At 42.8% G+C, this 72,089-nt stretch overlaps 1 protein-coding gene across 2 annotated transcripts; it reads right to left on the bottom strand.

Annotated features, from left to right (window-relative positions):
• Positions 1-39,876: 39,876 nt before the first annotated feature.
• lhx2b (LIM homeobox 2b) lies at positions 39,877-48,409 on the bottom strand. 2 transcript variants are annotated; one of them, XM_068761067.1, is made up of 5 exons: positions 48,224-48,409; positions 46,843-47,045; positions 45,789-46,162; positions 43,181-43,386; positions 39,877-40,167 (listed from the first exon to the last, which is right to left on the bottom strand). In XM_068761067.1, exons 1-5 carry the CDS (start codon positions 48,404-48,406, stop codon positions 39,877-39,879), a joined length of 1,257 nt encoding a protein of 418 aa, XP_068617168.1. In that variant the 5' UTR covers positions 48,407-48,409. The 2 variants fall into 2 exon arrangements, with proteins under 2 accessions (XP_068617168.1, XP_068617167.1); XM_068761066.1 differs by having other exon boundaries at positions 39,877-40,116; positions 48,224-48,406.
• Between the last annotated feature and the right edge of the window lie 23,680 nt (positions 48,410-72,089).

The following is a 72,089-nucleotide window of genomic DNA, read 5'->3' as shown; positions in this document are numbered from 1 at the left end:
TTGTTTGACAGAGACCAGATAACAATGTCTAAAATTTTCAAGGAAGTGTTCCCAGAATTCTTTTGGTACGTTCTGTCAACTTGGATGAGCAGAATTTGAATGCATTTGACAGAATTTGAATGAACTGAACATTTTTAGTTTTGTTACCTCCACAAAGGTGTGTGTCGGGCGGGGGGGTGGTTTACTTTTCCATTGCCGTACTAGAATAAAGTATAATTGCCCTGCCGCTACAGTAGGTGCAGTGGTGCTTTCAAATCTACATGTAGCGTGCAATTATTAGCGCGAGTGCAGGGGCTAACTCCTCTGCAATAATGTTTGTCTTATTCTTTTTTTTTTTGCACAAAACAATTCAATCAGCACAATATGTTTTGTTCATTTTTTTGCTTTTTAGGTTAAAATGTTTTATATGTTGAGGCTCCTGATGTCATGGTGATATTAAATATTATTTTTCAGTGTGAAATGGCTCAATTAGTTTCATAGAAATTATTTTTTTTAATTAATAAATGAATGAATTTTATTCCGGTTCACTTTTCAATGAGACAAATGTCAATATTTCAAAGGCTGTCGGACCTGTCCGTTGTCCACAGGGCTGAAGGTACCTGTGGGGCAAACCCGTAGCAGGGGGTAGCTGGTGTGGCTAAGGGAAGGCCGGAGTTACCGGTGTGCGTTAGTGTGTTGGAGAATAGGCGTGCGGTTCAAGTGCACCATTTCCCTGGGTCTCCCACGACCAGCATGTTGTCGGTCTGCTAAAGACTTGCCACGGTGTCCAGCTGCATAATGACTGTGTGGGACAGTCAAAAGCACAAATATTCACCCTGCTTTTCCTCATGTGGGGATGCTGAGCTGTACATACACTCACACACTCGAGATACACTCATGTAAGCACTGTTTTATTGAGTTTTGCACAACAGCAAGAAATGCTACTATAAAAGAATTGTTCATTTATTTATTTATTTGGAGGGAATAGAACCTGTTTCTTCCCTTCTTTAGAGGCCAATTAACACCTATGGTGTAATGAGGCTTGACAGGAAGTGAATGTCCCCCGTAATTAACACAAAGGGTATTACGCAACTGCACGACACCTGCACCTGCATGCAGTGCAGCTTCTCTGATCTACTGCATCGCATTAGTGTAACCAATTCACAAACACGAGACGCAGAACGCATCAAGTTGACTTTTGTCTGACAGGATGCGGGTGAGTGAGTCTGTGTACAGATTTGTGGGGTTACTGAACGACGTGTGTGCGTGTATGCGTGAGGTCCGTGGGGGGGCGGCGCGACTGCGCTGACATGTGTCCGACAGTGTGGCTCGCTCCTGGGCCTCTCTCTCTCTCTCTCACACTCCACTGGCCTTGCCCCATGCATAATGCAGGAGGCCAGAGACACCGCCCTGCATGATAATGTGTGTGCCTGCCGAGCTGGCATAGATGCTCTGGAAAATTATATGTCTACGTATGTAATGCTCAATATCATGTTAAAACATGTTGTATTTGTTTCAGGGGTGTTGAATGTTCCAAGGCCCATCAGAAAAGTCCTACACATGTCAGAGCTACAAATGGCTACAGGGACACGTCTGTTTGAACTCAAATGAATGCTTTTGTCAATAGTCGCTCTTTTTCTGCGCCTCTTTGTTCTCTGGTATGTCTGACAGTTGCTATTTTTGTTTGTGCATGCGTGTCCACCCATTTCCTGCTGCATATACCTGTACACACAAATACCTGCAATGCAACAAGTTGGAAAAAATATAGCACGAAGAAATATTGCATTTACATTTGCATTATTTAGCTAAACGTTACCTACAGATCCTCCCATGCAAGTTGACTCTGTCATTATTGTCCCCGTTTCAATGGTCCTGTCCTGAGGCTTTGTGTGTGTGTGTGTGTGTGTGTGTGTGTGTAGGTGTGTGTGTGAGTGAGTGAGTACTTGGCAGGGTTGTTGCTAACTGTAGAATTGGAGGTTACATAATCATCAATGATTGTTTGTCCCTCGCTCCGTCAGTCAACAAAACCTGTTGAACAGAACTTCAGATGTAATAATGACAAAGACAGCGTGACCCAGAATCGGCATCAGCAAGTAGATTAAATGAGGTCAACTCTTCCATGCTCCAAGATGGACCACATTTTCAGTCAGATTTATGAGTAACATCTTTTACACTACATCCAGCGATTCACAACATTTAAGCTGCTGAGCAATGCATTGGCTAAAGAGCTGCTATAAAACTCTAAATGCTAATATCAGTAATAAGGAAATCTGATTTGACGGCCACAGGTCCAGATTCTGCAGCGCCAGAGACAGAAGGACCTGCAGACTGAGACACAAAGAGAGAGAGAGAGCACAGAACTACGAGGTAGAGAGAGGAAGTAGTGACATATATTTCTAATATGTGCATAACCAGATAGCGAGGGAGGAGCTCAGTGTGTCATAGGAGGTTATGACAGCTTATTGATATGGATTATCTAGAAGCTTTGTTATTACATGTTGTGATATAAAAGGCAGTGTTGTTGAGACATGCTGCCGTTTGACTGCATGGCACCATGAAGCTAATCGCAAACGAGGACACTATCTCCCTCTACTTGATTTGGAAGAGAGACAAGCTGCCATTACTGATTCACACCATAATAATTCATTATGGAATGCCCTTATAGATATCTTGGGATAATGTAATGCTTGGTAACGGAGTCAGATCAGCCAAAAGAGTCGAAGGGTAAACTCGCCCATGCCAGTCAATGCTTTAAGTCTCGCAGACATGTCCCCAGTGCAGACTTGACATCCGAGTCTCTAAGTGGGTTGAAAAAGTGCCCCCGGCATCAGGGCACCCAGATGGACGCGGCTTGACCATGATCAGAGCTCAGACAGCGTCTTCCCTCACACTGAAGGACACAATCATAGCCCTCCCCACCCCCTTCCCTGTGCCTATTTTATTGTCTTTCTCATAACTGCAAAACAGGAAAGGAATAAAACTTTACAGAAATTTGAGTCAAAGTAACATCAAATATTTGTAAAAAAAAAAAAAAAAGGAAAAGTTGGAAAGCGGGCAAGTCTGCACCTTTTATATATCAATGGTCTGGTATTGGCTCAGGCACGAGGAGAGGGAGGGGCTGTGGATTAGAAAACCATGCACAGTGAGGGCTCAGTCTGCTGGGGGCAATGCTTCTGGCAAGCCCCCCTTGCCCCTGCTCTGACCTGGAGGACGCATTGGCCGCTGCACGCTCCAGACGCAGTGGGGTACAGGAGCAACTCCGAATAACAACCAGCTGCCAGCCTCTCTGGAAGCCGCTCACAACAGCAGTGAAAACAATAGAGGAGAAATAAATGAGAAACCAGAACATTGTCAACAGAAGCCTGAATGAGGTGATTTGAATACAAGATAGGCAATGAAGACAGCAGAATGTGGCTCGTCGGGGGAACAAGTCTGTCCCTAACAAAAGTTTCAATTCTCAAGAATTCACCTGATGGCAGCTTTCCCTCTGCCCGTGGTTCGAATGACGGGACACAAGCCGCTGTCTTTCATTGACATACTGCACAGCTCCTCATAACATAGCATGTCATGTCATTCATTGGGGTCGGGGCAGAGAGAATGGCAGTGACAGCCCTGCACCCAGGTGTCTGAGTCTGACATGTGTCATTACACACATGGTCAAGGACTCATTTAACAAAACTCAGAGGACAAGCACATCAGTCCTGATCATAAATATTAAACCCATTTTCTAGATTTTAACCACGAAAATCTCAGTGCATTATTAAACATTGTCCTGATACAGCTGAGACCAAAAAGCCATGATGTGGTCAGCCAGATAAACTATTAGCAGAAGATCAATCAACGAGGATGATCGGGTGTCAAACCAGATCAGCATAAAGAGGACAAATAAAGAACAAACTCTTGCCAAGAGCCAGACAACACATGTGCGTATATCCACACTGTAACAGTAGCAGTCATTCATAAGACCTGCTGAAGTAATATGTACATAACATGCAGTTTTAAGAAGTCTTTTCTTACCTCTGTCGACTCAGTTGGATTCCTGGCAGTGTTTATTTTCCACAGTCCGCATAAGGTCAGGCTTGTACTTAGTTGTGAGTCACAACTAAGTACAAGCTTGACCTTATGAGTCAACTTGTGACCACTCGAAGTACCACACTTTCACCTGTTTGTAGTTAACAACCAGTAACTGGAAGGTTAGCGGTTCGAGTCCCAGACCGTCTACATGTCCAAGACAAGTCAATGCAAGGGAAAGCAAGGCAAGTTTTTTTATAGGCCACATTAAATTTATTATTTAACATGCACAGCAACCCAATGTGCCTCACTGTGGCTCAGCTGGTAGAACGGCTGGTGTGGTGTGGTCGACACCAGACGTGATGGGTCCCTTCACGTCATCTGTCTCTCAGTCTCTTCTTACCCTGATCCCATCATCATTAAGGATTCTCAACAGAAACAAGACCGCAAGGGCTTTTTTTAAATGCTCCTCTTAGACAGGGTGTTTGAGTGTACTTGTACTGTAATACATACTATTGTTTGAGTGTACTTGTACTGCTCTAACATTTTATCTAATAAAAAAATATTCATTATTCATCACTCTGGAACTGTGTAAATCTGGAAGCATTCGACCTTTTGTAATAGTCTTTATGGTTCCCAACAAACCAAAACATTTTTATTTATTTATTTTTCGCTCAATAATAAGTGCTTTCTGCTTTCTGGTGGAAATACTTTCACTATCGAACATAGTCGTGAGTTTGACAGCTGCTTTTTTTTTTATTCCATCAAATGATAATGTTTATCTCATGAAATGCTGTCACCTATTTGTTAAGTTAGAACCAGGTGGTGACTTTTATTTGTTTAGCCAGTGTGTAATTGACTGAGCTTTTGTACAAGTTGTCAGGCGCCCTCTTGGTCTACGTCTTTACCGACCGTTTCCTCTCCCACACTGCCCTGACCTCAACTCTCTTGCATGGCCAGTATCCTGTCTTGTGATGAAATCCTCTGCCCCACCTCTTTCCCACTGCATCTCCATGTCTCCCTCCTCTTCCTCCCTTTCCTCACTCCCACTTCGAGCAAGCTGGTTGCATTGATTTCATGTTTGAGCTGTCCAAATTGATTTTCATGCAAGTCCATGGATCCTAATACTGCTTCCTACGCTCACTACAGTGGGAGGCTCAGAAAGTCCGATTTGACAGTAGCTACAGTACATAGCGATGCAGCAAAACGCTGCTGCAGTTTTGCTTTCACCTCGGCTTGGTCTTATAGTGCGTTCTTTATCTCATCCATAAAACTGTTTCCCTCCACTATCGCCCATTGAAGACCAGCACCTTCTCTCGGGCCCACCTGCATTGACCAGCATAAGGTGGTATTGGTGCACTGAAAGAGCTGTTTGTTCAATACGTTTTTTTTTCTTCCCAATCTGACTGAATCTATGAATATTATGCATTCATGTTTTCATTTGGGTTGAGATAATTTAGGTTTGTACGTAATGATTTATTAGTTATTAAGTTGGTTAATTCGTTATTAAATGTCGCGGCAGTGGCTCAGCGGGTTGGGCCTTAGGCTGCCAAGTGGAGATGCCCATCGGGTCAAGTCCCAGCCCAGACGGAATGAGGAATGTGTGCTGGTGGCTGGAGAGGGGCCAGTTTTACCCCAATTGCTCCGGGTGCACGATCATGGTTGCACCGTCACCCTGTGCCCTCTCCGCATGCTCTGGGGCTCCTATGCATGATGCATGTGTGGTTGTTTCAAGGGGCCCTTGTACTAGGGTGTAAATGGAATTTTGCTGTTTGCAGTGTGAAACAATGACAATAAAATCTAATCTTAATTAGTTACTATTAGACATTATTAAGATGTTTCTGCAAGGCAACCTATCCAAACCGATGATGATGGATGGATAGATAGGTTTAAGGTCAGTGATATAGATATTATTCACAGTTAATATTCCTCCTTTAAAGTACCGGTAGTAGGAATAATAACAACACAATAATAATAGGTACTGCAAGATCATCAGCATAAAAACCTCACACGCTCACCGACTTATTTACCATGTCAAATTTTGTTAAATTCTCATTTTATTATTATTTATTTATGAGCCCTTGTCAGGATATTGAATTGTGTATAACTCATCGTGGAGTAAGCGCCTCCATTTGTCTCCATTTGCAGTGCGGTTGGCAGCTCTTCAGCTCTGGCCATCTCGTACATCCAGCTGTCAGACACAGGTAGGGGGACAGATGAGGTATGGAGGTTGTGGCCCCAGACAGATGAATAGCCCTCTTGATTGATGCTGGCCTTTGTGTGCATCTCGGCACGGCTGCTGTTGTTACAGAAGTCTGTTGCACAGTAATGTGTGATCAGAAGAAAAGGGCACCGGCTGCTCTAATCATTCTCACTGACTTGCTTGTCCCCCCCCCACCCTTCAACTGGGCAGGAATGGATTTGACACTAGACATAAATACAACTAAGTCATCTGAGCGTGGGAAAAGAGCCTGTGTGGTGGGGAGGGGGTATAGATATATAGACATTGTAGGTGACAATGGGGCTTCAGTCCAAAAAAGGCCAGACTTATGCCCCAGCAATCGGGTATATTGTTTTTATTTATTTTTTTCTCACCCTTTAGTTACTATCTCAACCCCAGACTATGCAAAGACTATACCGGACTCCGTAGTTTTCTCTGCCCCCCTGCCCAATCTGACGATATATATGACAATATGTTTAGCCGCATGTCGTCATTCAACCGCTGGCTGTCTCGGTGGGGTCCGGAAAACAATGTGGGCTTCATAGATAACTGGCAGACATTCTGGGGAAAACCTGGTCTCATTAGGAGAGACGGTGTCCATCCTACGTTTGATGGTGCAGCTCTCATCTCTAGCAATCTGGCCGAGTTTGTTAGAGAACCAGAACCCTGACAATCCAGAGTCAGGATCAGGAGACAGAGATGTAGTCCAGAGTCAGGACCAGCAGACAGAGATGTAGTCCTTAATCCATCTTTGGGCATCCTTTAGATCAGTCACCCACCCAGAACCCCATAGAGATGGTGTCTGTTCCCCGACCCCCAAATATTGTTAAATTATACAGGAGAGGTGTTAAATAAAAACTACCGCCACAGAAATTAATTGTAGTAAAACCATTAGTAAATGTGGACTTTTAAATATTCGCTCTCTGGCGTCGAAGGCATTTTTAATAAATGATCTTATCTCAGATCAGCATGTAGATATTTTATGTTTGACAGAAACCTGGCTGGTTCCTGAAGATTATTTCATCTTAAATGAAGCCACCGGGAGGAGACCACAGGGAAGACCCAGGACGCGCTGGAAGACTGTGTCTCTCGGCTGGCCTGGGAATGCCTCGGGATCCCCCCGGAAGAGCTGAAAGAAGTGGCCGGGGAGAGAGAAGCCTGGGCTTCCCTGCTGAGGCTGCTGGCCCCGCGACCCGGCCTCCGATAAGCAGTTTAAAGATGGGTGGATGGATGGATGATTCAAAATATTTTTATTACATCTTGAGATTATTTGCGGATCATTGTGTGTGCATGAGTTCCTTGCGAGCTCCGGCAGAATGAGTGTGAACACACACACACACACATACTCTAGTTCAGTCTTGGTGTGACAAGATGATGAGGGAGAAGTGTAAAATAAATCCTTCATGATTCAAAATATTTTTATTATGTCCTGAGATTATTCACGTATCATCGTGCCGTGTGTGCGTGTAGTGACAGTTTGTTATCGGTAAGCCAAGTACGGATTTTGGTGACCTCAGAGCTGAGAGCTTCCTCAACCTGCACTTTGTCCTCTCCCAAAATCAGGAGTGCTGAGTCATCAGCGAACAGGAACAATTTGCAGTTAATGCTACTTATCTACTAATGTTGTGACAGTTGGCATCCATTTCCTGGACACACAATTGCAACCATTATTCCCCATAACTCTGGTCCAACGGGCAAGTCATAAGTGGGTAGGGTTAATAAGAGGATTTGGACCATGGAGTCAGATAACATGGTGAAAAGCAGTAATCACAAGGAGGAGTTTTGGGTGGTCCAATAAATGTCAGACTTTTATTCAGCTAGGCAGGCTATAGGGACTAATAATTTATTTATTTTTAAAGTGCTTTTGACCAAAGCAATGATATTTTCTGACATCAATCTAAAGTGTAGCTGTAGTTCACAAAATAACAAAATACAGCACACATTGCCATTTCATTTCTGGTGTGGAAATTACAGCAGAACTGTGCTGTATCATTCATTCATTCATTTTCCAAACCGCTTTGTCCGTTACCGGGTTGTGCTGGAGCCTATCCCAGCAGTCAACTGACGAGAGGTGGGGTACACCTTGGACAAGCTGCCAGTTCATTGCAGGGCCACACACAAACATATAACCCTATGGTGGAGTACTGTTGGGGAAAGCATGTAATGTAATTAGTGCTGCTATGATACAAAGGGGCTCCGATGTACAATGTGAGGAACACAGAGTGACACAACCCTCTGCAGCTCGAGTGCCCTCTGATGGCAGCACTTCAGCCACAAGAGGAGGCTCCATTGAGGGGCGGCTACCCCTACACATTTTGTTTCTAACATTCCCTACCTACCTAAGACCTAATGACAGTATTCACTGTGTCAAAATATCCTCGAGCTCGACTATGACCTCCTGGTTTCGTGTTTCAGAAGCTGCACTACATAGTAGTCTGGTCCATCGGAATATAAAAATGTTCTTTGTGAGGTTGCATCTCTCTTTTTTTTTTTTTTAATTTTCTGAAGACTTTAAATCTGCCACACACGTTCACAGCAATAGGGTTAGTTTTATTGATTATACTGATCATGTTATATCACAAGAGAACACTACACATAGATACATGTAGGTATAAGATAGACTTGTATTAGTCCCACCTCCAAGGGAGGGACTTAGGCGGAAATATTGAAGGAGAGCCAGCAAGGAATTTTCTTTGATCGAGCCCTGGGAGATCCACAAGGACCAGCGTTCGGCCTCAGTGCTGACTTCCTCACCAACTTTTACCTGAATTGTTTTTATCAGATGTTTATCTTTCAAACATTCTCTTCATTGATCATACACGTCTAAAAGGGATCAAATAAATTATGAGAGTTAAGGAAAGCTATCTTATGGGGCGACGGTGACGCGGATGGTTGAGCAGGTCGTCCTATGATCGAGAGGTTGGTGGTTCAAATCCCGGCCTGGAGGTAATAAATAAGCCCCTAAAAAAATAGTCCATTCGTTGAAGGTGCGCCTTAAAATACGCTTTAAAATACGGTAATACATAATCAATTATATATATATATTTTATTAATGTTCCCTGAGCAATGTATGTAATGTAATTATAGTACATGTCAACAGTGTCAAGAAAATTTTCATAAAAGTTCCTGTACTTATTATACACGTCTCATTTAGTAAAAATCGTTTAGACGTCGGAATAGTGAAAATGTTGGAAAATGCACAACGTTGCAATTCTGAAAAACTTTCATCATTTAAATCAAGACCAAAATTCCATCCAACTTTAAATGAACAAGTGAAAGTGACGAACAAAACGGAGAAATACGCAGGATTAGAAATAAAATAATCTGCCAATATCAGGTCGATAAAGCTGTTGAGATAATGTATCTTTCTTGAGACAATTGTATTTTTGTGTGGGATAAATAAACTCAGTTCATTAAACTACGGCTTTAAATGGGGTAGCTGAACATTTCACTTAGCAACTCTGGGTTGCCATCAATTAGTGATTGATTAATATTTGCATAGCCACTGGGAAGTACTCACGCTCCTCTGAGCTCACCCTGCTAAACATTACAAAAGCACATGCGCAATTTAACGTGTCACCGGTTCAGGGGGGGAGGGGGGGGGGCACATGCAATGAGGCTAAGATGCAGCTAGATTACCACATGTCATTAGCAGCATATGCTCACATTCATTAACTAATTGCACTTTATTATGATGTAATTACAATGTCCACAGTGTGTGGTGACAAAAACTAAGCGGTGACTCTCCAGCCAGAGACGTCCCTGCACGCCTCGCAGTAATTGCCCCCTCTGCTTTGATGAATAAGGAGATGATTAACCTTAATTCCCTAACAGCATTGGTGCATTAGCAGGAAATGAATAACGGGGAAGTGGATGTGACTAAGCGACTTAATACGGTAAATTGGTTGAGCATCTGAGGTGGCTCCAGTGATGCTCTATTAGCTCAAGGCTTTTTCTCCCGCTGCTACTTTTCCAGATCTGAGCCTCTTCAATCAGGCTCTGGCTGTGAGGTGAGATGCCAACCTCCCCAAGAGCAACAAAATAACCAGCCATTAACTAGAGCTAAAGATGCAGCCACTATCTTCAATGGGAGAAGCTTAAGTATGCCATCTTCAATGATTTATCCCATGGTGCATGGCATAATGGCTGGGAGCTATCTGATCACATATCCAGCCCCCCCCCCCACCAAAAAAAAAATAAAAAAAAATAAATATAATAAAAAGAAAATGAGACCTGGATGGATTCCTCTGGCTTCTACATTCCTCACAACATTCTCTTTTAATAGGCAAGGGCTTTCACCTCCTCTTAATGTGCCACTGCCCAGGAGAAGTGGCTGCTGCTTTTTTGGCTGCCTAAGCAAAATGTATATTGCATGAACAAAAACTCCACTTGCATGGCAGTAAATATGATGACATTGCAAGCTTGCCTTTTGCAGACAAAGTTGTGAACCTTGTTTTTTTTTGATGAAACAGTGAAAACGAGCCACTATGAGTGCATTGCCAGCTGTGTGGCTCAGGATGCAAACGCTCCGCCACCTCCTCTCTACGACTCTGCGACTCCCCCCGTACTGGAAAAACAACAGGCTTCTTACTCGATGTGAACGAATGACAACCTCTAAATATAATGAACTGAAGTGGTAAAGGTACTAATTGTTGGGGTAGAAAAACATCTCAGAATAGGTTTGGGTGTGTGTGTGGGGGTGACCGTTGTGCACTGTGCTGTGCGTGCTCTGTGTGTGTGTGTGTATGTGTTTATCTTTTTTGCCAAAAGATGCAAAGGGATAATTTTGCTTACTCGAGCATTTTTGCTTATCAACAGAAAATAAGGGAAATGTGGATCTTAGCTCATTATGGTGTTGTTTGTGTTTACCCAAGTAACCCATTAAACCGCAGAGAGGGAGGCAGCTTCTTTCTGTGAGCATGTTAGGAATGTGGTCTCAGTCATTGAAGGAGGCAACTCATTACTCTTTAATGTGCTGAATAGACATTTCACAAGCCCACTGTTCCCTGCTATTGTTCATATTGTTGTGAATGCAGTATTTTCTTATTGCCAACAGACACACTGCACCATGCATTTAAGATACAAAACCACAGGGTGCTTGGGGTGGGGAGGGGCTAAGGGTTAATATATTCAGTAGAAGAGGGTGACTTGAGAACTTGCTTTACAGTCAGTGTTCAGTGAAATAACGGTGGAGAAAACTCTAAGCCTACTGCTAAAGTCAAATGTAAAATAAATAACTACTATTACTACAACTGTACTTTCTTCTTGTCCGGTGAGGGGTCGCCACAGCAACCCAACCTTCTCCACTTCACCCTGTCCTTTGCATCGTCCTCCCCAACACCAGCCGCTCTTATGTCCTCCCTCATTACGTCCATGTATCTTCTCCTGGGTCGACCTCTAGCCCTGTTCCCTGGCAGTTCCATCCTCAGCATCCTTCTACCTATTCAATGCAAAAAAAAACATGTGATGATAATCAGAATTATATTTACATACATACATTGCAAGGTTACTTTTAGGATGGTTAGTTTTAACACTGTGTTCTAGAATTAACAGTGACATGACCTCTCCAAAATGTTTTCAGAAATTTGATCCAATTATCACAATAGTGCAGCTTCTGGATTCCCGCGATGCTGGTTTGTTTCTATGTTTATTAGAGGGATGTTTTCTATGAAAAGTGTCTGAACTGTATTTTTCTTGTTCCTTTCATTGAGTAACGTTATAGTGGACTGTTCCCAGACTGAAACTATTTCATTTTTATATTATATCTTAGTCTCAGATGACTGTTTGGAGTCCAATCGTTCCCAAACGTTTCTCTTCAGACGTTCCTTCGCTGTCTTGTGAGCTCAGCTTCAGCCACGGCTTTTCCACGCAGCTTCGTCACCCTTGCTTCTTTGTTATCAGGCTCACTCCAAAACTTCTAATCAAGCTTTCCAGGACCGTGGTGGAAGGCTTGAACATATGACAGGGAAGAATAAATAAAGTTCTGGGCTGCATTTGAATAAAAGGCAGATCCAGTTGTTCATTCACTTTCCTTGACATTGAGTGGCTCAATAAGGGGAACCTCTGGAAAGAAGTAGATCCATGCATTTTATGTTGCTTACTTTGACATTCTAATCATGCAGTGAGAAGGCAATGACTTATTTGAATTTTTTCAAAATTAACTTGTGAAAACTGGATGCTATGTTACTGGAAACTGTTATAGACTTTTTAATGCAAGACATCATGCAGCTGCTGCTGTATATGGTATTATCATTCGTAAAGACCTCACACATGTAGTGTTATTACAGTACATATAGTGTTATTACACCACATGTGTGAGGTTGCTGCAGTGCTAGAACTGAGTGAGTATATGGCATTGGTATATTGCAGCTAGAAGGACTTGCCAATCCCATGGAAATAAGTCCCCGGTTGTCTAAAGCAGGAATTCCCCTCTCGATATTAGCATCGGCCGCTGTAGCCACACGCTGGTTCAAAGCTCAAAAGCAAGGCTGAACTCTATGCAGGTTACAGAGGACATTCTGAAAACGCCGGTGCAATTCAGATCAGGGGCGGACCATCAAATATGCATCGATGGCAGGTAGCGGTGAGAAGTGAGGTACATGAGTCATTGGTATTCTGGAGACTGGTACCGTCAAAGGTGGACGGTTGCGGAGGGGACTCGGAATCGGCCCAACAAACCCAGGGCAGCTTATTGGGATAGCGAGGGAGCCTCGTCAGCCTGGGCTTAGACAGGCTCAATGCAGGGCTCAACTCATCACACGGCTGTCAGACAGGCACCTGCCGCAGTGAGAGCAGTCTCTCACACACACACGCATACACACAAATACGCAGACCTTCACCTGCATACTTGTACAGAGTCTTAACCCATTGTTACATCCAACAATTCCCATGGAAGAGTTGCATTATTCTCCGAGTTAAAAGTAAACAGCACTTCCAGAGAGAGTCTAGGGTTTTCCGCGTAGTCGATGATTGTGTCACCAGACACCACATATCTGGCTATTCCTCTCCTGCCACTCCTCCCTCCCCAACAGCCTGTCTTCTCTGATCTATGTTTAATAAAATCAATCAGAAGACGTCTCTTTTTTTCAGTTGGCTGCGGGAATGAAGCCAAAAACAGTTATCGGGTAGGTTTTCAGATACAAACTGGGATTTGCTGTTTGGAATGATTATTATATTATTCTGTTTGATTGTCACCGTTTGAATATTATTTCCACAGATTTCAATGTTTCTGCAGCAGAAATGCACAGTTGTCTGTTTGAACTGTGTTGTGAACTGTTTTGAAGGCAGTGTGTTAACATTTTAAAATGTGTGGCATTGGTTGAGTGTTTAGCAAGTGATGCATTCATGAATTTAACGAGCGTGGTCATTGAATGCATTTAGTCGGAAAGAAATAAATGCATTCACAGTTTACGCCACGATGAGTTCTGTGTCTGAGTTTTCACAATGTGACTTCAGTTTTGAGTGTTAAAACTGAAGTCATGTTAAAAATATCCAACCATCTCTCGGGAAATGGGCAAGGTCTTATTCAATCCTCTCCCCAGGTGATTCTGCAGGGTTATTAGTCTGGGGCAAATCATTCGTCTAAAATGACGAGAGTGACATTGTACGGCGACGTGAGAAATATTTAAAACCTGCTCCTTTCTTGTATTTGTTTAAATTCATAAAAGGTGCTTGGGCGATCATGATGATAAAAAACACATAGAATTTGCATTATGAGCCACCATAGTCGATCCACTGGTGTAAATAAGAGTGAAAGCTGTGCTACAGGCTGGTTCATGACTCTTATTCAAGTCTGTGTTTTCTGTTTAACAGAAGTTTGACTGTATTATTGTTTTGTATTGTCGCAATTTCCCTTACAACGCTTTAAATGTTTTTATTTTGAAGTACTTCTTACTTGGCACTTAGCGCGTGCCTTGCAAACGGAAGGCATGAAAACCAGACGTTAGGATGGTTTTTAGCGTTTTTTCTACTCGTTCCAGCAGCTGGCTAGAATTGGGAACAAACTCTTACAGTATTTCTGGATGGTCAATTGATCAAGCTCAAACATGGCAGTTTAAAAAGTGGCCCATAAATAAAGGATTTATTATCATTCCCTAATTGAACTAATATTATTGGCATAAGTCCAAACTTAACATAAACAGCACAGGAAAAATGGGTAACGGTAGTATTTCTTAGAGGTAAATACTGTCACCATAACAGTAAAAAAAAAACTCTTGCAAGTTGCTCCTTCTGTCATCTGGTGTCTGTGTGTCGAGGTTTGACACACCTGCACCCAATAAATTGAAATCCGCTGCACTTTTTTCTATGTGTGTTTGGAAACCAAGAGGAACTACAATGTGCGCTCAAGCTCAACTCGTATGTTTAACCACATCAGCCAAAATCAACTGCAACATGCAAACAAATTAAAACCGGCATTCATCATTCTCAGTCAATGAGCTGCGACTCGTAGCTGAAAGCAAAGTCTTAAGAAGTCATTGTGATATTCGTGCTGCATTTTGTTGCTTCCTAGCATTGGCAGCTATGTCAGACAACCCTGAGCTGCTTTCATCAGATATGCTGTGAGGCAACCAGGAGACTGCCCAGCTGCTGACTTTAATCCACTGTCTTTCCAATCTCATAAAAACAGGCCCATTTTTAATTCAGGAAGACACAGTGAGGCTGTGAGGACGCGATGACTCTCACCATTGCTGCCTCTTCCTTTATTGTCTCAGGTTGAAAGGACAGGTGTAGCTTCACGTAAAGAAACATGGTTAGTGCCACTTTAATGATGTCTCCACCAATTTAGTTGCACATCCATATTGTTGCTGTGTGCACATTGTGGCAGATTGCTGTCAGAGCGGCATTCTGACTGTGAGAGGCGCTGCCACCGCCAAGTAAACACAGCTTGCTTGTGTCACATTCAATTATAGCTTTTCCACTTTCCATGAGACAGTAATTGAGCCGGGGGCACTCGCTCTATTTAAAACCACAGGAGCTGTGCAGTTCAGTGTGTCCCCTGAAAGCACCATCTCTGCTGATTTCCACCAGCCCAATCCTCCCGGCGGGACCTGGTGGGGCTATCAGAGACGAGGATAGCTGGGGTTGGTGCCGGGGGGCTCCTGGCACTGTTGGAGCAATCTGACAACATTCAGCCAGCACACACCAACCAAGAGCGAGCCGCTCACCATACTCACCAATTAGACTCAAGAGTAAACACTCTCTTGGCCATGATTGGGAAGTCAATCCAAATAATCTGCAATCTCTCTCTCTCTAGTATATATATATACATATATATATGAAAAAATTGTTGTTCCTGGTATCTGCTGGAACCATGCACCCAGCTTGGGGGTTACTGCCCCTAGTGCCCCAATCACTACTGGCACCACTGTTGCCTTCACGCCCCACATGTTCTCCAGCTCTTCCTTCAGCTCTTGGTATTTCTTGAGCTTTTTGTGTTCTTTCTTCCAGATGTTCAGTCACCGCTGTCTCCTGGTGTTTATTTATGTCAGGCTGGTTGGACGTCACCAATTTATCTGTCTGGATGTGGAAGTCCGACAGGATCTTTTTAAGATGGAAGCATTTCTTTCCATAGTTAAGAAAGAAAGAATTTTGATTGACTATTAACTAGGGAAAAAAAAACCTTTATTTTAATATTCAGACAAGACATTCAATTCTCAGATGATTCTGATTCACGTTAACCCCTTATTTTACTGTTTTTGTTTGGACTATTTTTTTAAATCTATTGCATCTTGTGTGTTAAATAAAATAAAATAAAATATGTGGCCCCATGATGGTGACGCTTCGAGGGTGTACCCCGCCTCTCGCATGTAGTCAACCAGGTCGATTCGTCTACAAGAAAATGGATGGATGGAAAAATTAGAAAAGCTTTGAACCCCCTTTCTTCAGAATTACTCCATAATTTACTAAGTTCTACGATGTGCACGATCGTCCCTCCTTCATCACAATAGTATATGTGTGATATACGGATGAGGTGAAAACAGCAGAACCTATGCAGTTAAAGAAAAGTCCACTACAGAATGTATGGATTTCTCTCTGGCACACAACCAGCTCCCTAACACCCCCCCCCCCCCCCACCAAGGTCCATTGCAAATCCTCAGGTAACATTTTGTTGAATTCCGACAACCCTGCTGAAGCTGGCAAAAATGTAATCTTGAGACGATTGATTTGGATTTGTTTGGCCTTTTTCCAAAGTGAATGATCTGTTCAATTAACCAGATTACTTGCAGTAATTGCCAAACTGTACAGTAGAGGAACTGGTCTGCTTCTACTGGAAAAGAAAAGAGAACTGTGAATGTAAAACAGGCTAAATGCTCTCACTGCTACTCAGAACTCCAACTACTAACCCCTGCTGACCTACAGCATGTAATCAATACAATAACTGTTGGTTATACAGCCCAGTTCCATGTCTCTAACTCCGAGGGAGGAGGTTTTGTTTGAAATACCAAGGGCCTCGCTACCTGATCACTGTAATGATTCCTTCTCTCCTGCTTTAGCACTTAAGAAGATGAAAAAGCAGAGGCTCAAATTGCATTAACACAAACTGACTTATTCATATTTAGGCTGATGTCAGACTGTAATCTCTCAGCTCAGATGTTCACTGGGCTTATTAATACATGAAAGAAAAAGCCTAAGTCTATAAATCTGACATGAAATTTTAAACACTTCTGCATATCTTGTCTTTCATCTGTTTTAAAGAAACCATCTTCATTGGTGGATTAAAACATGGCTGTCACTGACCGCAAGTTAACAACCGGCTGTGGTAGAGGACCACCCTGCATGTTCATGAATCTCATGCATGGCCACGGTGGGCATGCTGCACTTTATAGTGCAAATCCACAGGCGCCCTGATAATTGAAATGATTTGCTTGACATTCTTTCCTTTTAGGAGAAAGACCTGGGAGCTAATGAGACAACTCTTCTGCAAGTTATGGCTCCAGCGGCACAACGCTAGATTGACACTATTACACTGGTAAGGGAACTGAAAATTAAACACAGAGTGAAAATGCCCTGCACAACGGTTCACCTAATGGATAAAAGCAACCTGGTGGGGCTATGGATGTGTCAATCCAACACCCTAATGGGCCTGTGAGATGGCTCAAGCTGGGGCTAGTGATTACAGACTTAAAGCGATCCCTGACTGCTTTGACAAATCGGTCTAAAATCACAAGAATTTACCTCTACTACGTAAATACATAGACAAAAATATCTATCTCCCGCTCCATAAAGCGTCTCAGTCAAAGCGTTTAACACACACTAAAACATTTTTGCCCATTTCTGCTGGAACGTTACCACCAAAAATAAACTTTATGCACGGACAATGTCGTAGAGACACGGGAACGTACGCACGCATGTGCACGCTCATTGTGCACATTTTCCCCTTCTGAGATTTCTTCTAGATGTGTTTCAGGAGGTGATTACAGACCTACCCAAACTACAAAGGATTGACTGGATGGTTTATTTGGCTGTTTTGGGGTTGATCAGGACCCAAAATCACCATGACAGTGTAGAAACATGGGAAAAGTGAGTTTTTCATTAATTCCCTTTAATAGTATATTTTTTTTGTTAAACTTAATTTATTGCTTTCTATGTTCACCGGTGGATGATTGTAAGATGTAAATTAATCGTATCTATTAAATCATTCAATATATGCAGTTAAAATTGACAGTTTTGTTCTGTGTTGGTATGGCAACACAGATTGGGAACACTGGCATTAAATCCTAAATTGACTTGTTTTTCCTATTGGATATTTTCCCAGACAGTCTTTCTCAGGATCAGACCCTTTCACTCCATCTCTTGCTAATGACTGCAAGGACAATCATAATCTGCTGGTTGAAACCTGAGCCACCCACATTGGACACAAACAATTAGACAGCTGCTGCTCTTTGGTAGCCCATTGATGAGTTGGGGATACATGGATATATTCCATGTATCCTTGAGCAAATACCAAACCCTAAATTGGTCCCATTGGTGTTCCAATGACTCTATGAATGGTCGCGAGGTGTCACCTTTCATGGTGAGACTGCCACCGCCGTGTGAATGCGTGGGTGAATGGCGGCTTGTCACGTCGATCACTTTGAGTGCTCGGTCAAACTAGGAAGGAATGATATAAATAGAATATATGTACAATTCAATCCCTGGTCGTCAATGAAGCTACATTTATCTTACCTTCCACACTAAATTAATTGGCAGTTTTCAGAGTAGACTTTCTGTATGTCTTGACTGATCCACCACTGCAAATGGTTGAATCGCTGCTGATTTGAAAATAACGGCCACAAACAAAAGAGCAACTTCTGAATTTTAAAATGTAATGTTGGCAGAGCACCAAATGTGATCATGGAGATGTGGAAAACCTAAACACTGGAAGTGATTTGTGATCATTTCGAGGCAAAGACTGCCTCCTGGACATACGTGGCTTAGCACTTGTTTTGTAATCGATCCTGACAGACGTTGTGAAATGTGAGTGGGAACAACGTGCACTTTGAGATCTTTAACAGCCTGGTATCTAAAGTTGAAAGCTCTATGTCCAAGGTTAAAAGTTGGCCAAGCTCTCTTCATTTAAAACCAATGCTCTGCCAAAAATCTGTCGCGGGTCAGATCTCCCATTCAGTGTGGGCTGTGTTAGTGCACAGTCAAGTTCTTCCCTCAGTGGATGTGCTAGTCAGGGCCCCAGGCCTTGGCACTCTTGATGACTGCTGGCTGCCAGTAACCCCTCCTGCTCTTCCTTTTCCTAGGCTTGTTCTTTCCGAGTGCTTGGTGAGGATCTGGCAGAGTCGGACCTCGGCCTTGCAGACCGCTTTTTTCTTTTAGTCATCACTGAATACACATTGCCCCACCACTTCCTCCTAGCTTACCTTCCATCTCCTCTACTAAAGCAATGATAATGCAGAGGTCAGCATGCAGCACACGGTTTTTGGAGGCCAACATCTCCTGAGGAGATGCTTTTGATTTTCAACTCTGTTGAGCGGCACTTATTCAATATTTACTCTCCAAGACCTCTGCATTAATTTTGCACCATACTTCTAAGACGGTCCATCTTAAAAACCCTGGAAAAGGCCTTATGCACTACTCCTGATACACCCCCCATGCATCCACATAGCCTTAAACCAGCCTCTTTGTATGCTCCACCGACGGGTTCATTTTCCACTCTGACTCCTTCCTATCCAGCAGCAAGAAGGCCGATCCTGAGCTAGTTATTGTTGCTGTGCTGTTCTATCATTATCACTAACCTTGACTCCTGGCTGCTTGTTGTAATCATGTGGAGTCACTTGGGAGAAAGTATGGCCTGGGGTGAATTATTAATTAGCAATGCTGGTTCTCCCGCTCGGTGCTCTCTGGGAGGCAGTGTGTGTGTGTGATTCTCACAAGTGTAGGGGTTACTCACCATGCAGATGATATTAACACACCTATCAAGGTTGGAAGGATCAACACTGGACTACTTGTGGAATTGTTAAGCCACAGAATCAACTATAAGAGCGTGACGGAGTATTAAGGCCACACAAAGAAATTAGAAAAAAAACAAATTACATTAAAAGCATAAAGTTGAGATATTAAGAGAATAAAGTCGTAATACGATAATGACATTACATGAAAGAGAGTCTGCCGCTGTGCCGCCTTCATCAGTATGAGCAAGGTTGAGCATCAAATCATAATAAGTAATAATAAAACAACCCAAAACAAGGAAACAACACAGAATACATAGACACACATACATATACACACACACGCGTATCACATATAAAAATAAATAATAATTTTAATAATAATAATAACCATAATGCAGTAACTATGCAGTTTACATGAGTGAAAAGGAGTAGGAAGAAGTATGTACTTATTTAATCCTACCCCTTTTAAACTTTCTAGTTTAGCCAAAGTACATAACATCTTCTATGCATTTTAATGTCTTAACTCTTACTGTTTATTATGCTGTGTTCTCTCTGTAATACTGGATTACATTTTTACCTCTGTCTGTCTGTGAGTGATGCTCTCCGTCCTGTCCCACTTCCATCTCTCCTTTTAGTGCGGTGGCTTAGGACCAGATTTGAGTAAAATGGGGACACAATCTTTTTTTTATGTGCTCTAATTTTTCATTTTTGGTGGGAGCCACCTCATCAAGATGGCGGATACAGTAGTAGGGCTGCTCCATCATGTCAAAAATATTACGGCGATTATTTTTAGCAATATGAAAATCGTGATTGTTTAACATGATTAATGACTGACTTTGGAAACATGCACTTATTGAACCTCTTTTTAAATGTCATTGAATCATTGAAATATAAAGTGGCAAGAGCAAAGCTAGTGAATAAGAGAAATAAAACCTAATTTTTGGATTATTTCATGACAAATTAATACAAATGTCTTCCCCTCCTCCTAAACGGAGTCAAAGACATGACCTCCTTGTTAGAGGTAACAAATCCGTTGACATGCTCTGTTGTGGAATTGACTCAGCTATAAGACGATGCTTGCTAGAAATATTTAGTTCTAATATTAAATGCACAGTTGGGAAAAATGCAAGTGTACCCCCAGTTATTTGAAAAATCTCCATAATATCCACAATCCGGATGTGATCGGATTAAAATTTGGTGTAAGATAGAGCTCCAACTGGCTTCCTCTCTGGGGGCATCCTGCATGTTGATCAATTCCAGTTTTTAACGAATAATCCACTTTCATATGAAGTCAAACATGAAGCACAGCTACCGAATTGTTAGCACAAGCTTACCTGAAGCACATACAGAATATGTCTCAAGTTTGTCAGAAGCTGTCATCCTGTGCAACAACATGCCCACAGAGATGTGACAGAAGGTGGGATACAGTTACCTTACAGTGTGTTTTGCGGAGCGTCACTTCAGTTATTTGATGGATCCCCCGGGGTCAGTCGTTTCCCAGCGCCCCTGTCTTTCTCTCCTAAACAGTGAGGACTATGGGGACTGTGACTGATGCTTTGATCTTCACAGAACTCCCTTAAATCACAAAGAGGAAGCAGATACCACCCCCCCCCCCCCCCACCCAGAGGGTGCCTATGTGCTTCTATTCCCCAGGAGTACTGAGCCAAGTCATCTATGAAAGTGAGGGAACTGCAGAGCAAAACATCTCCCCAGAGTGCAGAAACAGAGACTCTGCCAGTCCCTTTGCTGCTTTGCGGAGAAACACTAATGGAAAATGTATCACTGTGTAATGCACAATACCTGCAGCGATCCCACCTGATGCATGTACTCACTCATATGCAGTACTATGTGAAGACAACACATTCCTTTTGATGCTTAACAATGTGCTCATTGAGCAACTGTGAAGGATTTAATGTGCAGCTGTCAGTAATGAGGATATGAAACCTCGTTTAAAATCTCATGTACTGCTTGTCACACGTGCAGTAAAATCTCATGTACTCATTGTCACACGCGCAGTAAAATCTCATGTACTCCTTGTTACACGCGCAGTAAAATCTCATGTACTGCTTGTCACACGCGCAGTAAAATCTCATGTACTGCTTGTCACACGCGCAGTAAAATCTCATGTACTCCTTGTCACACTCGCAGTAAAATCTCATGTACTCCTTGTCACACTCGCAGTAAAATCTCATGTACTTCTTGTCACACTCGCAGTACTGCCGTAGCTAACGTTAAAGCAGATCATTTCCAGCACGGTTCACACTGTGACCACAACTTAACTGTTCTCCCACTGATCTCCTTAAATTATCCGTGTCCCAGCTACTCTTGGTCGAAAGGTGAACGTAACGGTGATGGAATTATCAGGAGTTACTTTTTGATGCCACATTGTGATCATGTGTGTTATTTCCTCTTCATTCTGTTTTTCTTCTCTCTCTCTCTCTCAGCAGAGGGCGTGGCGGAGGAGGAATCGGCAGAGCGGAGCAGACACTCCTGCCATCCATCTTCCCATCAAACAACTGCTTAAATTATTGCTCACCTGTGCTACTCTCCACCGGATTATCCCCGTTGTCCCCCGTGCCTGCATTTGTATCTTGCGATAGTGCCCTGCTTTGTGACGCCGCGCCGTTCTCTGCCAGATGCAGGTTGTATTTGATTGTTTGTCCCTGGTGTCTCTTGCGCTTTTGGATTATTGTGTTTTCCAGCCCGTTATCGTGAACCGTCTTTGTCTGATTTATTTTTGGGGGCACATTTCAAGCCGGCATGCTTGAGGTTCTTTTGGCTGTGATTTTGTGTTTTCTCACTGGACGTTCTAGTCTGTCCCTCCTCAATGCCGTAGTGGTTTTTGTTGGAAGATCATTAAAGACCTTGAACCGACACTACATCTACATCTTCGCATTCTGGGGTTCATCTGTCCTGCCAGTGCCTCTCGAACAGGAAATGTGCATTGTTTGTGATTGAATATTCAATTTAAGGAAGAAAAAATGCATTATATTGACCTTTTTGGACTTTATCCTTCTTTCTTCACAATCATACCCTGCCCATCCCAAAACATTTCACCTCATCTAACAAATCATGGTCCCTCACCATATTATCAAAAGGGCTTCCTTTTTATTTCAATCCAGAACTGTTCTTTTGGTAAGGGGGGGGGGCTTTCTGAGAGTGATGCATCATCTTTATAAACATGTTCTTCCAGAGTGTTTCTGAAAAAAAATAATTATATGCGGAAATCAGTAATGTATGGCCGTAGAAGCGGGTCCATAGGGAGTCATTTGGGGCCCTACTGTAAATGTGCGGTGCTGCGATGATGCAATAAAACACGGGGGTTTTAAGGGTTTCAAAGTGACTTTCCTGCTCTTGCTTCTGTCAGCCATAAATTGAGAATAAACATGGCCATATTCAGGCTCCCAGTAAATGGCTTCATAATTCATAGCTTTGGGGGGGAAGCTCAGGTAGATTAATGATAGGCTGTGTTTCATGTGAAGAGTTACCCGCAACCCTCCATCTTACTCCTTCCCCACCACACCCCACCTTTAGCTAATACCTCGATCTAGACTATCAAGGGACGCGTAGCATTGCAGATGATTAGACTCATGGGGGTAAAGTGTGAATAGGTTGAACAGTCCCTTATTTTGCCAGATGTTGCATTAGAGCTGCTCGGCTCATCTCATCATTTGTCGAGATAATAATTACCTCCTGGTTGTGCCTTTTATGAATGGCCTTCTTTAAAATGTCTTTGTTACCTCTTTCCGAAGGACAGTTGGGCTTCCTGCGCTTACTCCAGCGAAGAACAGCCACCTTTACCACCTTTACCACACTCCAGTCGGGTGACTCCAGTCGGGACTGGAGTATGGTAAAGGCTTAAAATGTAAGAATACAAACACTACACAAAAAATAATATTATGAATTACATAATGCACCTCACAAAAGTGAATCCAAGAGAGCAGGATGCGACATTGTACGGGACGTCCACAGTGAAAGAAGCAGAGGTCCGAGACAGACACGATGGGTTAGTGTGTGCGTAGCGATATTTAGGATTGTTCAGCTTTGACACTATAAAAAAAGCAAATGTGCAGTGTTAAAGTAAAATTCAAAACAGAAAATTGTCATTAAATTGCATTAATATCAGTGTTTATTGTTCAGAGAATTATCACACAACTGAATTATTCCAAAGTTATCAACTTATATTTTGTATTCAGTTCATTTCTGTATTATGCACAGACCTCTACTCCTCTAAATTATCTTCTGCATGCTTCCTGCTCTCACTGCAGTTCACATTTAGTCAGGTACAGAGGTCTATTGGTATCAATCGGGTGAGACGGCCCGCTAACTGAGGTGTGACTGTCACGAGACCTGCCATGACATTTGTAAAATCCAAATAGGCGGCGTCCTGCTGCCAAGATCGGAAATCATCAAATCTAGTTCTATTTTCCAACTAATTTAACTTAACCACCGCAAAACTTTTTTTCCCCTCTTCCCAATTTTCTCAGTCGCAGATTTGGAACATAACCCAGCTTGGAGCACCTTCAAGAATTCATCGACAAGTATGACTACTGCTGTGCGATGGTGGATCCTACACCCTCCGACAAACCGTTTAAGAGGAAAAATGACGACCTCGTCAACACGGACATCCCGGTAACATCCTGGAGTCCATAAATAAAAAGTCAGACGTGTGCGTCATAATGATATAAAAGAGATAAAAGTAAGTTTGGAAAACGCTTTTCAAGAGCTGAGCGATCTCCAGCGGGACAATGTTGAGCTGCTCTGCTCCGTTTTGACTGTTTCAGCTGAAATAGAGGAGATTAAAATGAAAAACAAAGTGCTCAAGGAGGAGGATGTGGAACAATTTAATATTATCAGGCATCCCCGAGAGCACCCTGGACAATCCAGAGATCTTGATTAAAAACTTTATGATGATGTTGCTGAAAATCCCCCAGGAGATGGTAACATCTCCTTTCACCGGGTACACAGGCTCAGAGCCCGTATAGAGGCAACAAACCCCGTCCTATTATTGTTAAGTTTGAACATTTTAAACGCAAAGAACTGGTAAAAAGCAAAGGATGGGTGCTCAGAGGGACCTCTTTCAGGATGAATCATCAGTTCCAAAGAGAGATCAACGAGCGACGGAAGGCACTGTTCCCTATTTTAAATCAGAATTGACAGAAGGGCAAACGGGCTACACTGGTTGTGTGTCCTCCTTATTGACCACACACCAACACGGAGAACAAAGAGCCGGGAGAGGGTTAGGAAAACCCCAACACAACAAACAAATCAAGAAGGAGGAACCGTTTAACAAAAAAAACTGTAAGGCACGAAAGAAAAGAGAAAACTCTCCGCTCTTACTAACAGGTGAGGAAACAAAACTAGCGTCACTGCCTGGATGGCCAATACCACACACACACACACACATACACACATACACACATACACACACACTGCTCTCAAATGGGTCTCTGTGTTCCAAAACACCCGGCCAAGAGGCGAACTGCCACACAGTGATGAGCCGCTCCCGGACTGACGAGGTTCAGCTGCTTATGAAGCAGACCGTCTTGGAGGAAGGGCTGGGATTGGCCAGGCGGGAAGCTGCCGCTCCAATCACACGGAGGCGGCAGCAGGAGGATGTGAGTAGGTGTCCAGGTGGCCGCACTGGTCAAACAGCAGCTTGTGGACGGAGGACATGGCCAGGAGTCTATTCTTTCTGTGCCACCCAGTAACAAATGCCTCATGGACTGGTACCGGCCCGCGTCCCGAGGGTTAGGAAGCCCTGCTATTGGAGAATGCTGAATCGTTTTTGTTCTGAAGGGAAGATCAATCTAATGTTATTGTTACTGGGATGAGCGGTCAAAGATTTGCTGCAGGCTTATGCAACGAGAACTCTTTGACAGGGTTGACTATGGTTTTCAGTCCACTCCCTTCAACAGTACAGTATTCACCCGCTCTTTAGAAACAGGAAGTTTCAATATTCCATCATGTCATTTGCACACTAATTACTACATGTTCACTATCAACTTGAAGCCCAACATAAAGCGTGTGCAACAGGTAAGCCATTTTTTAATGATTAGACGGAGTCCTGGAACAAGCACTCTCTGGACCGCTTGTATTTAATGGCCCAGAGGATCCTGGCCCCAACCTCTGTGAGAGGAGCGCTCCTGAGTCAAGTGACTTTGATGGGTTACCCCCTGAGCCTGCTGATTCTCTGGCATGGGAATTGAAGGCAGAGGCTCTTGTGAGGTGAAGAAAGGGTTTTCTGTGCAGCCGATTGTTCCTTGGCTCTCTTCCGGTGCGACAAAGACTCCAAACATCCCCATATGCTGTGCGTGGAACAATACAGCCCGGCTCCCCCAGTCTGTCTGGGACAAAGGAGATGTACTGCAGGCCCGTCCAATTTGTTGATGTTGTCTTCCTGATGTTTTAATCTCTCCTGATAAACTGGGAAACACCTTTATTCCCAACAGGCATGTATTTTATGACAATGAAGAGGGACTGAATGCACTTGAGGACCACCAGTGTTCCCGGCTCTTCCAAGAGCCCCTATTAATAATGAATGGAAAATGCTATTCAGCAAAATATATGCTAAATATGCTGCTTGAGAAACACGAAAGCTTTCAAATAAAACATGAGCCAGTGTCTCTGGTGGTTTTGTTTTCAGTTCAGACACCAAAGAGCAAAGCTATTTTTGTAACACAGGGATGACCATGAGCTAAACCGTAACCGCTCAGAGACTGGCGATAATTGAGACCTTCTTCTGTTTGATGTAACACAAATTCAAAACCAGTTTCTCGCTGGTAGTTTCTTTTTCTTTTGTTTTCTTGCTGAGTGAACAGAGAATGTGCTGCAAAGATCTCAGTCAGTAAACATGTGCATCATTATCCATTCATCAGGATGTATTGTTTGTTTACTGTGGCCCCATTTCCAGAGAGCCCAAAAGCAGGCCGGTGGAGTGGGGAGCCTTGAACAAAGGCCTTTCTTCCCCACCCGCCTGGGCCTCAGGAATACTCACCACTCAGCCGATGCGGCGCTATTCACTGGGCTTTTGGCCGCCCATGAGTGACAGTTGAATCACCAAGAACTATTCCTAAGTACGGGAGCAGGGTGATTACACTATAAAAATATTTCAGCTAAGCTTACCTACTGATTTAGAGAACTATTTAAAAGCATTCCAGAGACATTAAAAAAAACAAAAAATTAGACAGGCTGCTGTTTCAATAAAGCGATACAAAAATACTTTCAAGGGGCATTTGTCATTTGGAATTCCAGCAGTGTGTGGTAGATTTGTCAACACTGAGAAATCTCAACTGTACTTGTTACAGTACATCATCGTGTAGCTTCATATCCTAAACATCGCTGTGAAGGACCAAGCTGTCATTGTGAGAGGAAACAATCCAATTCAATTTAAAGATGAACTGACGGAAACAAAATTCCAAATTTGCTAAGTTGACAGTTGCTGTGAAGAGACTGAATGCAACAACAATAAAACTGATTGAACGACTTGACACCAGCGTTTAATTTAACATTAAGAAGGTCCCTAAAACAATGAGACACAGGCCACAATTACACTTCAGCAAATCCCCTTCAAACATTTTTAGAGATCTGCTTTTGTAGTTCTTAACACACAGCAGTGCAACATCTTAGCTTCCATCCTGTCCATCAGAGGAAAGTAGCTGCCATGTACAGGAGTTCATGGAAAATTGTAAAAAATGGTCAAAACCTTTCATCTTTCAACGTAAAAGGAAGCGAATGTGAGGGTCATGTTGCTGCGCTTGCTAATTTGCCTTATCACGCACACCTGTTTCAGCTTCCCGCTCCAGGACCTGCGGCGTGCGGATCGGCTGTGGTCACCCCGGACACACCTGAGGCAGATTGAGGCAAATCACCACCAGCCCTCATAAGCCCTGCTCCGCCCGCTGTTCCCAGTCAGACTATTCTTCAGATCTCGTTTCTAAGTGCAGAACGTCTCTCTACCAGTGCCCGCCCCTGGGTCTCGCCTTGTCCTTGCCTACTGCAGCTGATCCGTGTGCCCAGGTCATGCGTAGTGGTTTCTTTTTGTTGTGACGGATTTTTATTAGAGCTGGCTTTTTGGGTTTTCTTTCTCAGCTGTGTCTTTCGTTATATAGATATTTTCGTTGGGCTCCAGGTGCCCCGCAATTCTGTGCGCGGCTCCAGGATATTGTGTTTCCTGATGGACATATGCCAGTAAAATATAAAGTCCACGATCGCACCGTCTCCGTGCTCTGTTCCCTGGGGTCCCCTCGCACCAGTCCCCGACAGTGAAGACATAAAAAAACACCCAACTCCAGATTCTGTCCCTTTATTTGGATCCACTCCAAACTGAATGGGATGTTCCATCGTGCATAAAAATCTGTCCAATCTGTACTGTACAGCGGTGAAAAAATGTATTCATCCTCAGAACAGCATTGTCCATTGCTGGAGCCTGTCCCAGCAGTCAATGGGCAAAAGGCGGGGTACACCCTGGACAAGCCGCCAGTTCATTGCAGGGCAACACATACACAGACAATCATTCACACACACACTCACGCATATGGGTAATTTAGTGCAAACAATACACCTAATTTGCATGTTTGCATGTGGTGGTGAGAGAAAGCCGGAGAACCCGGAGAGAACCCACGGAGACACGGGGAGAACACGCAAACTGGAGGTGAAAACATGACAATGGTAATTAAGTTAATTTGACAAGTAGGAAGTTTTGCAGTGTATGAATGAGTGCAGGCCTTGCCCCAACTGCATTGCTGGGAGGTCTGCCCATTGTCTGGGCCACATAAAGGCAGTACAAGCAGACACACACACACACACACACTGATCATGTCATTGACGCATGTGTGAGAAAGAAACCGAACAACCACAGATCTTAGCAGCTGTCTACCTGTCTTTCATATGTGAATGCAATATCATTGGCAGATGAACTTTCACGGCTAATTATCTAATTACCTTTCTAACAATTTGTGTATCCACAAATACTTTCAAAAGCCCCAGAACAGACATCAAGTCAGGCATTGTCTATTTACAGGCGCTTCTACGAAGACAGACAGACAGACGGACAGACGTCAGCTTATGAATGGTAGCATGCTGCACCAAGCGGTCCCACCTCCCATGGTCTCCCGTTTGATTTGCCATTCTGATCCCGCATTTCATTGTTTTGCAGTGTGGGCGTGGCCGCGGGAGAGTCGGCAAAACACCTGGAGACGCACCTGCCATTCATTTCCAGCTCATTGCTGTTTGCTATATTGACCCTGCCCTGCCGACTCGTTCTCCTCCAGAGTTTGTGTTTTTTTTTTTCAGTGTGTTTTGCCGGCTCTTCCTTGCGTATATTGAACATTTTGTTTGGTAGTGTTTTTGATTTCCATTTTTCCAGCGCCTGCCCGCTGCCTAGTGTTAGCATTTAGTATTTTATTTTGACTGTATTTTGTGTTCTCGTTTTTCTGGGAGCTCAGCCAGTCCAAGCTTTGTTTTGTTTTTTGTATTTATATTTATATTTTCTGACTTCTGTCATTCTGTATTTCTATGCATTAATTATAGTAAAGCTGTTACTTTTATGTCGTCTCCGTCTCGGCATTCTGGGGTCCACCAGCTCGATCGTTACACCAAGCAGGTATATTTTAGAATTAAGAGTAGTCGATCAAGAAAAAAAACACGTTTTCTTCCAGCAAAGTAATATTGAGTGTGATGTTAGTGTATGCTGACTGGTTGCTTTCTTTTGCCAGCATTCACCATTTTTAGAAAAAAAACATCTGTGTCAAAAAAACAGAAATTAGTTTAATTTGCTTGTAGTGGAGAAAAAATATATCAGAAAGCATACATTTGCTCACAGAAATGTTCCTACATGCAAGAGAATCCAACAAGATTCAGAATAATCAGAACAGCACAAAATCTGAAAAACTTTAGCACCATTTCATTCCAAATGAACAAGACACAGAAACAATGTAAACAGACAATAAATAACCTAAAAGAGGATTTTAAGAACATAGAAGAGTAAAAAAGCGAAACGGGTCAGACAGAAACCCAAGCCCTTATTCACACCGTCCTGTCCCCAGACTGGTGCATGCTGGTAATAAGGGAACAAAGGATTCCACACTCAGGCTTTTGGAGGGCAGCAGCAGCACCGAGAGCTGCAATCCACCGGCGAAAATGTTTGAAGCTACTTGATGAGTCTAACGGCCGACCAACACTGAATTCTCCCAGTACAGATGAGAATTAGCCTTTCCTCCAGAGATCCAAAGGTTCTTCATTGTTGTGGACCAGAAAGCTATCCCATGCTTTTGATGTGCTATTCAAATCTCACTTCGTCGTCAGCCTCTCTCCTATGATGGAGCACTGTGTGCGTTCAACACTTCCATCCAAACGACGGTGTACAATATCGATGCTGGAAACACAAAGGAAACTCCATGAGTCGAGGAAGTGAGAGCAAAACTACTGCAAGACTATTAAAAGGCCATCAAAAGGTCAAAGGTCACAAAGGTCAGACCACAGTACAGTAAATAAATTGAGTTTGTTCACATGTTTTGTTTGTAAAATGCACCACAAAAATTGTTCCATTCTTTGTCAGCACTTAAAATTTAAGCATGGATTATATCCAGCTAAAAACGTGCGTTTGAAATGTGGAGAGCAAGGATGTCCTTCATCTTTTATTTTATTGATTATTGACATGCACGATTGGTGTACCTTATGCATGCATTGCGACGGGGCTTGTCCTCTCCGTGCCCTCCGTGATCGTCAGACATTATACCAACACCGTATTGTTTGTTTGTTTTCCTGTTCTACTCTAGTTACAAATAAAGTAACAGAAACCTAACATTTATTGATTGACAATGTACACCAAACAGCAGTTTTCCTGTATATTCCCTGTATATCTTCCCTGACTCTGTCCCGCTTTCTCGTCATTTCATTGCTGCTGCACACACACACAGCCCAGGAAGTGCATGCATTGTGCATCCTGTGCCCTGCTTTCTGACCTGAATGCACACACAATGGATCAGCCTGCTGCTAATAGCATGAGGCTTCGCTTGTGGCCTTTACAGTGTGTACAGATTAAAGTTCAGGTGTCAGTAGTTCAACTGATTTATAATGGTGAGCAGGCTGTGATAAAGTGCTGATGTCAGGGGATTCCTCAACACTCGTTTGGGGAATCAAGTAGTTTGTATACAAACAAGACAAATGGGCCACTGGCTTCTTGTAACCTTTCTCATGTGCACGTTGCCTCCAGTCATAAGCCACCGCTCCTTGGCTCGGTGAGCTGACTTTATTTATAGCCTTGTTTCTCCTCAATGTGTTTGTGCATGTTGCGCCTTGCTGTCTGTAACATGCACCAAAACGAGACAGCTGTTAATAGTTAATCCTAATCATTAGTCATCCAGGTTGAGGTAAATCACAAAGAGCAAAAACGAAGAATCAACTGGACTTGAACAAGTTTGATTGAAGACGTTTCACCTTCATCCAAGAGGCTTTTCCGGTTCTAAATGACTGGTAGTGGGTCCAGATACTTATACTCCTGTTGGAGCAGAAAACAAAGACGGGACTGAAACCACCATGACTATTAGCATTTGCCTTACGAATACATAATTAATGCATATTATTTTACTATTCAAATTAACAATGAATGTTGGCAATGAAAATTCATAATTAATGCATATTATTTTCCAGAAACAATATTTTAGCAGCATAAACATCCAATTATGCATGAGCCACAACAGCTCGACTTTAGTTACTGTTTAAATCTCCACCAACATTAACGTTCATCAATGATTTGTATTCTGTGCATCAGGAAGTCACAAACAATCCAGGTTTAGGGAAATAAAAAGAAGAGAGCAGCCATCCGCCTGATGAATGTTGAGAAATGAGGAACGTGGATAGGAGGTGTGTAAAACCAGCCTGAATGATGGCAGAACTGATCTGTCCGTCACTAGTGTGTAACGAGCAAAGCGGATACACATGAAGTAATCTGCATGGGTGGATGCGTACGTATGCAAAGGATGCTTGGATTCACTGTACCAATGATTTACAAATCCCTTATTCACCACTGCTTATTAATGAATGCTTTGTATTGATAAATTAGGGGGGGAAGTACAATTCCCTGCAATACTCCTTGGGCATGGAATAACCTGCAAAATAGAGAGGGGTTTTCATATGGCTGAAATTGTGTGTTGTCCTGTGTACCTGCCGCTTTCTGCACCTTCTCCAAGAGAGCTGTGTTGGCGGCGCGATTTAATTGCTGCAGCCGATGCTCACTCATCGATCTTGTTTTGTTGTTGCACTGTACTTGTACGGTGATGAAGCTTTCCATTCCATTCCATATTGCAAGTGCATAATATAAAGTTTATTGGTAAGATTATATTCCTCTTTTTTAATTTAATTACCCCCCCGGTCCATGAAAAAATTAAACCGGTCCGTGGCAGGAAAAAGGTTGGGGACCACTGGCCTAGCCCACAAGGACTTGAATTGGAACCGGAGGGTTGCTGGTTCAAGTCCAGTGTAAAACTGGTAGCTGGAGAGGTGTCAGTTCACTTTGAACCACAAAACCACTTAGAGGGCGCCGTCATGTGGCCGTCCTTCACTCCACCATCCCTCCATTATTTACATGCTTACAGGCCCTGTGTGTGTGTGTGTGTGTGTGTGTGTGTGTGTGTTTGACTGACATTGCAGCAGGTTCGGGGAATGACTCACTTGTCCTAAAATAGTGTTTCAGCAACACAAAGATAAACTTCTCCTCTTTCACTGGCGTTCGCTAACATGCTTGTCAGATGAGACAAACGGCGAATGGAGCTCAGCTCTTTCAAGCGACCACCGACCTTTTCCTCGCCCAGTTCTCAGCAGACGGGCATCGATGTCGACACAGGGATGCAGCTTCCGCCGTGGTTTTAGGAAGGTTGTCTGTTCTACAAGAAGTCACCATCGTTCACCATCAGCTCTTTAGTAGAAGACTGGAACTGGTTTTGCTAAGAAGATACAGAATTGTCTCAGAAATTTCAGCTGGATCTCTACCAGCATGGAGAAATTAGATAATGTCCAGAAAATGAAGGAACTGATAATGGACTTAAGGAAAGACAGGTCAGCCCACGCCCCCTTCTTCATTGATGGAGCACGTGTGGACACTGTCTCCACCTTCAGGTTTCTGGGCGCCCACATCTCCAGGGACTTATCCTGGTCTCCCAACACCAAGACCTTGGTGAGGAAGGCCCAGCAGAGGCTTCACTTCCCCCGTGTCCTCAGGAGGAACAACTTGGCCCAGAAGCTTATGCTGGCCTTCTATCACTGTTCAGTGAAGATTGTACTGAAATACTGTATAATGTATAATTTGTATAAATTGTCATACTTGATCTGTCCCTTGTACTTTTGCACCTTTTCTGATTTTTGCACTGTGCAGAGAGCCTGCTTAATTTCATTGCATCAGCATGTGCAATGACAATAAAGTGCTATTCTATTTTAACTACAGTTTCATTTTGGATGAACCATTTTGGCATATTTTGCATCAGCGCGTATGAAAGTATTGATCGGTGATGAAAGCACTATAGTAGGAATCACTGAAAGACTAATTTGAGGACCAAGAATATGAGCGTTGTCATTGGTTGCCATGATAATTTTGTCATGGCAGGTGGCTCCAGGATATCTAAAGCTTTTTACACAGAAATACTGTGGATTTCGCTTTATGGTTTTCAGGGCAGCAAATCTGGGACAGATTTTACACTGAATATGCGGGTGGAACTATGTGACAATATTTGTGTGTGCATTTTACACACGTGCACACACACACACACACACACATAGGCCCAGGCAAGCTCCCTTCGCAGCCAGTTAACAGGGATGATGAAGCCCACACACACTTGGAGCTCTTCAATTATTCTGGTTGTGTGTCCTCAACAAAGACTTCATCACACAGGGTTTCAGGGAAGTTTTCACATTGCTAGGTGAATCAAAACGCCAGTGACACCCATCCCCAGCCCAGATGTCATCTGCGAATAAACAGGGTGCCAGTCGAGCTGTGCTCCCACTACCTGCAGACAGCCTCTGTCAGGGACAGACCAGGAAACGCCAGCTCTCTTCTGACAGCTGCCTGTGCCGCATCCACACTGGCACCCGCAGGGAAAGCCCGACAGCTCCCCGCCCAGCTCCACGCTCTGCCATGCGCACAAGTGCAGATCTCCAAATGTGCTGTGTGTCACCCTGACAGCTCGGCACTGTACATCTAAATAGAGCAGGAGCCTGGCATGTCCCCGCGAAACTTCTCCTTTATGCTCCATTCAAGGAGGATTTGCCACGTGGGAGCTGGGGATAATGAAGCGGAGCTTCTGTGTTTGTTTAAAGTAGACCTACCACCAATGTTGTGAGGCCTGGATTAGATTACATGGCATATCTTCCTTGTCCTTTAAGGTAAAAATGGCAAAGAACTAAGGAATATTAATGTTTTCTTCAAAATGCCAAGGCTGTTAATATAAAAAGGACCACAGATGTTTGTTTTTGTCTCATTATTTCAATTATTTTAATAATTTATTGACATTATTTTGGCAAAAGGTTTCAATGTAAAACATCATCAGTGCTGTCAGTTAGCTCAGCTATGGTTATTTTGTTAAACCTGTCGAGCTGCATTGTGACACAGAGGTAGAACGTTCCGTCAGAGACTCCTAAAGGGCTGACGAAGCACCAGTCAAAGCACTAAAAACACGTATAACTACCGGTACATGAATAACATGGTTTGGTTTCAGGTAACAGCTGGAAGCAAGAAGGCGACTTTCTTAGGCTACTTTGGTATAACTTTACTCTGTCGTGTGTTAATGCATGTCCTCCCATTGGAGGGTTACTCTGCCTTAATTGGCCTTAATTGCTGATAATACCCCCATGTCGTTTTCCTTTAGATGCCTTGGCGTGTGGCTGAGGAGAAGCCTTTTTTTATTGATGTGACAGCACCAAATTGAGAACCTTTGGCGGAGTGTCAAAGTCTAATTAATCACTCTAATTTCATCTCTCCAAGCATCCTTAGCCATTGAGTAAATGTGATCAGGGGGAGAGCCGAATCTGCGTTTGCTGAACATCTTCATGCTAATTAGTTGTCAGCCCTGAGATGGAGAGGCCCTCAGGGTGAGCAGCAAGGGGCTAAAGCGGGCCAAAATTGCCACATTAAGACAAAGGAAAGTGGAATCTGAGCCCAGCTCATTTTCATAATAGATTATACTCAAACACCAAACGTCCTCACGTCACCACCATCCAGCACTGCCCAAATGTCTCTGGCTTCTCTGGGCCTAACTTTGCAGGGTTGTTCTGCACCCTTATTCTGATACTCACAAGGGACACAGAAAACCCTCAACTCAAAGAGAAGCTAATTAATGATAGCTCATCCTCCTGCCTCATTTATCATTAGACAACGTCCAGTGAGCTTGACTATAAATGATGCCTTTCATTTTAAGGGGAATTTAAAAAAATACACAGCATCTCTGATTGACTTTTACTTTTTATGTTTGGTGTATAAATATATCAAGAACAATCTAGAACATTTTGGTGATGATCCAGATCAACATGTGGACGGTGTAGATCCAGTTAGGAGCGGAATGAGCTGCTCTCTGAGCGCTTTTCTCGTGATAACATGAATCCATTAATTTATCAGGTTGAGTAAACCACATTATTCCATCGATCAACAAGCAACCTTTTTCAAGTAAATAATATTAAATAATAAGTAAAGAAAAATATTCAACGCAAGTTATGACAATCAACTTTGTTTGAAATTCCTTTGTCACAGTTGAGAGGAGCAGAACTGCAATCCCGTTTACGGATTCTAAAATCAGTTTAAAATATACTAACTCCAATTTACTTTTAATGGTTGGTACATAAAGATACCAAGAGCGATGTAATAACCTTTTGATGATGATCCAGATCACCATGTGGACGGTGTAGATCCAGTTAGGAGGGGAATGAGCTGCTTGGTGGAGGTCTGTGCTCTCTCAGCGCTTTTCTAGTTTACAACTTTTTTTCTGATGTCATTGTCTCATGTTTTTGATAAATACTTTTTTCTTTTTAAAAAGCAGAGCGCAACCCCACCACTGGCACTGTTCCTGCATATTAAACTTTATTGGCCCAGTGTTTCCATGTTTCCTGACATGTGTTGTTGAGGCTGGCCCCTCTCTATTAAAGCATTCACACCACTTAATACAAGTGTGTGGGTACATCTGGACAACACATTTGGCACCCTCTCTGGATTCAGTCTCAAACACCTAACATGAGACCTCAATGCCCTCAGTTGTGTGCATGGCACCCCTCCTCCACCTTGGCATTGGAAATGGGTCACGAATCAAGACAGACTGAAGAGCTACGTGTGTTTGTGTGAGACATCTCGAACCTTACTCTAATAGTGATGACTGAAGAATTCAAGCCTTGTCTGCTATTCTGCAGCATATCATGTGTTGCTCAGCAGTTCTCCAGGAGCTAAAGGCCTGAAGTTCCAGCTCTGAGTCCAGCTGCTCATTCGACAAGTATGTATGAACATTACAAAGGCTTCACGAGGGTTAAGTTCTGACCCTGGAATGATATGTTTGTTTTGTTTCAATATGTCATACATCACCGACCAATGTCAGAATAATTATTATTTAAGGAGTCAGGTAATTCTGTGTTTAGGTCAGCAGCAAAATCTGCATAAACAACCAGTGTCATCTGCTGCAGAGTTTAGCAGGTAACGTTTATTGCAGTGAACCAAATGGAAGTAATGAATATAATGTGTAATCTATTGCTTTTTGTTGTTTTTAGATTATGTCAGTGCAATCTTTGGTCCATCAGCAAGGCCGAGCAAGAGAGAGAGAGCGAGAGAGAGAGACTTTATTACCAAGGGGAATTCTGTAAATGTGGTCGACAGCAGATCGTTGGTTTTAAAAATTATAGCTAAGAAGCTCTACATTTGTGTTTTGGTACAGCTTAAAGTTCTACAAGCCTAAATCTGCTTTTCAAAGGCCAGTCATACATTTTATTTTACGTTTAGTTCAACCTTCTCAGATACGGCGTCCATTAGTGTCATTTCATTTCCCAAAGGTATATGACATTTTGACTTGGCTAAAGTTAATGAATTACAGTGACTGACATGAATTGATTAAATCTATTGATGCAAGACAATATTGGTGTATAAATTAAAAATAAATTGTATTACAAATGAAAAATTATGTATTTTGATTTTGAATGCAACAAAGCATTCACTTTGAGCGCTTAAAAGCTTTCACGTCACAAGTACAAGTACAAGTACCAAATTAACGCAATGATTTGACACCGTTAATAATACAGTATAAACTAGAAAAGCACTCAGAAAGAGCAAACCTCCACCAAGCAGCTCATTGCCCTTGTAATTGGATTTACACGGTCCACATGCTGATCCGGACCATCATCAAAAGGTTATAAATGTTGTCGCAGACACACCCTTAGTGAAGTTTGACCATTCTACTATTCTAGAGGGTATTTCATTTGTTGCTATATTTCAACAATTAAACAACACAAATTGTGGTCTGGAATCAATGATTTGTAAGATAATTGTGTATTTTATTTATACTCTCCTAACATCTTAAACCAAGTGTGACATTCTGCTGCTCACTGATAATACCTTTCTAAGGTTGCATCACACAACTATTATCAGTGATGCAACCTATGTTTCAAATATATTTAACTTTATGCTGCATTTGTATTTAAACAAGAGCTTCTTCGGGAAATTAATTAATTAAGATTATAGTTAATAGTTGGGGTCCAACAATACACAAAATTCACGAACAGTCCGATGCCCCCCCCCCCCCCCCCCTTGTTGTTAATTGCGTGTTCCTGGGGGAACTGTTGGGTCTCTGCAGAACAGAACCTAGTGTGGTCTGGATCTGTTCTTTTCAGAGCGTGCCTTGATATAACATTTTTTGTTAGACAAAGTTTAATGTGTACAACAATGTTTTTCACTTTCTGTAACATGAAATTGTAATGATGGACATTTCCCCCCAAGTTTGTAAAGAATTACTGAACTGATCTCCACTAAACTTCACAGTGGGTGTAGTGTCAACTAAGTGATAGATCAAAGTCAGATCAAAATGCAATACCATCCGTAATGCAGGAATAAAATGATTTAACTAATGCTTAAGACGAAGGTATAGGCAAAGTTGGCTTTTACGAGATTAGATTTTTTAAGTCATTGAAACCCTTCCCACCTGCTGTGCAAAATCCTCAATGCACTTTATTGTCTGTCGAAAAACAATTAATGGGAAGAGAAAAGAAAGCATCTGTTAACACACGGTCAAATTTCAGTCCTGAGCTTTTTATTGTTGCTTCCCGGGGCTCTTCCTTTTCATGTAATTACGGAATCAGATGAACGTCAGTTTATCATGGAGCAGGTTACAAATCTGGTTTTAATTTATGTTTGTCCTATTTGATAATCGACTCGGCTTGGTCAACAGATCTTTGTGTGAGTTGACCTGACTGAGTAAAGAGAAAGACTGCTGACAGTGACCGCTGGAGTGAGTCACATCCTCACACCATGCCTAGCCGCCTTGCATTCTGCATGATCTGTTTTTTAATGTCCACACATTTCTAATCATGCACAGCCGGGGAAGTTACAGTCTTTTTTTTTTGTATTTGTGATTTGCTTGCGAAGCGTAAAGACTGCTATTCTCCAGACCTCTCCCCCCCACCACCCACACACCACCTACTTGTTAAACTTCCATGTTTGCAAAGTGATATTTTTAAGTGGAAAATCTTCCTACCTTTATGATCAGTTTAAGTCCCCGCTGCTGAAGCCATGAGAAAATTGAGCGCATTTGACTCCTGCAGAGTGAGCAAGAGCTGCTCATGAAAACAGATTTTATTTTTTTTATGATTACGCTTTCTAGAAGGCTGGCAGCCGCTGCAGTTCTCAGCTTTTGAACAGATGCTTATTCTTAGTGATCATGGGGTGAATTTTCTCCCTTTTTTCTCGTCTTTTCTTTTCTACATTTGGTGAGAGTGCTAAAATGTAATGGTCCTCATGAAAAGGGGACAATCAAATGCTAGGAAACGCGTGCTTCCTGCTGTGACACGACAGACATTTTTCGCTCGATGGAATGAGCATGATAATGAGTCAGCCTCGTGTTTTCATGTTTCTAATTCTGGAGAAGTCGGGTGAGACACACAAAAACTGTGAGAATGGTGTCAAGGAACATTGATGGGTTAGCCTTGAAGATGCTACCAGGTTTTCGGCTAACAAACTGGACCGACAGTGCAGACACACACCAGGAAAGAGAGCGTAGACTATCTGGGGAAGAGACGCAGGACACTCACGGCTCGAGGAGTGGTTCTTCCGGAGCAGTCCTTTCTCCATTGCTGACTGGGAGAGATTTATCAGGCTAGTTAAGAAGGTTGTGGGTGCCGGGGAGGGGCGGTAGTGGGGGTGAGGTGTTGGGTGCCGGACCAGCCTGCTGTGCTGGCCTTGGTTTTGTCGCTCTGGAGCCCTGGGCTGGGTTAGGGTTGGCACATGTGGGGCCCCGCGGGTCTTTCTCTGGGTTAATAAATAAAGTGACTTTGGGTGATCTGGGGGGCTCGTGTTGCCGTTGTTGGCCCCGGAATGACTGCCCTTTCCTTAGGTGGAGGTTTCACACATGCCGATGCAGAACTGACCAGTACGTTTAAATGTTTGCTCTGGCGCTATAGAAATAGAAATGAGTTGAATGGAAGGAGCCACAGCCCAGCTTTGTGCATTCCTATTAGCGTTCCAGCCGCGTGCGAGTTATGCATCAGAACTCCATACGATGGATCAACAACAAAATGTTTCCGATTGTGTTTTCTGAAGACTGAAAAACACACAAAACACACACACAAACTGGAGGTCAGCTCATTTGTGACTAATCGTAGTGGCGACAAAGAGGAGTGTGAGACGCTCGGCCGTCATCGGATATTGTAAGCTTTTTAATCTCAGATTTTCAAAAGGAGAAGTTTTTACAATCCTTCTAACAGTGACTTGTACAACAACATAAATACTGTGATGGAAAAAAAATACTCAAAACTTAAGCCGTTTTTTTTCCCCACAGACTCTTTCTGTAAACATTGAAAAATGCACATCCAGTCTCCTCAAGTTCTCAACAAAACAACAACATCAAAATAACAACAACTGTTTCAGGCCCGGACGCCTCACGATGCAAACAGTCTCACATTGGCTCAGAGCGAAAGCAAAACGTCATTTTAATCTTTCCGTTACCTTCTCTTTACTAATCCATTTATTGTTTGAAGGAGTCAACAGTGCTGAGATCTAGATCCAGGAGCGGGGGGGGGGGGGGGGGGGGGGGGGCTGAAGGGCTCCGTCTATCAGAAGAGGCTAGTCAGTGTGGTTTGCGATGGGCTTCGGCACTCGTGGACGTCTATGCCACCCGGCACTGAGGTGAGCACAGAGGTGACAGTGGGCATGGTGGGGTTGGTCAAGTCTGTCAGGGTGGTGGGGGCGCTGGAGGGGCTCATGGACCCATTGGAGATCTCTGAGGCCGGGCCTGATGGCGTGCCACCCTGAAGCGTGGAGCCGTCCGATACCTTGTCCACCCCAGTACTCTCCTGCCGCAGAAGGTTCCTCCTGAACTTGGCCCGGGCATTCTGAAACCACACCTGTGGAGAGAGCGACGAAAAACTAGTGAACATGTCTCAGATAGTTTCTGTGAAATCCTGATCAGAACAGAACCCGACGGAGCAAAAGGTAAGTAACAGGTTATCATCAATGATGATGCGTTCAACGCAACTAATGGATTTATTGTTGTTTTTTGGGGGGGGTTTGAGAGGGTTTTGTTCATTCTTTGAACATGCTGGACATTTAAGGAATGACACACACACACACACCTTTAATTTGCTATAACAGCAGAATCAGACAGGACAAAGACATACATAGAAGCTTCAATTACGTAATCTGTTTATGATTTTGATCATAATCAAAACGAGATGAATGGGATACGCATTTAAAAACCAGAAGTTTACATCACTGTCCGACATTTATCAAAAATAAATTATATTTGCTAAATGCCAGAATAATGAGAACAGGATTTTTGGGGGGATAATTTTTTAATCACTTTTTTTCAGTCAGAAGTTTCCATACATTTGATTGGTATTTGGTTCTATTGCCTTTAAACTCTCTGATTTGTGTCAAACATATTCGACATCCTTCCAGAAGTTACTCACGAGAGTTGGCAGGAATTTTGGCGCAGTCCTCCTGTGAGAACTGGCCTGCCTGAAATTAGTTTGTAGGCCGTCTTGCTCGCACACGCCTTTTCAGCTCTGCCCATAAATGTCTGATCGGATTTCGATCGGGCCTCCGTGACGTCCACTCCAAAACGTTGGCGTTGTTATCCTGAAGCCCACTTCGTACCCAGTCTGGCTGTAGGCTTTGGGCCATTGTCCTTTTGAAAGACCAATGTTGCTTCAATATTTCCATGTAGTGCTCTTTCCTCACAATGCCATCTATTTTGGGAATTGCCCCGGTCCCTCCTGCAGCAAAACAACCCCACGACATTTTGCTACCACCCACGACATTTTGCTACCACCCTCGTGGAATGGTGTTGGTGTTCTGAGGCCTGCTTTCCCCTTTTTCCTCCAAATGCCGTGATAGTTATTGTGGCCACACAGTTCCATTTTGGTTCCATCAGAACCCGACATGTCTCCAAAAATCAAGCTTTTTGTTCCCGTGTGCATTTGCAAACTGTAATCTGTCTTAGTTTCTGTTTCATTTGGAGTGTTTCATTCTTCCTGCCTTCTCCTAGGCCATATGTGTCAAACTCAAGGCCCAGGGGCCAAATGTGGCCTGCCATGTAATTTTTTGTGGCCCTTTGAACAAAGTTAATGTCATAACTTCTGTTGGATGATATTTTTCTTTCTTTATTATCTACTATCATTTACTTGAATAACTTTGGTTGTTGATCGATCTCTTCTGGATCGTCATCTGTTCCTGGTAACATTCTCAACATTTCCTGAAGATTTCATAAAGGCCCGTCTAGAACGTTTTACATTATCTTGCCAACAGACGCCGGCGATCACATAAACACCTATTAGCAGCTTCCACAGAGAGGACATCATCATCTGGGCTTTCCCAAATTGTTTAATGGCATATCGATCTTCTGACTTTGATTTGAAAAGTGATTTTAAAAACCTAATCAAATTTCTGTTCTCATTATTCTGGCATTTAGCAAATTGTCCTAATGTTAAATTACAGAAATCTCAATATATTACCATAATCACAAGTACAAATATACAGAATGATTACCTTTGAATTTACAGTTTAACTTTACTAATACTACTACTGCTATTATTATTACTTCCCAGCTGGAACTGGACTGAACAGTGCCGGGTCGAGGGGCTGCAGCTGGAAGAATCTGAACTATATCCGCTGCTGCTGAGAGAGGATTAGGACAAGCTCCCATTTTAAGAGTGAGGGAACAGAATTGTTCAGGAGCAGCTAATATAAATGGGGTGGGGGGGGGGGGGGTGAGTCATGGTGCTCTAATATTGCACACACTGTTAAAACGACCAGTTCCATTTGTCCGAGTTGGTACCTTTACTGTAAATAAAGGGACAAAATGTTGTGACTAACTTCAGGACAACCCAATATAAGTTCACGGTTAACAGAACTTGTCTGCTAAATGTCCACGTGTAATACTCAGCCATCCATGTACTGGAGACCAAAGCAGTGCAGCAACCACAGAACCGAATGAATGGCGGACTTACAGAAACTACCTGTGTAAATGGAGCATTAGCCAAATAAACTTTATAAGGCCATCGGTCAATATGCTTGATGTAGAATTTTTATATTTATTTTGACTGACGAAAAATAGTCAAATTTGATTTTGATGTCAAATATGGCCAATCTGCTAGCAGTGGCAAACAGAAATAGCATTTTGTCATCAGATTTGGAGGACCTGAAAAGTGCAAACATAAATGTCCCTCATTTATGTTTGCATAAATTTGTTTAGGAGCATGTTCGCAATGGATTCATCATGGAGCCACGGGAAACGAGTGCTTCAGCAGAAATAACAGGCAGGAACACTCGAGAGCATCAAAGCAAAGCGGCTGCTTTGTTTCCTGCAATCATTAATTAAAACGATGATTTGTGTTTCCTTCTGAGAGAAGTTTGGATTCAGAAACCTTTTTGTCTCGTTTTCTTCTCCTTCATCCTGCAGATCCTTTGCTGTCATATTTAGTGAAAATCAGAGGCTCTGCTCTGCAGAGCTTCGTGTTTCCTTCTGTCCGTCTTCACTACTACGTATTCGTTGTCTAGTAAAATGGATCGCATTTTCTTCTTACTTTCATTTCCAGGTCATTTTGGATTGTAATGTAAACACAGTTTTATCTTGGAGGACATTGTAAACTATTTATAAAGCACTAAACGTCTGATTTTGTTCTGCTTGTTCCTCAAATCATTCCAAGGAATTCACTGGAATAAAGAAAAACAGCACTATCTTCAAATAAAGCATCTGATTTGCTCCCTTCATATATTTCACACTCGGACGCTGCTTGATTCTGTTCGGAAACAAGTGAAATTCCTTCGTGCCCGTTGCAAATGTGTCTCCTCCTCTGCTAAGCAGAATTAAAAACCCAACTGAACTCACATGAACGAAGACGGAGGCTACGGCCTTACCTGCAAGACCCGCTTGGTGAGGCCCGTCTTCTGGGCAAGCTGCTTCAGGTCCTTGGCGTCTGGGTTGTGGTTGATGGCAAAGTAGGACTTCATGGTCCTGAGCTGATGGTGCTTGAACGACGTCCGCATGCGCTTGGTCTTCTGACTGGAGCTGTACTGGGATTCCCGGTCCATGGAATCGCCATCATTTTCATTACAGCTCAGCGCTGAGGCCCAACAGGAAGCAAAGAAGAAGAGCTGGTTAGATAAGCGGACCTGGCACCCACTGCTATTTGTTTATTCAATCCTCTGCTTCTGATTGGCTGTTTGCAGTGAACACTGTAGGGAATATTTTTTTGTGTCAGACATTTTCAAAGGTATTGTTTGATCAGATTATAGGAATTCATTGCATTCTGCATTTTAGACCTTTTATAGGTTCTTATTATGAATGCTGGAGAGGGGGGGGGGGCATTCATCTCTAAGGAATATCAAGAAATAAAAAAAAAGAAAACAAGTTCAACAAATATGAAGTAACCTCCTCAGCATGCAAATCTGTGGAAAGAAAAAGAAAGAAAGAAGACATTTCCAGGTGATTTAGGCTGTTCTAAATAATCTAACATGCGTCTCGTTATTGATCCTGTAAAGGTGTTCAAACTTTAGATTCGGGTTCTTCGTGTGATCTGAAGCCGTTGTTCTGATCCAACATGAACTGAACTGACAGCTGCACACCGTCTTTCGTAGAGCCTGACCCTGTCTCTGTCTGTCTTTCCTGGGAGGAGGTGTTAGCCTGGCTTCAGCACGCACGCACACACACACACAATAATAATAACAGCACGTGCATTTTCCCAGCCTGTAAATTCCCTGGCATCATTCAAAGTGTTGCTGCATGCATAACAGTTCGTGCTCAATATCAGAACACTGCAAATAATGAATATGAAGTGAGTGTAAATCCTCAGAATAACACTTTGCTTAATTAGCTGCACACACCAGGCAGCAAATGCTGCTTCCTATCAAAAACATATGGTCCAGCCTTTTATTAAAGGCAGCCTGTCTCCTCCTCGCCTCCTCATCCTCACGCACAACGTCTTCTTCACAGTCTGGAACCACCGCTGCTGATCCGGGTCACGTGACCCTCCAGGTGAACCTGTACTGTTGTTTCCGACTGTTAGCAGAAGAGGGCGCACTGCCTCTTCACTCTTAAGCAGGGCTCAGTTCCTTCCTCGGTTTTCTTGTTTTTGTTTTAACTTCAATGTAATGTAAGAAGCAAGAATAATTTAACTTCCAGAAAATGTCCTCTGAGGAATCAAATATCGGTCTGATTTAATCCATCACTAATAGGTGACGAATAGGTAATAATCGTGTGACTTTGTTTTTGCGCGCGGCCTCGCTGGTATTGTGAATTCCACTGATACGCAAAAAACGTGGTGCCATCTAAAAATAATTTGGTGGGTGGGGGGGGGGGGGGGGGGGGGCTCGTTTGATATGGAAACTAGTGAGAACAGAATAATCACTCTTGTTGGAGTTGTTGTAAACTCAACTGTTAAAAACTATTAAACAGTTTAGGTAAATAAAAAGAAGCATCGTCTCTATGACTTTAAACTACTTTATATTTTTACATGACTTTTCCAGCCACTTTTTTATGTACTATAGGAACGTAAATTAACTAAAGTCAACGCATTAAAAACATTCTGCTGTAAGGAAGTTGTCGTGCAGTGAATAACTCCTCAAGTTCCATCGAAATCAAACACACCCTGTTTGGCCCGTTCTCAAATGTGGGTCCAGTGGTGTGTGTGTGTGTGTGCGTGTGCGTGTGCGTGTGCGTCTGTGTGTGTGTGTGTGTGTGTGTGTGTGTTTTATGGAGGGGGGTGTTATGCTTTTTCAGCAGCGGGGCTATATTTATTTATTGTTATGCATTATTATAATTTAGAAATACCTCGATGACTTAAAAGTCTTGTTTCAGTGGTCTCATGAAATCGATATCGCTGCATGATACAAGTTTGCAAAAGTTTGCAACTGTAAAGTGGACTAAAACAAAGGACTTGAAAAAATTATGAACTAAAGTTTACATTTATTTTAGTTTAGATTTATTAATATCATTATATAAGAATTTTAAATTTGATTGACAAACCTCCAACAATGTAATTGTCTATTTTAGGTTCGCAACGTGTGAATGAGCTGAAAGCTCAGTGGACAATATACACGAGAAATACCTTAATGAATACAAATAACATGTCAGAAATCTATTAAAAGCAAATAACCCAAATACCAACTGAAGCAATGCGATAATGATTTAAAGTTTGTCTCTTGCTGGGTGTTTAAAATATAATAATAGCGGGGGATTGTCTGGTCAACTAAAGTTCTGAAAACTCGCTGCAGAAATATTATTGAGTCGCAGACAAACACGACTTGAATGTTTTTGTTTGTGTATTTATTCTAATGAGGAATTCCACTGAGAGAATGCTAAAAAGACTTTTCATTCATGGAGTCCTTCAGTTGAAATTACCTTCACGATTATTCTGCATTGTTCAATCTCTTCTTCTGATTGTATTTTGGATTTAAAACATTTAAATGAACATTCACACGAGGCTGATTAACATGCTCTGAGCATCGTCATCGGCGGCTCTCTCACCTGCGTTGTAGGCGGCGAGCTCGGCTCCGGGCCCGGGGCTCTTCCTCTTCCTGGGCCGGCCTTTCTGCACTGTCCCCACGCCGTTGAAGTAGGATAGTCCGAGCGTGTTGGCCGGGCCCAGGCCTCCTTTGTGCGGGACAACGTCCGCGTGGTTAAAGTGAGTCTGATATTCTCCCTGGATGAGAGTCTCAAAGTGCAGCCGACAGTACACCAGGCTGTCCTTCATGCCGAAGTGGTCCCCGGTGGTGAGCATCTTGCTGCAGGTGGTGCAGGTGAAGCAGTTGAGGTGGTAGACCAGGTCCCGAGCGCGCATCACCATCTCCGAGGCGGAGATCCCCAGGTGGCACCGAGCGCATCTCTGCACCGAAAATCTTCTGCGGACAACGCAGAACCTCCGTCAGTGTTTGCGTTTAGGTTTAAGATGACAGACACATGACGCGTCGCTGCGCAGCAACGTGACCGAGGATGGAGAGCAAACCCGCAGCAGCCAGACATGCAGCCGGCGTCCATGCGCCGAGATTTAATGACGTCAATGACTTTGAGAAAGCAGCTCTGCCGTTTGGAGGGATCTGAACCAAGCCTGACATGGAACTGACTGATTTTTTATTATTTTTATTATTGAATAGTCAAACCGCCTATTCTCCCCTGTGAGTGCATTGACGGGGGGGTAGAGGATATGTGTGTGTGTGTGTGTGTGGGGGGGGGGGGGGGGGGTCACACAGCTCCTCACTAAAAGTCAATATTTCCATGCTTGAGTTTCAGAGACTTTATATAGTTTTCCTGTCTTTACACGGCAACAATGAAATATGGAATTGTATCTGTGAAGGTGAGTTTTCAGTATACAGCCGAATAATCAGGACAGAAGTAACGTAATAATAATATAATATAAGTACTAAATATAGAATTGCTCCTTTTAATTACCAAGGAATTGTTTAATATATATATTTTACAAGTATATATATATATATATATATCGGTATATCAAGTGAAGATTCTCAACACTGCCGCGCGCGTGCTGGCTGCAGGCCCTGCGCGGGGGCGCGCGCCCTCCTACCTGTAGTAGTCGTCCTTGCAGTAGATGCTCCCGTCCTTGCTGAAGCAGGTGAGCTCAGACTCCAGGTTGAGTTTACACTCGCAGCACTTGAGGCAGCGCATGTGCCACTGCTTGTCCACGGCCAGCAGGTAGTAGCGGTCCGCGATCTTCCTGCCGCAGCCGGCGCACAGGGCGACGCGCTCGCCGGTCATACACTGCATGGACTGCGGGACCAATGGGGGGGAGGGGGGACACAGCGTCAGAGAAGAGAAACGAGTCGATCGATTCTGATCTGCAATCATTAAATGCATTGCAACACGGAAGAGTGCGTAAAAGAAATCAGAGAAAGTGTTGCGTCACAGACGGGCCAGGGTGACCAATCACAGGAGAGGATTTCTGGACGTTTCAATGGAATATTAAAGGGGATTTTTTTTTTTTATGATTTCATTGCCACAACTTCAGAACCACCGTAAATTCAAGTATTTGAACAATATACCAATGCAACCACAGACTTAAAGGTGCAGTTCAGTAAAATGTAAAGCTAAAAGCTAAATGTCAGAAATGTAAAAAACTAGAACATTTTCGTTCCAATTAAAGGAGATCGGGTAATAAATACTCCGTAATTATTATTTACATGCATATCTCCGAATGTCATGAAACACAGACGACTACATATGATTCAATTATTTGTGAGAGCATTTGTGATTCATTTATACAAATGCAACCCTAAAAGCAGGAATGGATTTTAGTCTGCATGAATATGTGCTGCTAATATTCTTATAATAATAATAATAATAATAATAATTATTATTATTATTATGGTAATATAAGCTACAACAGCAAATATTATTTTTTTTACATTTTAGAGGCCTATACGAAAGAGACCCGCTCATATCCACAAATGATGGAGGCTGACTAATATTTTTTTATTCCACCATTTATTTTATTTTCTTGCTAGTGAATTGAAAAGTTTTATTTTTTTCGTTGATGTATTTTATTTTAATTAAACAGAGATAATCTGTCTAATAATAATTTGTTATTTTCATGTGCAACAAAGAAATCCAGTTTAAATTTAGATTAGATTATTGTGTGCTTCAAATTGACCTTTAATAGATGGAAATTGATGAATTTTACTTTTAACTAATAATAATACTTGTTCGACTCCTATTTTCTGATTATTATTATTTTTATGTTTTACATTTTAAAGACGCTTTAAAAGAAATCTGCGTGTTTTGGCCTATTGGGGGAAGTTTGTCATCTTGAGAGACGTTTAAAATGAGAAACTTCAAGTTTTCAGCGTTCAGCTTCAGACTTGAAGCGTTCGAGGCTGAATAGCAGAGCTTTAAGAGTTCACATGTCTGCAGTCGATGCTGCCGAAGCGGCCAAAACGAATCTGTCCTACCGACTCTGATTCCCCCATATCGATGGCCGAGCTGATGGCCGCTGTCTCGCTCTTTCCTCTCCGGTCCATTTCTTCCACCACGCCGCGCACGTCGCCTCCAGGGAGGCCGTGGAAAAGCATCGTTGCCGCAGAGGGAAGGATGTTAAAACTGTTCTCTTCGGATCTGCACGCCAAGATGTCCATCAGGCGCAATAATGCCACACACACACGTACACAAAAAAGGCTTTTCCCTCTTTCTTGCCGTGACAAGTGAGAAATCCAGATCAGGGAGGAAAAAATCTGAGTGAAAATTGGACACGTGTTCTACACACTACGTCTCATCTGCCAATGGAAGCCGTCATCCGAATCTCTGTAGCTCTCATTATTAATAAGCTCTGATGAATTCATAAATACGCGCCTCTCCTATTGGAACCTACTTCATCCCAGGTATCGTATAATCGTTGTGTCATTACCAATTACTCTTTTTATACTTCCTTTTCCATTTACGGTGAATAAACATACCAACTGTGGAAGCCCCCGCTGCATGGGTCTCAGCGCGGACGCGTATCCCTGGCTGGGAGGAACATTTCGACCTATCGACAGGATGCAAAGCAAAAATATCTCCCTTCTTTTTTTTTTTGATCAGAAAAATACGCCACTAAACAAATCTGTATCTTCCTGCATCACAGCGTCAGAATGAACAGCAGCAAAAAGGCACGTCCAGAAGCGCCGAACCTTTGGGGGGGGGCTGCCTCCCTCCTCCGGGGTCAACAGTCCAGCTGATTTCTCTCAAAGTCCTTTTGCTTCGCAAAGGAAAAACAAAACTTGAAGATAAAAAAAAAACAGTTATAAAAACGTGTTTTATAAAATCCCGCCAGCCGTTTGAGGGACGCAGTTTTCCTTTTACACTTTGTCTTTAGCCAAGGAGCTCGTATGCGTGCGCGTAACGGCAGAGGAGGAGGAGCTGGCGCTCGATGACTGATGATAGGCGAATGTTTGCTGGCCCCCCGAAACCCGCCGTTCCTCCTTCTTGGGTCCCGGTTGGACTCTGCGCTCCTTATCAACGGGGCCCTTTTGCGTCACGACGCACCATTTACGTTCATTGGCTGTTCCGCCGCCACCGAACTGTTCTGCTGTACTTTTACCGACTGGTCTGGAAAAAGTCGTATCACCTTTACCTCCCTTGCCCCCTGCCCCGGGCCCCCCAGGTTTAAGGGTTAAAGAAAGCGAAGAGAAGCGCGAGCAGAGGCAGGTTGCGAGCTCTGAGGTGTCGGAGCTGCGCGTCTGCGCTGCTCAGGGGCTCCGGACGCACAGACAGAGTCCCACACGGCGCTCTCAGCTCCTCCACGGGGCCTGCAGGGGTGGGCTGTGGGTGTCTCCCCGAGCAACGCAACCGTTTTGAATGCGATCCTTTTTTTTTGTGGTTTGATATTTTGAATTCAAAAACGTACTAAACACATTCATAAACGACAATGTTTTAGCTTTTTTATCTTTTCATTGACCAACTTGTGAATGTTATTCCCTGTTTGAGAGGCTATCGAACCTTTAATGTGGTCGAAGACTCAGAATAATTTGTTCTAAATGTTATTTTCATGGCACTTTTCTCCGTATCAAAATTATGAGCCAACACAGAAACATTTTTGATTAGAGCTCAGAGAGAGCTGAAACAAACCGATGCTTAACATTTGGCTGCCACATTTGACTCTGCGCCTCCCATCCGTTCGCTTCATTCTCTTTATTTCCTGAGACCTCCAGCTCTCTCCTTTCATGTCGTTTGGAAGCCCACGTCAGACGCAGCTCAGCTGAGCTGATCCCGGATCCGGATCTAATTAGCTCTCTGCTCTTAATTGGGAAGAGAAAGTGGACTTCGTCATCAGAGGATGCGTTTGAGGACCGGAGGAGAGATGGATCTTAAACAGAATATGTAGCCCTTTTTTTTTTTTTTTTTTTTTATAAAAAAAAAAATCCAAGTCAATAAATACATAGAGCAATTAACTCGTATGCATTTTTACGTGTAGCAACGTGTAAAAAGATGTCTACACTCAACGAATAATTGGAAACAGAAATAAAATGGTCCGTTTCCTTGATATTTATAATTCATTTTCTATCACTCTCTTCTTTCTGGAATACCTGTCTCGCCCCCCTCCCGCGCGTAACAGCCCGCTTTTAGGACATTGTGAAATGTTATAGCGCAAATATGGTGTTAAGCTCCTAAATCCTGATGCATATCATAACCTCTGTAATACCCTTAATTGAATACATGCATATTTATCATCTGCCTTTTCGAGCTGCTCAGGCTTATACATTAAACATAACCAGCGTGTCTGCGGGCGTGTATGAAATATCAGATTCGGTGGTTGTCTGAGATTAAGGGAGAAATAGAAATTGCGCGTGTTTGTATGGGAAAGAGGCCGCGCGCTTTATTTCTCTGACGGCGTCTAATTCATTCACAGTGCAGTGATTTAAAAAAGGTAAAACTGAAATACAGTCCACCCACTATTCACACGTGCGCGCGCACACGTAGTTTCCTTTTCTTTTCTTTTTTTTAAACATGGGGGCAGGAGACGCATCTTCTGGAGATCAAAGACGCAAGAATGGGAATCAAAAGAGAAACTATCACCAGTCTGCTGTCGGGAAATGTTTAGTTCCGCTTCATGATATTTATTCCATTGTTGTATTTACAACATCAGATTAAACACAAGTATTCTCCATGCACTTCCCTGTGCTGCGTGCATGCGCACACGTGCTCAACACTGTCCAATCAAAGACATCCTAATGAGGACGCTGAAGCAAGGCAGCTGCAACTTCAATCAAAATATGACGATTTCGGACTCGAACTATAAAATTTGTGACGAATTTTTTGTTTAAATAATTGAACCAAATTGCAGGTTTTGGTGGGACTTTTATTTTGGAAGTGTAGACAGGATGGAACGATGGACTGTGGAATGCTATTTGTCAGATAAGACGCACTGCTGGAAAATCTTTCTGGTTTTACAGGTCAGCTGTGGACGGGATGCACCACTGCCTTCAGGCAATAATAGATCTAATATAGTTTTTGAATTATTATGAGGACATTTCTTCATTTTTTAAGTATATTTGTAAAAACTTAAAGTTAATACAAATATTTAACATTCTTTCTTATTAACTGAAATGACTACGTCACAGCTACAGGGCTGCAGCCATGATTCTTATCTCCCTCAGTTTGACAGAACCAAACAATTAAATGATTGAAATGTTTGACTGATTTATATTTTGGATATTTTCTTATTTTATTAACTATCCCTCCATGAATAGTTGAGCAGGCCTAGTAGGCCTAGTTAAATGTCAGTTTCATTGTGAAATGGGGGAGTATGGATGTGCACGAGCATTTGATCAACATTAATATCACAGTTGTAAAACGTCAAAGACATCGTGTTTGAAGGGAATCTGGAGACTCTACTCTTCTGCATCCACTTTTAACACGATCATCGACGCCTCTCAGCAACCTGCAGGACTCCAAATGGAGAGAAATGCCCGTCATCGGCTTCCCTGCTCTGTGAAGTCGTTCATTTATTTATGTAAGAATTTTTTTATTCCCAATAAATGATTACATTTGGTGGTGGTGGAAATATACTGGTTTATAATGTCTTGAAAAAAGATTGCAAATAATCTAATTTGTACACAAACTACGAAGTGTTATTAAATATATGAGGTAATTCATCAATCCAATCTGAAACATTCCACGAAAACAAATACAAAAAATAAAATTAAAGCCGCAAGCGGCATCGTAGGCCCTCGCCGGCCGACAGGCCGATGAGCTGACCCGCTGACGCACGCCGCTTTTGTCCTCAGTGCTTCACAAGTGTTTATATTTGAGCTGCCCACACTTCAGGCTTTAACTGTATTGGGGTAATATGGGACATTTTGGACATTGCCATGGCAACAGCGTAAAAAGTGCAGCCTGGGTGTCATTGACCTTTTCGACCGGCATGTGTGTGAGAATGTATGTGGCAAATTTGGGACGTTTCCATGCTAATATGTCATTTTCTTAACATTGGTGATTTTTTTGTGTCGCACTCATTTGATTAACATGGGGAATGCCGGCCATTGCCACGGCAACACCATAAAAACAACACCATGGTTACAATTGTGGTTTTTGATCGGGACCACATGAGGGAATTTTCTGGAAACTTTCAATCATTTCAAACTATTTTTTAAATTCCCATTCAATTTTTGTTATCGTTCTCTAGGGGGCGCTGTAAGGCCGATTGTCAAAGTTTCCCTTTTAAAGTGTCCAGGTAGGAAGGGTCAATAAGTGTTTAAAATTTGGTTTGGATTGGAGTGTGTGTGTGCAAACGCTGACTCGGCAGTTTTTAAGTTTCAATCCAATATGGCCGCCTTTCTGTGTGTATGGGGGCGTGGCCATAATACTTTTTTTTTTTGCCCTGACTTGACGCATGTCTGTACCGAATTTCGTGGCTGTCCGACAAAGTTGGCGTCGGACCCCCCATAGGCACAGTGCATTGTGATTTTTGTAGGTAGGTCTAAATAGAGATATGTCTAAAATATGTTTTCAAAGCCCCAAAAGATTTCACCCACGCCAGGAAAAGTGTGTTTTCACGGAGCAGACGGGGCAGACTAGGTGGGGGTGGGGGGTTGTCTTGCAGACAGCAAATGTGTATTTAAAGACTGACATGAAAACACTTGGCTATTATGCTATATTCAAATGTCTCAGTGAAGATGTGGATAAATGGAGAAAGTGCCCTGATACTCCGGAGGGTTCGTGCGTTTCAAGATTCTGTCACTCTGTCCATATTGTAGAAAGTGTTTCCCTCAGTTTTGAAAAGGCCGCTAATTCCTGAAGGTGCAGATGATGCGGCGTCAGTGGCCTCAAAGGTAAACCTGTTACTGCAATATGAAAATAGGTTTGCATACTTGTTTGTTTTGTTTGTTTCACATCAAGATGAACACACAGATTCATTAAAAAAGACCAACAAGTCGTTGCTTGCAAAATGTGATTATCTAATGCAAGAGTTCAACCAATGTCCTGATATAAGCGAGGGGCGACTGCACTGGCAATAAGTTCAGAGTTCACCATCCTAATATTCCTGCAGCAAGCAGCTTATTTAAATACTTTGAAGAACACGTATGCCTGTGTGTGTGTGTGTGAGAGTGTGTGTGTGTGTGTGGTTGTTTGTCGAGGACTAAAATGCTGATGCGGCGCCGCTGATTACTCCGTGTCCCGTAATGATTTCCAAACAGGCCAGCCATCAGGAACACAAATCTGCATTTCTCAGAAAAACATCACCCTTGTCAGGCTCCCGGCATCTTTTTGATCTCCTTGCATTTTTTAATTGTGCTCTGCATAAAGGTAGACGGGGAGGTGTGGGTTGTGCTGGCTTTAATGGGATGCTGCTGTGAAAGTGGGGAGTGGGTTACATGCTCTCAGAGGAGAGCTCGCCTGTAATTAAGAAAAGGAACAAAGCAGAGGAGAATAAAAAGCACATGAGAGGGAGGAGGCACATCACCTAATAACACCATCATCCACGACTTTGCCCGCGTGTAAACACACTTTATGCTAAAAAAAGAAAAAGGAAATAAGAATAAACACAGAGCATGAATAGGACAGCACACCTGAGTCTCAGATGCCAGCGTCTGCAGGCATGTAGAGGATTTCCTCTGGTACGACGCATCACATGCAACATCAGCGTCTTCTTACTGGACAAAGGACATTTCAATCTCATCATGGCAGAGCCTCACTGGAAGCAGGAAGACGAGTGGAGGAAAAGCTTTAGGAAAAGGCCCAAACTCCACTCTTACTGCTGCATCGTTACTGGAGACCTTTCACACAGAATTAGAAGGGGGGGCAGCATATGGCTTGGTATATGTAATGATGATTATGTTCTACTCCCCCTTCCTAGAAAGCATCTTGAGATCAAAATATAATAGGATCATTACAAATAAGGCAAAACAGGGTTTTTGTCATGAAAAAAAGAGGTGTGAGAATTTTCAACCTGCACGGCACTAAATCTGTACGTGTAATTGAACAATTACAATTCACATAACTTGGCTTGCCTTTACCAAACAATGAAGGAAAGAACTGTTGAGCACATGTTAATTATTGGCCTGTTTGTGCCTGCGTGTCTAAAATTGCGAAATAAACATTCATCCTGATTCTTACCTGTCTTCTAACAGGAAGTTAGAGGAGCTGTGAAAAGAAGGGAGGGAAGAAGGAGAGGAGGACTCCTGACATGTCAGCATTCATCCAGTCTTCCTAAAGCAGAGTCTCCTGCCCCGACATGAATTTAAACACAGTACAGTGTTAGATGCGTCCGCTGATCCAACAGAGCAGTCATTCAAGTGAAACATCACTGAAACATCACGACAGGCTGTACAAATGGAACGAGCTGAAATAAGAACTCAGGAAATTACAGTAGTTTCTAATAATAGGTCATATTACAACTGTAATTGTTATTGACTGATTGATTGGTTGCTGATTGTGTGTGTGTGTGTGTGTGTGTGTGTGTCTAAGAAGTGTGTTTTCTTATGTGCTTAAAAAAAACTAAAATACTAATAATGAGAAAAGTTACCCAGATGTTTCTATTTTTTCATATATTCAAAAGGGCAGAAAACAACAGTGAAAGAGCAAATACAGTAATACCTTGAGATACGAGTATAAAATACGTTCCAGGACTGAGCTCGTAACTCAAATCGCTCATTTGTTAAATCAATGTTTCCCATATAAAATAGCTTAAAACTAAATGTATCAGTTCCGGCATCTAAAATCAACGTGAACAGATCTGTCAACCCCTTTTCACTGGCAGCTGTACTCAGGACCCTTTAAAACCGTGCAAATGTGCACGTATGTTGGAGCGGGGGGGCGTTGATCTGGAGAGTCGTGACGACTATCTCCGTTTCTGGCCTCCTGAAAGGTGAATTTTCAGCGCATCTTCACCCCTTGCTTTCTTTGGACCCATCACGTCTTATAAATAATATAAATTTGCGCTCCTATTGCAAATTTACACTCGCATCTCAAAGCAAAATATTGCTCATAAGCTTGCTTGTATCTCAGAACACTCGTATGTCACGGCATTACTGCACACACACACACACACACATCCATCAGAGCTTCCGAGTGGGAAGCTACTGACGTCTATCCCGGTAACTCTTAGTTGTAGATGGAACTTCCTGCTGGGCTTTGCTGCTTGTCGCGCCTCCTCCGGTGCCCATGGGGCAGCTACCGGGTTAGCTGCAGGGCAATCAGTCAGGAGCCACCCTTCACCAACATTTCTGCCCTTAATTCCTGGAACGTCTCCTGGGGGCGGAGCAGAGACGGAGACTTCTCCCTGTCACCCCCTGCCGCTGACAGATGGTACTTCTGGCAGCTGATGTTGGGGTTGCATCCCTGAGAGAGAGCGTGACCTTGCAGCCAGACAGAAGGTGTGGCAGGCTTGCAACTGGAGCGCCGCAAAGTGGTCAAAGCTCCTCGCTTCCGAACCATTGATGGAGGTCACATAGACTGGGACGCGTGTCATGGGTTGAGCAAAGGAAGAAACTTAGCCTTGCCTGTGGGATCTTTCACAAGTCGGACCAACTGATGTTACGGTTGACAACTCCCGGGTTGTCCAGCTTCCTTGTCGGCTCTGTGGCACGACCTTAATCTTGCAGCGCTCTTCCTCCATCCTCGTCCCCTTCTACCAGCCACCTCCTTCTTCTCTTTGCGGGTAGCCTTGGACCAGAACCGTGACCCTTGTCCCCATCCGAGTCCTGCTCTTCCTGCCTGGACTCTGCCCACGATCTCTTGTTGTTGCAGTAACAAAGGAATGCAGGAGGTTGGCGAGAGGGACACTGGGATAGGGAGAGAGGATTTTAAATGTAGCTCAAAACTTAGGTAAAATAAAAGTCAGCAAACAGAAAGAAAAAAATCTGTCACAGTATCGCAATGTTCGATTGGCAGGAGATCTCCAAGAACGGCTGTGGAAAAACACCTGTGAGTGAAAGGATCCAAAAATACACAGCAGACAGCAGTGTGAAGGACGGCCCAACAGGAACACCACTAATGACCCGTCCAAAATTACAGGTAGTCACAGTAATGGCAGGAGGGAAGAGCAGTAAATGTAGGAGGGCGGAGGTGAAGAACGGAGCCACCCTGCCTCTTTATGCTCGACATATTTTAGGAGCCACTGCTCACACAGAGGTTGGCGGTTCGATTCCCGGCTCGGGCACATGTGTACACTGTCGTTGTGTCCTTAGGCAAGACACTTCACCCACATTGCCTGTGTGAATGTAGTGAGCGAGTGAATGTCGGTGGGGTCAGGACTCAGGAGGACTGATGGCTCGGATTGGCAGCCTCGCCCCTGTCACCTTACCAAGTATGGAGTGAATGAATAATGCAGCGTCTTTGAGTATCTAGAAAAGTGCTATATAAAATCAATGCATTATCATTATTATGACCCAGCTGGCAGGGGGACGGAGTAGACATGAAGTCCCCCAGTCTGATGACAGGGTGACGGAGAAGACATGAAGTCCCCAAGTCTGATGACAGGGTGACGGAGAAGACATGAAGTCCCCCAGTCTGCTGGCAGGGTATCGCAAAGGGACGGAGAAAATGTGAAGTTAATTAATATTCTAATTAATACAGTGCTGTAATAAGTATTCTCAGATATTGCAGTTAAAAGTGAAGTATTAAAACGAAAACACTTGCGTGAAGTACTTTCACTTATAGACCAATATATAGCATTTGAGTAGAGTTATCATTGTAGCTGCTCCCCAGGGAGGCGTCCATGGGGCATCCTAAATAGATGCCCCCCCAGCCACCTCAGTTGACTCCTCTCCTCCGATGAGGAGCAGCGGCTCTACTCTGAGTTCCTCCCTGGTGACTGAGCTCCTCCTCCTGTCTCTCCTTTCGGTCATGGCCCTGAGCTCATGGCCGTAGGTGAGAGGAGGAACGTAGTTTTAGATCCAGAGCCCTTCCGGAGTCCAGCATGCTGCTGAAGCAGGTCTGACTTGCTGCCAAGCTCTCATTTATATCATTATATATATATATCACTTTATATCATTCAGTATTAGATGGGACATAAAGCTGAGACACGCTTTGCTCTGGACCATCGATTCTAGAAGCAGATGATTCATGGGCTTAGATCTGCAGGGCCGATCAGCACATGTCAGTTACTCAGGAAGATCAGCATGTGATCACGTGTTTGCTTGTCCCGATACGACACGTCGCTCTAAATCATTAACCGAAGGGACACATCGTGCAGAAACAATTAACAGAGTTCGAGGCTTTATAAGGGTCACTATTTGTGTATTGTGTATTTGTGTCTAATAGGCCTGATCACAGAGATAGTTTGATGTCATGGGGGGGGGGGCACCTTAGCGAAAAGTCCGGACATCTCGTCACCATTAGATGGGCTTCATGCCACCTTTTTGGGTCTTTATGGAATTAAAGCTTGGCCAGCAGACGGTCCTGCGCTACATATATAACAAGGACAAAAAGAGAAATGACCTTTTGATCACCAATCTAAGAATCATTAATTCATTAATTACTACTGATAAGGGTCCAAGGCCCCTCCCTTTGTATGGAGATGATCACCGATTGGCTGCCCGTTTGCCTTCCTCTCATGACAGTGCTGGGGCAGTTGTTCTCCGGGTTTTGTGTGGTGCCGCTCTCCCGTCCCAGACCGTGTCAATCAGCCCCAGACTGCAAGGATTACAAAAGAAGCCCATTCTGCCCCCAGGAGCCCCTCTTTGGAAAGCAATTCTAAAACTTACATGCCTCTTATTTGTTGGGTCAGAGGTTAAATTGCTGACCCTCCCCTCCACCCCCTTCTTGCTCTCCCCACCGTTGCCAAGCTGTACTCTGAGTCTTATATTTACATGGATTAGAGTCTTTTCACGCTGAAGAAAGGAGCTGGTTCACAGTCAAAGCCCGAGGAGCAGCCATGCTGCCCGAGTGGCCACATTATTCACTGGCAGACAATGACCATATTGTAGTTATGTGGAAAAGGAGGGGGCAGGAGGAAAGAGAAATCCCCCCCCCCCCCCCCTTTACCATGGCAAAGTCCTACACTTGTGCCACAGAGAGGGGAGGGCTGAGCCCCATCCACTTTTTCAAGCAGTGCAAACAAAGCCTGCCCACTGTGAACAAGATGAAGATGTCAAAAGCTTTTAGGCAGGGGGGTGAGATGGGGTTTAGGGGATAAACCAACAAAACAAGTGAAAAGGTCTTTCTCAAATGGATAAATCCGACTAAGTCTACATTTCCACATCAGATTTACTCTCTCCTCTCGCATCCCCCCCCCCCCCCCCCAATAACCTTTTCAAATCAAACCATATAGAAAAAAGGAGAAGGCAGAGGGATGGAAGTTTTCACTTTCAAAAAGGTTTTTAAAAAGCTCCTTCTTCTGTCAGAACTGAAAAGAGACAAACAAAATAATGGAATCATCTGCTGTGATATTCACCTCCCATAATGCAACGTTTCCCAGCAACCATTTGTCATACCTTTAATTGTAGCGCGCTTTACATTTGAAACAAATCTCAAAGTGCTCTATGAAAGGAGAAAATAGAGAATTAAAAAGACTAAAATAACAACATTTGACAAACGACTGCTGCAAAAAGCTAAAGAAAAAAAGTAGCAAAGCTTTGCATAATAAATCAAATTAGATCTTAATTTTAGACAAATCCAGGAATATCCTTGGTACGGACGGGCACTATGGATTTCTCTTGTTATATTAGTAGAAGAGGAGTGTCAGGATATTTATTCTCAATGCGGACCTTTTGCAGAGTGATGTCGAGCAGGACAGGGGCCTGAGGCGGGGGGGGATGAATGACTTAAAGAGCTTGGTATACAGCCGCGGCTAATTCACATGCAAATAGACAGCCTTGCACTGACTCTGATTAACTCCCTGTGAGTTCATAGTTTCCCTGCTAACAAAGATTTAGTCGCTTTTGAGCGAAGCAGAGCGACAGAGAGACAGAGAGCCTTACAGTAAAGCCCCTTTAGGACATAATGCAACCTCCATCTTGTTGCCCTAATCCGCCTTGCAGATGTCGGACATCGCAGCAAGGAATGGAAGAAAAAAGGAGACAAAAGAAAGCAGCACTTGCTTCACTTGTTTCTCATTCCAGCCCAGCAGCAAGAGTCTTCCAGAGCCCCGTGACTGAACACGATGAATGGCGCGGGATTGAGCCAGCGGCGAGCGGCGTGGCCGATGGACCCGGCCTGTAACGGCTCATCAACAGCAGCCATGCAAGTAGTGAAGATTGTGTGTTGGCAAAAATCAGCATCATCAAGTCTTCTATTTAAAATTAGGCATTCAGTCAAACTCAGAGCAACATGATCAATATAGGAAAACACTGAATCAAAAGGAGCCAGAAACAAATTTGGATAAACTGTATTTAGACGATGGCCCACAAGACGGTGTCCCCAAGAAAAGTCCAGTCAAAGAAAGATACGATTCATTTAATGGGGAAAATCTCCAGGGGCCATCACTTCTGCTTATTTAAAAAGAAAAATAATTTCACTTCTTTTGCTGTTGTTGACTTCTATCCCCATTAAGTAGATATCATTTGCTTTTTGTGCTCCTTTGCTTCTTTGTAAACTGCACAGTCAGCATTTCTTCAGTTATGTGTGTGAGGCTTCCACAAGGTGCAGCCCCCGTCTCCTGAAAATGGAATAGATAATAAAAAAAGAAAGAAAGCAAGGATGAGTGGTTGACTGCATCATGGTTGTTTGTTCTTTCTATCTGAAAAAACGTTGAAAGTATTAAACAGGCACGGCAGGACTTTCACGCTTTACCTACATTGTCAACACGGTTTTCTGTTCTTCAGCACAGGAGCTTTGAGACATGCTTCTAATCGCTGACGCAACCTGACAAGATCATTTTTTGGGATTTGAACCAATAACAATACGACCAACCAACCAACAAGTGGCGCAGTGGTAAGCGCTGTTGCCTCACAGCAAAAAGGTCACAGGTTTAAATCTGACTTGCGATCTTTCTGTGAGGCGATGTTCTTCCAGTGTCTGCGTGGGTTCGGTCCAGCTCCCCCCCCCCACCATCAAAAACATGCAAATGAGGAGAATTGCTGACACTAAAGTGTGTGTGTGTGTGTGTGTGTGTGTGTGTGTCTACGTGTGGACCTGCAATCAACTGGTGGCTTTTTTTATAATCCGAGCCGTGGTGCAGAATGTTGGGTTAATTTTTAGCTTGACAAGTATAACTCTGTATAACGCTTGACAAGTTACAACTGTGTAACAAGAATATACACAGATGGGTACACAAGTAGTTGTACATGTAGTGTGAACTCTATAAGTATGAGAACAGCAAAGTCAAGTTTTTTTTAGGGTTTAGGGTCATGTCAAAGCAAAAGTTCATCATTTGCCTGAATATGATATATGGTGTCATGTATCTCTACGTCTCTCGGCTGGCCTGGGAACGCCTCGGGATCCCCCCGGAAGAGCTGGAAGAAGTGGCCGGGGGAGGCAAGTCTGGGCTTCCCTGCTTACGCTGCTGCCCCCCCCCCCCCCCCCCCCCGCGACCCGACCCCCGATAAGTGGTTTGATGGAGGGATGGTGTCTTGTAAGTCACCCAACAATACAATCTAGCTGCTAACCCAACCACAAAGCTAACCAACCAACCAACAACAAACGCAACACCAAACCAACCAACCACATGACAAGGCAACAAGGCACGCAGCTAAACAGCAGCCAACCAACCAATGAAACAGCCAGTCTAACGAATCTAATCTGTAATCATTCATTCAATCATTCAGGTTATTTTTGTGATACAGAGTTAACTAAAAAACACTTCCCGGTGACGTGTGCTCAACTCCATGCCATGTTTTGCCTTGTTGCTTATGACTAGGAGAGCTGCATGAAGGTGACTTTCCGGGCGTCGCTTTGATGACCGGATATCGGCGCCGCCCTTAGCCCGAGCACCAGCGGCACCCTGCTGACTCGGCTCTCCGTGTGTGAAGCCAGGAGAATAGCCTTCGTCGAGGTGTACTGCCTTCAATTCTCACTCATCTCCCCTGGCAGAGGGGTGTTAAATTATACGCTCCAGGGGATTCATATTTTTACAAGAGCCAGGTTATTAGGCAAACAGGCTCTGCACATGTCCCCCGCTATGACAGTTTTCACAGTCAAGTATTTCAACCTTTATTTCCATCCAAGTACCGCCTGCACTCCCCTTCGCACCATTGGTGACACACACGCACACACCCGTACACACATACACACACACACAACTACTACCACCCCTCACCAATTCTTGCTGCCTCTCCCTCTAACTAGGCAAGAGCCCCCCCAAGTCTGTGGAGAGGGTGTGATCACAGTATAGTTGCTCTCTGGGTGCAAGACTCCAGGCAGATTCAAACTTCCCAAACTACCATGTGGATTGACAGCACTGCCCTGCAGCCCCCCTCACCCCTCACTCTGCAACTTTATTTATAGTTTCCATCTGCATCGTTCATACAGAGAGCGCCCCCCCCCCCCCCAAAAAAAGAAAAAAACAGTTTCTGACAATTTGTTCATGAAAAGGAGACAAATTACGAATGTGAGCTTCACCTTTGTACTTTGAAAATGCCTTTTAAATAACCCGAAACGGCCCTGATGAAAAGACCAAGGGACATCAAAGCGGCGCGCCCCCCGACGGAAAGGTTACACGTGGAGCCTGATTCGCTCGCATTCTTCCTCGCTCAGCTCTCATTAGCCGCTCATTTTAATCAGATGCACCATCAATTAGCGGGACTTTTCACGGCGTTTGATGCTGAGAAGTTGCCTCTCAAGGACGCAGAACTTTCAGCACACTCAAATGGGGGCGGGGGATTTAGTGAAGCCTCCAGATCCAGCTTTACTCACGGCTGCGCCTTTTATTGCCACCACAGAGGAAGTGGTTAATTTTGAGCGAGCCAGAGTTCAAGCCAATAGAGCACATACGTTTCAGTGTGAGTTTTTGGGGGTTGTCTGTCAAAACGTAGCACGAGGCCGAGGCAAAGAGGCGTCGCTGCAGTTTGCAGGTCACTGCTGTTCTCCGAGAATGAATCAGCTTTGATTCTTCATCAGACATTACAAAATTAAGGGCGAATAAAACATTTGATTTGAGATGATGCACATCAAATGAGTGAAGTTGAATCTGCCAGTGCATTAAGATAATTACACTTTGATTTCTCGAAAAACAAAACCACTTTGGAAAAGCCAATAGATCTCTTTAAACAAGAGCCCCCCCCCCCCCCCCTCAAACAACTATTAGGTTAAATGTACTTATAGGAGTATAAAGAAACTAACAATTATGTAAGACGTGTGGAAAGAAACAACAATGCTTTAAAAGTTCACTGAATAAAAAACAAACAATTGATTAGAGATTATCAGCTCAGTTCTTGGATCAAACAATGAGCACAGTTCTGTTGGGAATACGAGAAGACGTGATAAAGGATCGGATCAAATGCTGGGAAAGCTGTTTGGAAGTTATATATTTTAATATGACATACTTGTAGTTTCAAGAATCTTGTTAGTCAGAACTCAGAATCATGCAAGTACTAAGTTAAACTATCTTATTATTCGATTTGGACCCTTTCTTTAAGCACGTGACCTCCTCTGACACAAATGTAGTAAGTCTGTGTCTTCTCTGGGTTCTATATCAACTCCAAAAGCAATTTAGGTGAATTGATTGCTCCAAATTGTCCTTAGTGTGTGAGTGTGTGCGTGAGTGGTTGTATGTCTCTGTGTGGCATGATTGCATATTTCCAGCTTTCAACCATTCCTATCTGTTGGGGGGGGGGGGGGCAGTGGCTCAGTGGGTTGGGCCTTGGGCTGGGAAGCAGAGAAGTCTACCGGTCAAGTCCCAGCCCAGACGAAATGAGGGCTGTGAGCTGGTGGCTGGAGAGGGGCCAGTTTTACCCTCAGAGCACTGCCGAGGTGCCCTTGAGCACCTCTGCAGTGCATCATGCATCTAAAACATGCAGTCCTACATGTAGCAAGTTTACAGGAGTGGATAAGCAAAAGATACACAAAAACATCTGCATTGTGAAATCATTACAAATTGCAGAAGTTTATGTGTAAAATGCTCCTGCAGAAGTAGCAGATTAATTAAATGGTTCATTCCTAGTCTGACTGACCACCAAAGTGCTTTACGAAACAAGTCGTCATTTATCCATACAGTGATGGCTGAGCCTACCATACAAGACAGCACATGACATCATCAGGAGTGGTAACCGATGGAACGGCCATTGGGAGTAGTATTATTCAATATTTTGTCCACTTTGACATGTTGGACTGCAGGGACTGGGGACCATACCACCGACCTTCCTGTAAGGGGTTGCACAGTCTACCTGAGTCACAGACGACATGCAATGTGGATTAGCCCTGACAACATCATGCAAGTTTTCTAAAGTTAACATTAATCCTTTAAAATGATCAATTGTTGTAAGGCATCAACAAGCAAAGCATTAAAGGTTATTCAAACTGGCTGATAATATAGAGTACTTTACACTCCACCCATCCGACCTTGTGGGTCACGGGTTATACACAACCTATAGTTTAAATTAAGTACTGACAGTTCCAAAGAAGCAGAGACGAAACATTTCAGTTTATGAACCGACTAAAACAAATATATTTTAGAGGCAGAGGAAGCGTTGCCAGTTGTGCTGCTGGTGAACAGCAGGTATCTGAACAGAGTCGAAGGAGTTAATGCTCAGCGGTGGTTAATCTCCTCAGGGGTACTTTGGGGCAATATCCAGTTAGAGTGGAATGCGTGTTTGTGTGTGTGTGTGTGTGTGTGTGTGTGACTCTGACCGAGGGCTGGCTCACTCTTTCTGGAGAGGGCCTATGGTCGCTCCTCTCTGCAGTGTTATTTCTCCCCAGCACCCTATTAAAACCGCTCTCACACATGGAACCGGCTTCGACCACGGTAGACAAGTAACTCCCTGGAGTCTAACCACTGACGCTTGAGTCCAAATCACACAAGACCTCAGAGTACACAAGTGTTACACCATACAATTAAATCTGCTCTCTGCAGTTGTTGGAAAGTCAGATTGAATCTTTGTCAGTCAAAAATGCAATGAATCAGGATACTGGGATGAGACTGATGAGATGTCACTGAAGTACACATTTACACCGTTTTAATGTGAACATTTATACTGCCGTTTAAACAATTCTCCCCTAAACTAATGTTGGTAACCCCTAAATGAGAAAAAGGCACTTGTCGAATTCATTGTTGTTAACATGGGCTGCAAATGGTTCTGTCATGTCTTCCTTTTTGTTTCTTTGTTCAGTGACATCATCAGCGGTCAGTTTTTCGACTGACCGCTGATGATGATACGGATTATATTCTAATGGTCTCATTAGAAGGAAAGTAATTCTTCCAATGTCAGTGTGTTCATGACCTTTTAACCTCTGCTGAGTTTTTGCCTGCGTTGGTTTGTTTGTCTGTTTGTTTGACTTTTAGGACAATAACTCAAACGTTTCTGGACGTGCCAATCACGTCTCAAGACGTTTTTTGAAACCCAAACATTCACTGCCAACCCCGACATTCGAATCTGCCTCTCTTCATCCGCCAATAACTCCGGACTGAAAAATGGAAGAAAGACACCCTCTGATGAAAGAAGTGACTTTAATCTTTCATCTTGCAGGTTCTCCATTTGCATAGTCATAATAAAGAATATCCTGTGGGGCTTGGAAAATTGGAAAAAATTGGCGAAAACTGGGGCACTCAGCATATAGCTGAGGTGGCATACGAAGCAAGCTGAATGAGGATCAGGTGTGTCTAGAGCCTGCTGCAGTCCTAACCTGGCATTCCTGCCCTCGGCCCCGTCCGCTGATGTCTTCATTTATTGGACTGAGTCGTTATGCAGTAAAGTAAGGCATTTTTTCAGCTTTCACAGTTTCGGAGTTCTGCCTTACATAGATAAAGACGTATATAAAACATCCGTGTTTTATATCAATACACACAGCACAATCTCAGGTATCTGGAAGAAGAAGCTCCATTCATCACTCAGTAAAATCCCAAAAGAAAAATCCATTAAATGAAATGTTGCATTGTGTTCCCCCCCCCCAAATCAATTATTTATTATTAATATAAATCTACAAATAAAACCTCAAACTAATTTGCCAATTCATTTAAGTCATGTAAGAGTTCCTTCAGAGTCCATTGTGATTAAATTATGTTCTAAATGGTGTTTTTACTATACATATTTCAGGCTACATATATATATATATAATATGGGGTTGGTTAATTTCTTTCTTTTTTTGATGTAACAGTAACTTCCATTAGGTCCTAGAATAAACTAATATACCAGAATAAGTTGACAATATTAGTGTCAAAATAAATTCAAATAAGCTTTTTTTTCTAGCTAAATTATATTTAATATAATCACCAATGGTTCAATTTAATTATTTAGAAATCCATAATGATTGAATTTTGAACCTCATATTGTGCATCCTGGTTTGATATAAATGGCGAGACATTAAACCAAACAGAGGCAGCTCAGGTTCACCAGTGAAACTCACTTTGCAGCCATATTTCATCTCCCTGAGGCAGACAGAGAATAACAACAAAGGTGACTTGACTACGGTTGTTTTCACACTGGCCATGTTCATACAAGCAGGCCCTTTGCTTGGGCAGTTGCTCTTTTCCGAACAGAAATGGAAGATCGACTCATTCCTGGGTTCCGTCTTTTAAGCACAGACTGGCCAATCGTGGTGCCAGCTTGGGCCAGCTTGGGCCAGCTTGGGCCAGGGTCGGCCGCGTGGAAGTGCTTCCTGGAATCATTTCAGAGCTTTTTCATTCTGGGGCTCGTGTGTGGATTTTCATCGAGCCATTGCTAATCATAGTGTGTAGTGTCACGAGCATAGTAGCCACATGGACATGCTGAATTTATACACATGTTGTGTTTGCGTTTTCATTATCGTAACGTGAATACAGACCCAGGATAGCCTTTGATGAACGAATGAATCTACCCTGCCTTTCTGTGACAGGATTACCGGCTAAGATACATGGCTTATGGATCCAGACATTTGAGAGGCACACCAGGGCTTGTAATGTCTTCAGTTTTCAGGATTTTCCCCTGACAGGACGCACCTTGTTACATTACATCATTGAGGAAATGAGTCCCAGAGAAAACTCCTACCATTAAGTTTAGCATACAATAGTTCCCTTTTCAGCTGCTTCACTCCCCTCACTGTTTAACTTCTCTGCGAGAGTTTAAAAAAAAAAGATGCAGAGTTCATGTCTTTAATGGCTGGGTCCTTGTTTTACTGCTAGCCAACAGTTGTAGACAGTAGTACTGAGTACTTTTGGGATCAACGTCTTGGAGACAACAGTGTGATTTAAAGAACTGAGTCTCATGGGTCCAGCCGCACCTTGTGTTTCCCTGATCTGTCCCTGTGTCCCTCAGGTGTGTTGTGGGTGTGGCTTACAGATACTTGGTTCCTGGTTAATCTCCACACCTATCTAGAATACATTTAATATTTAATCTGCCCACGCCAGCAGCCGGTAGCGCTCATCCTCAGCTGTCTTCTCCCATTCCCCTTTGCCTGACCACCTCATTACTCATTATTATGCTGCATTGATTAGCATGGACATGTAGCCCGTATTACTTTATATTAGCTGGATGTTTGGATCAAATCGCCCTGATGGTAAATCTAGAACAAATAAAACCATTTATGTTGTTCTCACCACTTGTATCCCACCTGATGATCATAAAAAAACACAAATTCAAATTTTATATATACATATAAAATAAAAACACGCTCACCATAACTATTATTTGTCTGCGGTATTGAAACAGAGCAGAATGTTTTTACAGCTTGGCCTATTGAGGGCAAATACCATGATGTCACCACCCACTCTCCTCCACCTCTGATTGGCTTAGTATTAAGGTGACACTGTCCCTCAGTGTAGGAGTGTTCCGTGTGACAGAATTTCATCAACATGCCATTGTGTCACCATAGTCGAGTTTGCAATAAAAGAAGAATTAAAAATCCTGAATCCAAAAAATTACAAAGTTATAAAATGCAAAGGTCTAATCACCTGGTTCCATCCAATAGATTCAAATCCAATGAAAATGTTTTCAGACCATGCCAGCAATACAATTAGCCAACAGGCAAAGTCTCTGTGTTGCAAAGTCTTTGTCACACCTGCATAGCATGGAAAAATAGCACACGCCACCGAAGGTTGATCATGTGATGTTTGCTTCCACTCAAGATGTGATTCTCCTGGGTGAATGCTGTGAGTGTGATCCACACCTTTGCCCTGAATTCATCTCCCTTGCTTTGGAAAATAGATTGTGCTGCACGGTTTGTCTCACCAATGTCTTTCCATTGGAGGTAGATTATTGTTTTATCATTGACCAGTTATAATTATTATTATTATTACTTGTATTATTATTATTATAGAGGTTTTCGCTGGCGTTCATCCATCCACCCTTCCGTTAGCAAGATAACTCAGAAAGTATTGGACAGACCTGGATGAAATATTCAGGAACAGATGACTAATTTTGTTGAGGATCCACAAGAGATTCTGGATCACTTTGACATTTTCAATAAAATTGCAGTCAATGAAACTTCAATTTCAATTTGTTCCTTAACATCTCAGATTTTTGACTGATGTTAATGGAATTTGACACCGTCATGTAGGACCTCTAGCTCACCACCAAATTTCATCTTGATATGAGGTCAGGAAAAAAAAAGACCAATTTAGAGGAAATCCAATTTGATTACTGTAAGACCCAGATTGGTCAGATGTTACAAGCACCGCCCCTTTTACATGTATTCTCTCATATTTCAATTAGGAAACTCTGGGTTGACTCACCAAGTTGATAACCAACATCGTGTGATTGTTTAGCGTGATTGTTAGGTTAATACCCTGCGCATGTTGCTAGGTAACTTGCCAAATTGTTTCATCTTAGGACTGAAACAGCTGACTGACTGGGTGAGAGTATGATGTCACACGTTCAGATGTGATAAGTACAAACAACACCTCAGGATCTGGACGAAGGATATGAAATTAAGTCACTAAATACAAATCTATGTACAAACGCTGAAAATGTCACAAACAAAAATGTAATCTACGCAAGAAAAATAACATTTTAATGGGCAAGCATTTAAGACATATTAAATATAAATATGTCAGAGACACATGCAGTACTGATGTCATGCAGCTGTTGAATGAGAGTGTGTTTTGTTCCAGACACTGTTAGTCACCATATGATGTAATTTATGAGCTGAGCTGCAGCCTTTGCAGCTTTTAAGAGCAAATTCACAACAAGATGGGGAGCCAAGACCCAGAGCAGTCAGTATATTATAATTGTTCTGAAGAAATGTTTGCAATTTTCAAACTGCCCTGCTTCTAAAATGTGCCGTTTTTACACAGTGGTTAGAGGTTTCCGCTGTCGGTAAACTTCAGGGAGTATGTCTCCATTTCCGTTGTGAATTTTGCTAACTTCAGCATAAGGTAACAATATACAGAAACACTGTGTGTGGTGGTAACTTCCATGTTACATGCACAAGATAAGCTGAAAGCACAAAAACCTGAATTAAAAGGTTCTGCATTTATCGCCTGATGACTGAGGAGAAAACAATGTTAAGCTTATTTTTTAAACCCTTTTTCCTAAACAACTGAACCCCAGCTACATATTCAAACAATGCATTTTGTAAATATTAATTTTATTGCAACACACTGGTGAGGTTTGGCGAAAGAAGCCATCCAGGCTTCCAATTAATGCAGATGCAATATCTATTAATTCACTAATCTACATTTAACCAGCAGCAGACGGCAGTATCAAATGACTGAGGCTTGTTTTTATGTCTTCTACTCCATGAGGCCGCGCCTCCCCAGGGTTGGGTTCCCCCTTGTACAAGCATGTGGATTGTTATTTGGAGGGATATTGCTGTAGATCATGCTCCCCTGCAGTTTGCTGCGAGTTGGGCCGGGTATGGCAGATGTCTGCAACGCTGCTCTGCTCCGGGATGAGAGCTCGATTTCAAAGGCCTGTTTACTGGCAAGCTTTAATAGGAAATGATCTTAAAGTGTTCCTTTAAACATGTCGGAGGCTAATGGTTTAATTTGCTCTGGGCATTGCTCTGTCTAATGAGATTTAGCGTTTGCTCCCAACTGAACCAATCAAAAGCGCATCTTCGGGAAATAGAAACATGATTTCCTCAGTTCATTTATAATTCTGCGTGTATTTTAATTTGTAATATTGTCTTTTTTTACGGACTAGATTTCCCTTAAGATGCCAATTTGAGCTTGTGTAGCTAAAAAGCTTGTATAATGTGTGTTTATGACTGTCTTTGCAGTTGTATTTGTATTATTCTAATTGCACAATATATATTTATTTATTTAACCATACTAAACAGTGATTGTGTTTACACAGACACAAAGTGCGACATCAGGTATTATTACACTTTATGAAAGCCTTAGTGAGTAACCAGGCCGGCAGATTGTGCAGTTAATTTGAGCACAAAAGCGTGTGTGTGTGTGTGTGTGTGTGTGTGTGTGTTTTCATGCACATATGCACACACTGCATGTAGCAGAGTTGGTGCAGGAGCTAACAGTGATGGATTGAGTCCCACAGGCCTCCGGTGTGTTCATTTCCAGCGTCCAGCCGGTGGCTTAGGTCATCCCAGGGATCAAAGGCTGTGACTGGATCGCTTCAACATCCCTCCCTCTGGTCCAGAGACTAACCCCCTCCATGCTGGATGAAGACGGATAGGAAGTTGTGTCCTGCAGGTTGACAGGCGCTACATTTACCTGTCTCTGATGGAAGACGCCCGCCTGTCCTCTTTGCCAGAGGCGAGATATTTCTCTGTCATTTCCTTTCTGATTTGTTGCTCATGTCATCAGAGTGATTTCACATCAAGTCCTCCTCAGAGACTGAATATTACAGTGACCAGACACTGTTGACTTCTTTCTGTGACTCCTGCATTCACCGAGGTGGAAACACAATGCAGAGAATGCATGTGTTTGTTTTTTCTTATCTTTACTTCTTGTGATTTTGTATTTACAATAAACAAATAAAGGCTGCTGAACTGCAGGATAATTCTAGACTGGGATTAATACATATCTAACTATATATCTCACTCTATCCTTCCACTATCAGTGACGTGCGAAGAGGTTGGTGGCTGGTGAGGCATTGACTTCATCACAATCAGATTTACACATTCATGAACCCTACAGAGGAGCTTATTCACCATGTGATCGGCAGCAGTTAACAGGTTAAGATCTCAAACAGCATGCTGTACACATAAAATACATTATTATGGTCTTGCCTTTACTTATAAATAGAGTCCATGCGCCACTGAACAAACATTTTCAATGTAACAAGTTCAAAGTTGTTCCTGACTCCATTCTGGATCTGATCCAGATGAAAGTTGGTGGTGAGATAGAGACCCCCACCCTACATGACTGTCTACACTCTTTCCTACCACGACCTTACAGTCACCAACCTCCTTTAAACTGCTCCATCTACACAAGATGTCGTCCACCTGTGTGCTCCTCCCTCCACTCTTGTAGGTCACCCTAGTCTAGTCTACCCAAGAGCACCTCATATTAGAATGTAGCGTGTTTCAGCTCTGTGGTTTGCGGACAATAATTAAGTGGTGAGCTTAATCCAGGCTTCGCTGCTTCTCTTCATATAGCAGACAGTCCAAGCACTTTCTAGTGTATTTAAGTAATTATTTAATTTGGTGGTCCTTTTTTCTTCAGTATAGCCCAGCATAACCATTCAAGTGAGAAATCAACTGTATCCACTCTACTTTCAGCACTGTGAAGAAAACTAATTAGTATGTGTTTTGGAATAAAAAAATATATTTAGATAATTTCAGCATCAATATAAAAATACTACGGCAGTTTGAAAAACCAAACATACATACTAATACAAAGTAACAATTGCTGATCATAATGTGTCCATGTGTAATATTCAAATTGTTCAAATCAAGATAGTGTTTTTGTTTTTGTGACATAAACAGAAACCTCATGAAGTTCTTATTGTCTTTTATGGATTTATATCTTCCACTAAATTAAGCATACATTCAAACATTGTGAGAGAGTAGATTATATTTAACAAATCTAAGACAGACAAATCCATTTGTAAAGCTTATTAAGAAACCTCACACCCCGTCCCCTTATCCTTTCTGGTGTCAGAACTACATTTGTGAAACTGAAAATTGAGATAACCGAAGAAACTGTGGGAGAAGAGGGCAACCTTTCAAGTATCCAAGTAATGAGAAGTATAATTAACTGCAACAGTGCTTGAACAAGCTCCATGTATCTGTTGAGTTATCCTGTATTTTGTCACATTGTTGTTATTATCATGGTAGCATATTGCCTGTTAGGTTATTTCTCGCTTATTTCACATTATTACAACATGTAAACATACTGTATCACACGATAACAAGTATCTTTTCTTTTGTGTCATTCTGATATTTTAACAATGTTTTTTACCTCTTCCATGGAGGTTATGTTTTTGTCTGAGTCTGTCTCAATGAGCTGCTTGGCGGAGGTTTGTTCTCTCCGAGTGCTTCTCTAGTTATTAATGTGAAAGTTTCCATACTAACAGCAAAACTTACTAAAAATCCCTTTTCTCAGCATTTATTTTCACAACATGAACATATGCTGCTAATTTTGTGTGGGGTGGAAGTGGAATTGGAAGCGACTCGAGTTGTAAACTTCACATAATTTACAGCACTAGTAAATAGGAATCATGTAATTAGAAACAACATATAAAATAATTTTGTTATCCATGTCATGCAATAGAACTATAACCTAAGTTGTCACATTATAACTTTCAATATTTCACATTATAATAATGCAACTTTCAAGCTATAAGTTATCTTGAGTTCATTAACACAATTTTTTTACTTGTAACTTTATAAATGTATATTTCACAACTACTTTATTTACTTTATGGCTGC

The sequence above is a fragment of the Brachionichthys hirsutus genome, chromosome 4 (assembly GCF_040956055.1).
Source record: "Brachionichthys hirsutus isolate HB-005 chromosome 4, CSIRO-AGI_Bhir_v1, whole genome shotgun sequence".
NCBI lineage: Eukaryota > Metazoa > Chordata > Actinopteri > Lophiiformes > Brachionichthyidae > Brachionichthys > Brachionichthys hirsutus.
The sequence above is the reverse complement of the archived record's forward strand: the minus strand, read 5'-3'. Positions and strand labels throughout refer to the sequence as shown.

Coding starts and splice junctions, on each gene's coding strand:
- lhx2b (XM_068761067.1), bottom strand. CDS start 48,406: ATGGACATCTTGGCGTGCAGATCCGAAGAGAACAGTTTTAACATCCTT. Junction 46,163..46,842: donor TGCAAGGACGACTACTACAG/GTAGGAGGGCGC, acceptor CGTTGTCCGCAG/AAGATTTTCGGTGCAGAGAT. Junction 43,387..45,788: donor GCTCGCCGCCTACAACGCAG/GTGAGAGAGCCG, acceptor GTTGGGCCTCAG/CGCTGAGCTGTAATGAAAAT.